This window comes from Arachis ipaensis, chromosome B4 (assembly GCF_059453495.1).
Source record: "Arachis ipaensis isolate K30076 ecotype BB chromosome B4, ASM5945349v1, whole genome shotgun sequence".
NCBI lineage: Eukaryota > Viridiplantae > Streptophyta > Magnoliopsida > Fabales > Fabaceae > Arachis > Arachis ipaensis.
The window spans coordinates 8,117,065-8,188,849 of NC_142439.1; the positions used below are offsets into that span (position 1 = coordinate 8,117,065).

Sequence of the window (71,785 nt, forward strand, 5' to 3'; positions counted from 1 at the left end):
TTCCTGTATATTTGACTCCAATCCAAGAGACTTTAGTACTCCTTTCGGTTTTAATTAAATATATATTTTTTCCTTTTTATGTAAATTAGAAAAAAAACTAAAATATATTAAAATAATAAAAGTTAAAAATAAGTTATAAAATTACTTTAAATAATAATAATATTCTTTTAAATTGTTTATTATTTTTAAGATATATAATAAATTTGTCATTAATAAAAAGTTTTAAATTTTTTTATTTAATAAATATAAAATAAATCTATTAAAAATTTAAATTTTTTATATTTTTAATAAAATAATTTTTAATTTATAATATTAATCTATACCCTTAAAATACATGATAGATAAACTCTTTATAAAAAAAAACAAAGAGAAATAAGCAATTAAAACGAAGAATAATAAATTAAGGGGTGGTACATCCAATGATGTAGAGCAATGTACCATTTTTTTTTATATCACTTATATATATTTTTAGAAAAATTCTTAGAATTAGTAATTTTTAATATTTTTAATTATTATTTAATCAATATAAATATTAAATTATTTTTAATAAATAAATTTTATTAATTTATATATACAAATTCTAAAAAATATAAATACAAATTGTATTGATTTATTTATATAAAATTATGGTAAATATAAATATAAATTATATATTTTTATGTGTAAATTATTATTGATTAAATATTGATAACAAATAATAATACTTATTGACCATATAGTATTATTATTCTTAATTCTAATGTAAAAATTAATTAATAAAAACAAAAAATTATTTTTTATATAATGGAAAAAAATTATAAAAAGATTATGTAAAATAAATAATTGAAATATTATTTCTCAATAAGTTGGTCCACCTCAGATTTTTGAGAATCCCACCCACCACCTTACATAAATGTTTTCTTCTCTAAGATCCAAGCCACTAACAACACACACAGAGAGCAAAGTTCAAAAATAAAAAACAAGACCCAACTTCAATTACTACTATCCCTAGCTTCCATTATAATAATAATATCTCTTCTTAGTTGCAAATAGTTTTGAAGCAGAACCACAGAAATGGGTGAAGTAAGAATTCTCCTTACACTCTACTTTCATTCATTTTGTTTCTTTCTTTTTTTCTATTTCTTTATTTGGTACATGCATTTAAATTAAATGAGGTTTTGTGTTTTGGTGTTATAGGAGAAGAAGAAGGAGGAGGAGGAGGAAAAGAAAGAAGAGAGGAAAAAAGAGGAAGAGGAGAAGAAGAAGGAAGAAAAGAAGGAAGAAGAGTCTCCAGCAGAAGAAATAGTACTTAAGGTTGATATGCATTGTGAAGCTTGTGCAAGGAAAGTTGCAAAAGCATTGAAAGGCTTTCAAGGTCACTCATTTTCTTCTTCTTCTTTTTTTAAAAAAAATAAATATTTAATCCTATATTGCAATTATAAGCAACAATATTTGAATTCAGTTATTTCTTTATTAATGGGTTTGTGTCAGCTTGCTAGTACTCTTTTTTCACAGTTGTATGTTTCTTTTTTACCTCTTTCTTTAATTTACTTGTTAAGAGGGGATCTACTTTCCATTATTGATTTTGAATTTCACAACATAAATGGTGAAATAAGTTTGTCATGTGTGCTTTATTCTGAACTTTTTACAGGTCAATTTTCACATGTTTTATTCATTCAAATAAAGACAATGTTCATCATTGCATTTAGATTCATACAAAGGAATGATCAAAGGATATCCATATCTAAAGATTAAGCTAAGGTGGTGGAAAAGATCAATGATAGTAAAAAAAAAAAAAAAAAAGAAAGAAAGTAGTATCTTATATTATAAATGCTTTACTGATTTGAATTTTGAAAAAAGAAACATTACTCATCTTTTTCTAGAATTTCAATTAAATTAAATCAAATTAGTTGTCTCAAAATAAAATAGAAAAAAAATTAATTTAAAAAAAAATACTGTTTTTTTCAGTAGTTTTAGTCATTATTTTCAAACATTTCAAGAATGATTGAAATTAACGATTAAAATTACTGGAACACCGATATTTCTAAAATATTTGTAATGTTTGGAGAAAACAGGAGTGGAGGAGGTGAGTGCAGATAGCAAGGGGAGCAAAGTGGTGGTGAAAGGAAAGGAAGCAGACCCCATGAAAGTGGTTGAGAGGCTTCAAAAGAAAAGTGGTAAAAAAGTGGAGCTCATTTCACCTTTGCCTAAACCTCAACAAGAAGAACAGGGAAAAAAGGAAGAACCACCCAAAAAAGAAGAACCTCAGCAGCCACCTCAAGAGAACAAAGATCAGGTACTTCAATTTATTCATTCTCTTTGTCACCTACTAACCTTTCTTTATGATGCTAACATTGTTACAAAAATATGTGTTATGATTATCAATTGAATTTTTTCAATAAAAAATATTTAAAATTTAATTTTTTTATTTTAAATATATTTGTTATGTATTTATTTAAAAATTAATTCTTTATTAATAATATTTTTAAGTCAGATATTAGCTAAATGCTAATTATTATATAAATAATTATATTAAGTGTACACTAAAATTAGTTATTAAATTTTAATGTAATAATAATGTAAAAGAGTTTTACACGTCCATCTGATTATATATCATCATGTTAGAAAAATATAACTATTTTTAACAATCAACAAGTGAATGATCATCTAAAAGAACAAATATGATTGAATGACAATGTAAAATGGTTTATTCTATTAGTGCATTAAAATTTAACTCTTAAAATCAACTATTAGTATGGTTGAAATATGAAATATTTATTAAAAAGAAAAGTATAGGACACCAATAGATTATCTGCCAATTTATTGTCAACAATAATTAATTATTATATTTTAAACACATGTATAAAAAGATACATATAAAAAATACCTTTATAAAGACACTTCTATTAGACTTGGTCATAAAAAAGATATTTTTATTAGACATATCCACAAAAACACTTTTATTAAACACAGTTATAAATAAGAGTTGGCAGAAGTCGGAAGAAATGTTGGTAAGGTAGCGGAATTGTTATTAAAAATGAGTTAAACTAAGAATAAAAGTAACAAGATCCAACAAATTAAATGGGATATAGAGGTACATTACTAGAACATCACTTATTGTATGGATGCAAATAGAGAAATTGAGTGAGCATGGGGCATGACATAGTAATGAAATGACGATATAGTCCTTTAATTGTGTTTGAATGGAGGATGCTGGCATGAAAGTAACGAAACAGAGTCAGGAAAAATATGATGGCAATCCAATAAAGGCACATGTAACGAGGCCCAAATTATGGTGACAATTAAGAAGCCTTTGACCCTACCACACACCCTTCTTATGTACGGGGTCACGGGCTCTTAGAGAGTTAGAGTTTTACCGTCCCACATTTTTCACACCATTTGATATAAGTGTATAGCTAATGTAACTAATGTTAAATACTATATGTATATATAAAAAGTATGCTTCAAACATGAGCATGTGATGTGGGGAAGGTGAAGCTCTGAATCATGTTCATACATTGGATATGAAATCAGCATGGTCCCTCCTCCCTCTTTGGTCTTTTTTTTTTGTGTACAATCTTGGCCCCATTTCTTCTTTGAATGTGTTGTCACACTACACTTCCATACACCAATAGTAACACCACTCACTTTCTCCTCCTTATTATACGCTAAAATATTAACTAAAATATTGACACACTACCATTTCTCCAACATTCCTTTTGGTTATGGTACATTTTATTTTGATAATGTATGTTATGATAAATCAAATTTCATATTATTTCAGCCCCCTCCAGTGGTAACAATAGTCCTCAAAGTGCGTATGCATTGTGAAGCATGTGCTCAAGGTATACAAAAGCGTATCCGTAAGATTCAAGGTAACAATATTAATTCACTACTTTATGTCTTTCTATATACTTTTTATTTTTATTAATAATCATAATCTATGGCACTAATGTCGTCTCTTTAGATGTTTTACCGCACAATCTTTTGACTGAAAAAAAAAAAAAAAAACCTTTGATTTGATCATTATTCATCACTTTTATGGGATCTCGAGGAACATACCAACCCTAGAGGCCTAGATTCATGTATAGTAACTAGTAGATTTCATTTCAATCATCTTTCTATGATCATTCAAAGAGCACTTTCTAGAAATTCATAAAACCGTCTATCAAAAAGGGTCTTTACATTCACAATAATAGTAAAAAATAAATTATAATAACTCACATATTATTTTATTATATCTAATTCAATCTTAATTGAATCTTTAAATTTTTAAAACCTTTAACTTTATTAATTCAATAATCGGTTTGATTTTCAGACGGTTTTATTTGAGTTGTTTCTTATTTTTTATATAATAATAAGAATTTAATTTTAATGTACAGTCAGTGTAAAATCGTTTTACTCATACAAAAATAATTACTTTTTACATGACCGCGTGAATGGTCATCGTCATCAAAAGAGAACAATTGTGATTACATAATGCCGTGTTATACGTGCATTCAATCACATAATGTCGTATTAACAAAAATAATTATTTTTTACGTTGACTGCGTAAATAGTCATAAAAAATAACGGTTGTAATTACACAACTGTATAAAACGTTTTACACCCAGTCAATGTAAACGAAGATGTGTTACTTCTCTTTATAGGTAGGTATAGAGAAAGTGAAGTAATTGAGAATTGTATTTTGTAAGTGCAGGAGTTGAGTCGGTGGAAACAGAATTAGGAAAAGATCAAGTGATAGTAAAGGGTGTGATTGAAGCTGCAAAGCTTGTTGATGAAGTGTACAAGAGGACCAAGAAGCATGCTTCTGTTGTGAAGACTGAAGACGAGGAAAAGAAGGAAGAAGAGAAGAAAGAGGAGGAGAAGAAAAAAGAAGAGAAAGAAGAACAAGAGAAAAAAGAAGGTGAAGGAGAAGGAAAGAAAGGAGAAGAAGATGATGATGATGATCATAATAAGTTTGACATCAAGAGGAGTGAATATTGGCCATCAAGATCCTTTGTTGACTATGCATATGATCCTCAAATTTTCAGTGATGAGAACCCAAATGCATGTTCTGTAATGTAGACAAAGTTTGGTTTTTCTTTCTCTACTATTTGTATGTATGTATTTTTAGGCATCATGTTTTTAGAGCTATGGTCATCAATAACATTATATAATATATAATGTAATGTCAGTTGTTGAAAATTATGGACCTTTAGCTAAATGTATGTGTTTAACAATTAACATGTATCACTGAATTTTGGCCTATGATTTCTGCACTTAAAATTTTACTTTATTTTTTTAGTGGTTAGGTTTACTTTGAGAATCCCACTTCACCTGCATCTTCCAACTTTAGAATTTGTTCTGGCATTTAGCAGTAGCCATTTTAAGTATTCATAGGCTGCAAATACTTCTGTATGAAGCAAATGAAGTTCTGATCATATTTAATAGAGAACTCATTATCACTCCTATTTTGGTAATGTCACTTATGTTTTATACATAAATTTATGTAAATATGCAATGTAAAAAATTATGTATAAAGTATGTGTGGAGTGACATTATAAAAAATAGGATAAAATATACTTTTTGTCCCTTAAATTTGGCAAAAAATTCAAAAATACCTTAAGTTTTATTTTGTTTCAATTTTGTTCCAAAAGTTTTCAATTTGCATCAAATATACTCCCGACAGCTAAATTTTCAAAAAATTTAAGACCAATCTAACAATAATGCATGAAAATGATGCTTGATTTACTTGTGTTGAGGGTTGTTCTTATGAAATTGTTGTTGAATTGATCTTAAATTTTTTGAAAAATTAGCTGCCAAAAGTATATTTGATGCAAATCGAAAAGGACAAAATTGAAACAAAATAAAATTTAGGGGTATTTTTGGAATTTTTATCAAACTTCAAGGACAAAAAGTATACTTTACCCTAAAAAATAAGAGCGACAATATTATTGTTTTATTTAATTATATATATATAATCGTGTTGTTTAATTATGTTAGTTGGAAGTTTTGATATTTTCTTCTATCTTTTTTTTTCCTACTTTGTTTTGTTTGAGAAATCAGCAATGGAAAAATAAAAAATAAAATTATTTTTAGGGCTCAACAACATTGTTTTTAAGATTTTAGAGATAAAACAGAATAAAAAAAAAAATGTCTCTTGGTCCTAAGTCTAAAAATGTATATAAAAAAAATATTAAATTTATAACATAGAACATAATGTCTTATACTTGTCTTCAAATCTAAACACATTTTTGTGTCTCTTTTTATTTGTATTTGCTAAATAAAATTTAGACTAATAATGTAGTGGAGCACGTTTAAGGGTGTGGCATGTGCAATAATTTGGACCACAAGGGCATTGAGGAACAATATTTGATAATGGAAAATGAAAGTTGCTTGGTATATATAGTGGGGACAAACACATGCTTACATACAGAAGAAGAAAACAAAGGGTGGAGGAGGTTTGATTATTAGGGTTTATAAACAGAGAGATAGATATTGGAGTAGTGGTACCATATACCAAAAGATGAATCTTGAATAGTGCTAAAGGCAAATTTAGGCCTTGTGTACATCTCATTGTACTTTGTGTCTAACCAACTTGAATCATTAAAGAGCCACTCACTACTTCAGATCCCTTATTCCAGATCTTCATTCAAAAATTTCTAGCTAGTGCTTCAGATTTTTCTACTTTCTAATGATGCCATGGATTTGGAATATCATTATTAAATGATTTGACTAGATAGTAAAAAATTTTGGAGGGAAAAAAAATAAAAAAAATAAAAAAACTAGTGACTAGCTTATATAATTTTTTTTTTTGTTGCTCATGGTATCTCCTAGCCCGACAAGCCAATGACTAATCCGTTGAGAATCGGAGCTTCATTTAAGGGTCTGCCGCTGGCCAATGGGTTGCTGCATGCACAAGGTGGGATTCAAACCCCTAACACTTTCTTAAGCGGACGAGTGAGCTGACCACTCGACCAACCCAAGTTGGTTAGTGACTAGCTTATATTTCATTGCATGATAATTTGTTGATAAGACACCATATGAGATAACTATGCCTTTCTTTGCAAAAAAACATTTATGAATGTAAGTTGTGTATTGTGGACAATTCAAGTTAATTCATTATGAAATGAATGACTAATCTTGATGACAATGCATTGATGCATTGAAAGTGAAACTACATGAATGCTTGAATTAGCTTTGCTGTCAGCTCCACTTCTATCAACAATTTATGGAGATTCATAGATCATGGTTGTTTTGACCTACCTATAATTATAAAGTAAGAGATGTTCACTATGATAAATGATGAATTTTTAAAGGGGGTAAATTTATGGGGTTTTTTTCATTTTATAACTTCTATTCCAATGGAAGGGGAAACAGATTCATTGTTAATAAATTGTCACCTTTTTTTTCTTAATTGAACTTAATATTTCAATATGCAGGGGAAGACTAGTAGAGTTTTTTTCCTTTTTTTTTTTTCATTCACAAAATTCAACATCATTTGAGTTAGATTCTAGGATATAAATAAAACTTGTCACTCCTTTATTAACATTTTTTAATTGTTGTAGAAAATATATTTTTCTATAATATGAAAATTATTTTTTTAAATTAATTTTCTTCTTTCTTAGTGATTCTACTTTTCACTAAAACAATTTCCCAAACATATAGATCAAGCCTATAACATTTCACAAAATCCAACTACTTATCAGATTGACATCTTATTACCACCAACTATATGCCACCTTCTACCACCAACTCTCAAGGATGCATCAGGAACATGTCTACTTATATGTTACAAAGACATGTGCTTAAGCTTGAAATCTGAACCCAACAATTGAGAAACAATAAATCTTAGAAAATTACATATCACAAAACTAAGTGGTGTGGTGATTATGAGTGCAAAATGACTGATCAAACAGTTTGTCATAAAATTGTTTTTTATTTTTTAACTTTTTTATTTTAGAGGCTAAATCAATCAATATTCATAAAGAATATATAGAGGTAAAAATTGGGGGGGGGGGGGGGGGGGACAAATTTGCCTGATGATTGATCAGCAAGAAATTGCATTATGTGTAAGATAATCATGACTTTAATGCAATGATCCTCATGGAGCTCACAATTTCTCTCCCTTATAACTGTACTACAGGAAGCTATATTAACTCATAAAAAGGCTACACCACAAAGCTTTTCATTTTATGTCTACCTCTGCAAAGACTTGTACAGCACTACAGTGACATATTTGGCGAGAAACCGATGAGTTGTACCAAGCGCAACTACTGAAGGGCTGCCCTTTCCTTTCTGCATGTACAGATGATTGAGCACTACATGCTGAGGTCTTGATATAGGAGGTTGGATTTCCATATTTGTTGAAGGAACATTAAGAAGTGTCATTTGCAAGAATGGAGGAACCAATGGCGGTTCCTTCGCGTAATCTTCGGAAGTAAGTTGTAAGTTGTTATAACTAGAGTCTGGTGATTTAGGAGGTTCAAAACCAGAAATGCTTCCAATGTCTTCAGGAACATAATCCTGCATATAATCAATAATATTGTTAGTCTAGGTTTAGATTTCAATCCCTTCTAGCAGTAGAACATACATAATGCCAACATTACTCTGTCATACAAGAATCACAACTCAATCAATTTTAGTAGGGTGCCATGAGAAAAGTTTCTGAATATGAGGTATCACAATAATCAATTTCGCACGCGATAAGAATGATTATCCCAAAATGACGGAAACTATCAAGACAAAATTGAATAACATGGACCACACATTGTATAACTAGCAATATCATATCTTATCCTGGATAAATAATACAGCTTCCATAGCAACATAAAGTTTTTAGCATTTAAGTTTCTTTTACTCTACCCTTTTTTCCCCCTTAAAAATTGTATTTCCATACAGCCAGACCCGGGAAACTGTAGTCCAGTAGGCAGCGTGATAGCATTTGAGCCTACAAATTACAAATACCAGAACTTCAATTTGTAATGACTTCTGTTCCAATGAATCTAGTTCTAGTTGTCTATCAATGACGTTTATAAAAAGGACTAAATGCATTCAGCCCTCAATGCAAGCTCAGACACACAAACAGTACAAGTTAAAAGAATCACATCTATTATCATGAACAAGCACCATCAAGCAGTACCAGCATACAAAAGAAACAGTAGAAAGCAGTTTATAGTCTCACTGCTTGCCAGTACTTTCCCTCAAGTGGAAAGAGACATTGCTGAAATGAGTTATCTATCATGTGCATTCAGAACAAAGTTCTTGCAAAAACATAATTGAAACAAAAAGCAAGAAGTGAATGAAAAATAGAATAAAAATAAAATAAATGGCATCCAGAGGAGATAATTGCATGCAAGGGGTAAATTAGACCGAAATAGTGTTTCACCTTAAAGAAAGAAATAAAAAGTAAAACAAACAAAATATGAGGTACTCTCAAATTCACTCATACAGGGCTCATATAGTGAACAAGACTGGACTAGAGATAAAGTAATCACCAGTATACGTTAGTTACTCAGAGCATCATCACTTTCTTTTTTAAACTTGAAAGAAACAACTATCAATTATTAAGCATATAATCACAATTACATAATTTGGATCACATACAAAATATGTAAAGAGATAGTACCTGTAAGTCTAAAATATTGTAAGTAATCCCAGCATCATCTTGAGCCCAAGGCAAGTCAGGTGCATACCTCCACTGTCCATCCACAATAAATCTGAATTGATAAACACCGGAAGGCAGTACCTTCATAATTGTGAAGTCCTTCCCCGATCTCTGCAAAGGCATTCTGATGAACAAGGAATATCAGAATATGAATCACATAATAGCATCCTTTGAAGACAAATAAACAAGAAACCATATTTTCTCAAACCTTGTTTTCCAATTATCCCATGATCCCTCCACAGCTACCTCTTTGCCATCATAAATCCAAGTAATCATTGTTGGAATACCAAGTTCACTGTCCACATCTTCATACCCTGAAGTAGTTTGCATCCAGGAAGGACTTGGAACTTGCATCTCATCAGGTCTTTGAAGTGGAACCACCGGGACCTAAACACAAGAAAAGGGGGGTGATTGACAAGTGACAACTAACAAAAAGAGATTCCACAAAAGCAGTGAATAAAACAGGCCACAGCCAAAGGTATATAACCAAAAGAACAAATTCAGAACCAAACTCTAAAAGAGAACAAATAGCACATCCAATATGATTGACAACAAGGTTTCGGTGAGGCTCAAATGTCTCATTCAGTACTTTCCATAATCAACACGGAGATAGAAAGGAGTTAGTAGGATATGGTTTGAAATGGACAAGAACCTATAAAGATTCGAATATAGTTCCTTTCAATAATCCCAACACCACAAGCAACTTGGTTCCTTCACAATTAATTACAGCTATACCAAACCACGTTCTCATACACACTGATTGATGAAAGCCAAAGTCGTTAGTCTTAGTCATACTCATAGGTCAGCATGTTGTGAACTAGCTATGATTCAGTGAGGCAATTACCAAAACCCACAACTTCAAAGCATACAACTCTAAAGTAGCATATGAATAAAAAAAGAAGCAGCAGCAGAAGAAAGAGCTGGAGAAATTTGATTGAAAACATCCTCATCTACCTTGTGGCTTTGCATCAAACACCTAGTGTGCATCAATGGTGGTTAAATTTTTGCCCCCAAAAATATCCCCAGAAATTTTCTTTTAAAGAAATTATATTGTAGGGTGATATCACCATTCACCTTCCAAAATGCAATCTGACCTCATAGTTGCTTTTGATTATTTGATTTAGACATACTCCACTCAACAAAAAAGGGAGCAAACAAAAAGAAGAACCACCACCCCCAAAAAAAAGAACCTTTTTTATTATTATTTACAATCTGCAGTAAAATAGAACACCCCCCCCCCCCTCTCCAAAAAAAAAAAAAAATTCAACTCCATAAAGCCATTAATGGTAAAAAGAAGAAAGAGTGGGAAATTGAAGAACTCACTTGAGGAGTGAACATCAATGGAGAATGGGTGGCTCTAGGGCTAGCAGGTGGGGAGTGACCCATTAACTCAGAAGAGGGAAGGTTGGCAGCTCCATCACTCACAACACTCTCAGCACCTTCTTGTTCTTCTTCTTCTTCTGCACCTGTTTGAGTTCCATTCATCTCTTCTCTCTCATTCACATTTCCCATTGAGAGAGAGAGAGAGAGAGAGGGACTTGGTGAGAAATATTCAAATGTGATGCTGATTCCCACAAGCAGCAAACACAGGATTCAGCAGAAAACAGAAGATGCTTCCATTTGGGAGTAGGAAAATGGGGTGACGCTGTAAGAAAAAATAGAAAATATTGTAAGGAAAATGAGTAACAATAAAAAGGGCAATTCTATGTGTCCAAAAAACAATATATATATTCACCACAATTGAGTAAACCACCCAATCAACTTTTTATTTTGATACTTATATAGTTAATTTATATCATTAGTTTTTATGGTAAAAAATATAGTTTATTAGAGACAATTAATAAAGATTTTTTAAAATTTATAAATATCATCTAAAAATATTTCTTAAATTTAATTTTGTTAATATTTAAATTTTTGTATTTGAATAAGACTACCCAAGTCAAGAATAATTAAGAGAATATCTATCTTTTGGTGATATTAAGAGAATATCAATAATTTTATGTATTGACAAATAATAACTTATAACCATTTTAATTTATATTATAACTCATACACAAAAATAATTAAATTATAAAAATATAAAGCTATCCCTATTCATGTTTTTAAGTTTGTTTATGTAATTCTTTTTTATAAATATCATTTTTATTCTCTAATTATCTGTCTAAAATACACTATTTTTTTATAATTTAAAAATCCGTAATCAATTTTCAACTATCTAACAACTCCTTTAAATCATGACCTGCTCATGGCCTCATGTATTAGAGGCTACTTAGAGTTAACAAAAAAAAAAAAAAAAAAAGTAAACTATACTTTTTGTCTCTGAAGTTTGATAAAAGTTTTTAAAAATATCTTTAAATTTTATTTTGTTTCAACTTTTTCATAAAAAATTTTTATTTGCATCATAACGACTAATTTTTTAAAAAATTTAAGACCAACTCAACAATAATTTTATAAGAACAACCCTCAACACAAACAAATCAAGCATAATTTTTATGCATTATTGTTAGATTGGTCTTAAATTTTTTGAAAATTTAGCCGTCAAGAATATAGTTGATGCAAATCGAAAACTTTTGGGACAAAATTGAAACAAAATAAAATTTAGAAGTATTTTTAAAACTTTTACCAAATTTTAGGGACAAAAAATATATTTTATCCAAAAAAAACACTTCAATCAGTTATTTAAATAGTTAAAGATCGATTAAAAATTTTGGAATTGTAAAAGGATATTTTTATCTTTTTAAACAAATAGTCAAAGATCAGAAGAGTTTTTTTTTTTTTAATCTTTTTAACTAGTGATTGTATGATTTAAGGAAAATAAATAAAAATAATAATAAGGGAGTAAGTGAATGAGAAGAAAAGCAAAGAGTGTGAGTGGGATTATAATAATTTTGTCCGATGAGTTAGGAAGAAGAATGGGGTTGTGAGTGAAATGGGATGAAGACTTGTGACTCTGTTGGGGATGCTGGTTACATCATCATATTATTGATTATTAACAACAACTCATAATTGAGTGCATCTAATTAACTCAATCCTAAAACCCTATAGTTTGTAAAATAATAATAATAATTGTTTAGGCATTTTGGTATGTTCATAAGTATATTTAGGAAAAAAATTCTGAAATTTTTGAACATTGTGTCTACGTGATTATGGGTGTGCCTTGTTTTCAGGTTTCTGTTTTTGTTTGTTGTTTCTTCTTCCAATTAAAGAATGGAGGAGGCAGTACGTTACCATCTTCCCTCCCATCATTTTCCCATTTGATTGTGACGACTTTATCATTGCTTACTAAACATGTTTGTTACTTGTTAGGTACAATTATTTTGTGATTGTTTAAATAATTAAGAAACTTTTGTTTCTTTAGTGTTTTTAGTTAATCTAATTTGACCTCACAGATTGAGATTCTCTTGTATTTTAGAAATTGTTAGTTAGTTTCAAAGGACTAATTAATTACTTCATCATTTGATTTGATGTGACGATTAAGAAATCACCACTCTAGTATTATACCATGTCTTTTCCTTGGACACTCCTAAGTATCCTAAGTATGAGTTTCAGTGATATTTGATATTTGCCTTTCATTACTTTCTTTTTATCTTTTTGAATTTTAAGAAGTCCTAAAATTTATATAAGATATTATAAAATATAGTATTATTTATAAGATATTATAATAATATAATATCAATATTTTATAAATTTTGATACTATATTATAAAATTACTTATTATAAAAAATTTAATTAATAAAAGAAATACGAATAATTATATATCAAACAATTCTTAAATAATCTACTTCTTATTAATTTTTTTTATATTAGCATATATAGCTCTAGTAGTATCTCAGTATTAATGCAAGTTTCTTGATTTTACAAGATTCAATTTTAACTATTAGAGTTAATTATGTTATTTTTAGAGTCTTTCTTCTTAAAATTTGAGTTAACTATAGCAGTGTATAAATAATTTAAATTCTAACTCTTGAAAAACATCAATTTTTTACTACATTCTCATTCTAGTGTTAAAGATCTCGCTCTTTTTATTTTCTCTAGTACATGGTATTAGTTAGCCAAAACGGTCCATGGCAAAAATAATCAATAATAACCCCGGTGTTTAATTCATTTTTAAAATAACTCCTTTTATATTTGCTTTTATATTTGCGTATAAATATACGTGTTGTTTAACTTATTTTTAACGTGTATATTTTATATTTTAATATATATTTTATACAAATAATTGATGTAATAACTAATTTTTTGTAGCCAATGAGTTATAACTCAAATGACATAATTTTCTCATACTCAATTAAAAGGTTGCTGGTTCAAGTCTTCTATCTTTAGTAAAAAAAAAAACTAATTTTTTGTATATACCTAACAAGATTGATAATAAATAAGTTTGTGCAATGCACTAACCATAGAACAAATAATATTAGAACATATAGTATTGTATTATATATCATGCCTAAATATGACATTTCACATTTCAAACGCATCACTGGAAATATTGTGGTGCCTTAAGAAAACAAGACCTAGATGCTATGCTATAGATGCTAGGATATGTGCATATAAGAGGAACAGGAGACAATGAAAATTAAAATGATTTGAGGCAGAGAAATAACAAGTGCATATCATATCATATCAAGCATTTAGCTCTCTCTGTGACATTTTATCAAACACCTTTGTCACTATATACATACATCTGATCAAATCCCAGTCCCTGCGGAGAATCTCGTGAGTGCCCACTTCTCTCTTCTGTCTCATTTCAAGCTTTCACCGCACTCGTGCTAATAATAATATTATATTTTTATTTGGTGCCTGCCATTATTACTGTTTGTCACTTTCAATAGCTCTTAGATGTGAAGACTCGAAGATTCGACAAAGCTTTTATATTAACTGTCGACGACCTAACACAATCCTCTTCGTTTATCTAGACTTGGATCCGGCTATGTAACATAGATGGAGTTTTCGGTAGCTCTTAGGTTTGGCCAATTTCTTTTGTTACTACCAGGCTAAGTGTATTAGTCATTCTTGCTAGTTTAGTTGGTTGTTTCCTCTAACTAAGTTGGATTGGTCTAGTGGTTATCGGGGTTCGAATCCCGCCTTGTGCATGTAGCAATCCATTCCTTAAATGGAGCTCCGAGGATTAGTTCGAGTTGGGAGATACCATGGAAAGCAAAAAAAAAAGTTGGTTGTTTCGTCTTAAAATAATTGTCGTTTTAATTAGTTTAATTCGTTGAAAAATCAATGAATGATATTGATTTTGAAATTAAAGTGGACAGGTAATAATATGGGTGTGGTATGTGTGAGCAAATGATATCATATTGCAAGTGTCTCTTTCAATAAAGCTCAAAGGAAAACTTGTTGATGTAACTATTACATGCTGCTTACTGTCAACTATGTGATGACCAACCACCAGTGATATCTTAGTGTAAATAGCTACAAGACAAAATCTACCATAGTTTCTTAATGGTGATATCTTTGAAAACAAATGAAGGGGTGTGGGTGTTGGTGTTTCATATCTTGCTAGCCTGTAAAATAGTGATCCTGTGAAGTTTATTTTACCTTATCTGCATATGTTTTGATTTTGAAGGACCATACTAAATAATTAACCACTTCTCTTCATGCACTGTCTGTCTAGTATACTAAGTCGAGCAGAGTGTAGGATTTATCCGATTTGGATTCTCTAACGAGCCGAAAGAACTTGGAAAAACCATCACCACAAAAGCTGGCTATTATGGTAAGAGAGCCTAAGATCTTATAAGTTTTTTTTTCAAATGTTAGCCCCTCCATGTAAGACTCTTTTTCAGGTATTGGTCCTACAAAATTTATATCAGATTCTAGTGTTCCATATCCCCATCCAATAATATAAGGGGGGGAGGGGGTGTCAGCATTATGTAGGGGGCAGGACAAGTGCCTTTATTTTAATTGTGTAAAAGAATTAGCACTCTTTTGAAGTAGCTCAAACTTGATGATGAGCCTAGCAAGGTTACTATCTTGAAAGGTTCAAATTTTGGAAACAGTTTCTCGGCTTGCGTCTGCCAAACTGGGTCCCTATTGAGTGGAAACCTCAGAGCTCTAGATTGTTGCTCTATGGTTTGAAACTAACCAGGTTATATATACTTGCATTGTTAGGTATCTTGAATATGCAAAGCATAAGGAAATCTATCTTGAGTCATGTGAACTTGAGGAGGTCAATTGAAAGATGGTGCTTTTCTGGGAATGAGTGTGCCAATATGCAATTCAGATACTTGTGCTCTTCAACAGGATCGGGCTCTGATTTGATACTGGACAGAGTAATTGCACTTGCCAAGAACTATGATAAAATCAATGCCTCAAAGGTATTAGAAAAAAACAATTAATGATTAATATGAAAATCTTGTATTTATATATGAATACCTCAAGATATTGCTGAATTGTTTCTTGTGCTGAGGGATAACATCGTGGGGAGCTTACTGTTACTTCTACATTTTTCTACTTGTCCATTGTGTAGGTTACTGAAACAGCTGATTTTCAAAAGGACTTAAACCTGGACAGCTTGGACCGCGTGGAACTCATTATGGCTCTTGAAGAAGAGTTTTCAGTCGAAATCCCGGATGAGAAAGCTGATAAGCTTGCCTGCTGCGCTGATGTTGCGAAATACATAGCCTCGGCTAAAGCTGACCAGAAGATTGGGGAAAAGCCCTGAAACTTCACTCTGTTATTCTCCTAGGATGTGGCATTCTGAGTTTACTTTTTCCTTGATTGTGATATATGAACCTATGTTAAGTATGCTTAGTAGCATATATTACTTGATGTTAGTTTACTTAATAGTGTGCTTCATATGGGAATGCCTTAATTGGTTTGAAGAATACCAAATAATTGATCTTAGCTAATATTGAACACTTGTATGATCATTCTTTGTTTTCTATATGATCAACTATTCAAGGTTTAATTTGAGCAACAACCACAAAGCCTTATCCTACTAGGTGGAGATGGCTAAATGGATTAAATGACGCCATTGAGCTCGACAAAATTTTCAAATTCTACTCTCATTTTATGATGTGAATCATCACTCAATGCCTCATCTTAGTGACCTAATTATGAAAATTCACTAACCTTGTTAATTATGTTCGAATTGTTTGAGATTCTGTAGAGACATTATTTTTCTCTTTATCTTTGAATCAGTATTCACACCGGGTAACTGTCAACACAGAACAAGCAGATAGGCAACAAACACAATTACTACTACTTCCATCCCCTGCAGAAATATTTTGAAAGTATCAATTTGGTAAGGTCAAAATGATAATTATTTGGGGATAGAGCATAGAGATACTATATTATCCGCTGACCTAAAAATAAATAAGCAGGGCAATAAGCCAGAAGAAAATATAAATTGCATGCTGAGGTGTTTTGAAGAATCTATTAGTATATAATAATAACGGCTAAATATTCACTTTTTTTTTTTTTTTTTTTTTGGTGACGGCTAAATATTCACTTGATTTTATAGAATTGTATGCACACTTCACTTTAACCCCTAAAATTAAGAAATTAATTATTTAGTCCCAGTTAAAAAAAAAGACATCAATGTCTTAATATGAGTACAATCCGTTATACTATACTTGATTTTGTTGGTCTTAACATTATAATTCATTTCAAATTTGTAATAGATATACCCCATCTATTATGATTTTATTTTGACCATAATTCAAGGTATAGTTTATACGTACTACTTATACTTTGTCGATGACCTCTAACAAAAAGAATTGGGACGAGGAATTATACTACCAATTTCCGAGTTGAATTACACATCTACATTTCTAGTCTATTCTAAAAAAATTAATTATTAAATTAATTAATATATATTTATATATAAATATATATATTATTTAATTTATTTTTAATATATTTTTTTATATTTTTTTCACAAAACCGAAACTAACGTCCAAAATTACAATATTACAATATTTTAGAGTAAAATGACTCTTTTATCATCATCATCTAAATATTGTCTTAAAAAAAATTGGTTTTAAATATATATTTTATATTTTAATAATTTTTTATATAAGTAAATAATTTATTGGTTAATTTTTGGTGTATAAGTTGTGAAAGTGGAGACACCTGCCTTATTTCCAACATTAAAAACCACCATAAGCAGGTACTAATTAGTACTATGTAGAAACTCATATGTAATTTATTTCTATGTAAAATTAATAATTAAAAATGGTTAGATGATAATTTAATTAAATTTATTAAATCATCTAATAATTTTTAATTATTAACTTTATATAAAAATAATTACATGAGAACCTTAATACTATACTACTAAGTACTAACCAATAACAATTAGAATTCATATATATTTAATTATTTTCTGTTAACATTCAATCTTGCACTATTATATAGAAATAAAATCAATCAAATATTATACTTATTATCTAAATTATTTTAATTTACATAATTAGATTTAATTAAATCCAGTTAAATATCAAAATAAAATTAGTGAATTATTCTATCCAATTCTCTCTAAAATAATATGTAAATTATTTTCTATGTATATCACATCTTAATTGGATATTTACTTTTAATTTGAGTTACTATCTTAACCATAGTTAGATTATATTGTAATTAAATTTTTAAAAGGGATAAATGTATAATTTATTAAAAGATTAGAAACTAATTTTTTTTATTTTCTAAATCACGTTAACGGTGGTTCTAATCATAAATTCTTCTTCCTCGTTTTCTCTCAATGTCACTCAGCAACTCTTCCTCATCGGTCAGTCTCTCCCGAATTTCAGAGTCCAGAAGTAACGATCTGCTCCTTTGATTCGTCTCGCCAGCTCTGATGCGTCTCCAACACTGCGCCGTCGCATCTGTGACTCCCCTGCTCTGTGTTGTCGCGTCTCCTTGTTCCGATGCGTCTTTCGTCTGTCATTGTTGTCATCCCTGGCCAGAGTCTGTTTTGCTGTGCTTGGACAGGTTGGTTTTCTCTCTTCTCTGCGTTCTTGAAACTCCCTATCAGTTTTTGTTAGTTATTCAGTTGACTTATAATTTGATTACAATCAACAAGGCAGTGCTACTTGGGAGGCGCGACGAGAATGAAAGAATGGGGAAGAGCTAAAGGCCAAAAGCCATTACAGAAGATTAGAAAACATCTTCTAAAAATGATTTGAAAAAAAAAAGTCATATTTTAATTTTTAATACTTTAAAAATTTGCATAATTATCTATTTTAAAAATTAATTTAATTATAAAATAATTTAATTATAGTTAATCTAATAACTGATTAAAAAGTGACACATCACAAAGAATAAATGATATATTACTTTACAAAGGATATAGTGGCCAATAAAATTACACGGAAATCACACTTTATAATTAATCAAGAGGTCTAATCGAGTAGGAGTAGTAATTAGTAATTAGTAGTGAAAGGGGTTTAGATCAACAATTCAACGGTGACCTTAAAAGAAAAAAAAAAAAATAGTGGGGTCCAAACTATCACGTTGAGATGATTATAGGGACAGGTGGAATGGTATTTGTGGAATATAAGGTGGTTCTGGGAATCAAGTATTGACATCAGGACCATCAAAATTAGTGGCAATCAAGTGAACAGTGCCCGTTGGATTTGAGTGACGAAGCATCCACGGTAATCAATGAGAGGGACCCACATTCGCCATCATATGCCTCTCATCTATCGCTAATTCGTAACGCTGACGACCCTTTAGCTTCTTCCCTGTTCGCTTGCGCTCATACAAACTTCATTAGCCCCCAATTAATATACGATTAGACTATATCTATACTAAAATAAAACTATTAAAATATAAATACATATTAAAAATAAAAAATAAAATATTATTTTGATTCTAAATATTTTAGATAAATTTTATTTTAATTTTTAATATTTTAATTGTGATAATTTTATCCTAAAATATTTAAAATAACATTAATATTATTCTACCGTCAAATTTATCATTAACACTTAAAAAAATTAATGTATTATTAATAATATTTTTGTTAAAATTATATTTGTTCAATTTCTATTTCTATATTTATCATTTCAACAATTTTTTTTTTTTTTCGTTCTTTCTTTTCTAATCTTTTTTAGAGAATTAATAGTGTAAAAAAAAAAGAAAGAAGAGAATAAAAGAATGAGATTTAAACTTATTGAGGTAAAGCTAGGAAAAGAGAGTTGATCCAAAGTAACTTTAACAAAAATATTATTAACAGTACATCAATTCAGTTACTTGTTAGTGAGAGATTTGATGGTGAAATAATATTGATGTCATTTTAAACGTTTTAGGATAAAAATAAGACGATTAAAATGTTAGAAACCAAAATAGAATTCACCTCGTAAGTTAGAGAACAAAACAGTATTTTACTCAAAAATAAACTAAACCATATATGTATTTATACATAAATATATTGATGCTTAATTTTAGTGATTATTTTTAGTGTACGAATAATATCTTTTATTAATATAAACTTTTTTAATGATTTTTAGAATAAAGTGACAATTAAATCCTTAAAGATGTTGAACATGGATTAATTAGTTCTGAAAGATAAAAAAAGTACTAATTAGGTCTTCCAAAATAGCAAATCGTAGACATGTATATCCTTCTGTCAATGAATAGTGTGAAACAAAATAGAATTGTCCATATATTTTACAATAGTGCATATCTTGTTACTGTTACATGAGCATGAAAACGATGTACTTTTGGACAGTGAAATATTTATTATCTTTTAAGTTTTTATATGCCATTTATCAATTACTCTCTATTTAGGAAATGGATCCACTACAGTGAAAAAACACTTGAGAGAATAAAGTGCGATCTTTCACCTTTAATTTTTTAAGTGGGACCAAAATTAAATAGGAGAGAAAAAGCAATAAATGGTTAGATTAAACACCTGGACAGCATCTAGTTTTTTTTTTCATTGGAGAGGATCCACTCCCCTCTATTTATCATAAATGCTATTAAAACAAGTTAAATTTCGTTCCAAAAGTTATAATCTATATGCTTATTTTTCATAGATAGACACATGAAAGTAATTAACAAGACATATAAATATCATCGTTAAATTTTAGTTAATTAAATTGATAGAAAGACATCATGTATCTACCATTTGCTAACCTCGAGGACCAAATTGATACCTTTTTTAAAAATTAATTAGTTCAAAGTCAAAATCTTTAGAAACCTAATTGGCACTTTACTCATTTTTCAAATACATTTTTATATAATTTTTCCACCATTATAATGGTTTTAACAATAATATCTTAAATTAATTCTTAAAAAATTTTAAATAAAATATTTTGATTTTTTAAAATTTTTATTCTCTAAAAATTCAAAAAAATGATTTTGTCATTGTTTTAAAAGAGAGTAATTTATTTTATAATAATATTTTAAAAATCTTATTATCTTATAATAAAATTTATTAATAATTTATTTATTATCCAATACACATATGAAAATTTTGATTAAAAATGATAGAAGCACTAATTTGTCAAATAAAAACGATTCTCAAAAAATTCTACATAAAAATCGTTAGAAATCAAAATGTTTAATTTACCATTTTCTAAAGATTAATTTAAATATTTATTTTATTTTTAAGAATTTCAATAAATAGCAAATGAATAAAAGAAGATTAAGGATATCAATAAATAAAAAAATTATACAAAAACTATTTAGAATATTTTTAAAATATAAATTGACATATGTAACTAGAGAAAAACTTTTTCAATATTGAAATTGTAAGATTATAAAATAGGAAGTAGCTGAAAATAAAACATAAGGGTTAACAACTTATGAACAAGTCATGATAACTTGTACTCATGATTGGTCAAACTAATAATAGTACTTGCCATAATTACTTGAGATTGCAAGAGTTTTACAGAAGGAAGTTGAGTTTTCATAATCATATACTCTACCACACTCATCAACATATGTCTCTCTTTTCTACTTCTTTTATTGCACTTTTTAAATTCTTCTCTTATTCACTATACATTATTTTATTATTACTAATGTTATATGTAATATATAAGTAACATTACAAATAACAAAGACGAACACAACTCCACAAGGCTTATTATTTCTAAGAGTGACAAAGCGGATAGTCTCGTTCCGTTCCGTTCCGTTTCACTTCACTTAGGTTCGTACTATAAACAGGACAGATTAGTACGTCTCATCAATTAGAAAATTTTTTAGTAGAAAATGATAAATGCACATACGATACATATATAGAGAGGCTAATCAATTAGCTGATGGCATTACAAATTCACTCTTAAATCAAAACAGTGACCACTTTAATTTTATTTGCTGATAGAAGTGGGGTTTCTTTTTTCCGTTAATCTGTTTTATTTTTTGTTTTGTTCCTAGTCTTAGGGTCTCCAGTGTACAAAAAAAATTGCTAGTTTGTTCGTTTTATGGCGGATTGGCGGGCTGGCGGGTTAGTCCCTTGATTCTTTTTTTTTAATAAAATTTATTAAAATTAATCAAAAAATAATAATTAAAAATTAAATACAAATAAAAAAATAGTCAAAATATAATATAATTTTTTTATTATATTTTTTTAACTTTTAACTTTAATAAAATTGTTCAAAATAATATTTAATCAATAGAATCATCTTTACTTTAAAAAATAAGTCACATAATTTAAGTATATATACGAAATTGTAAAATAAAATAAATAAAGTTAATAACTAAAAGAAGAATAAAAATAAAAAATAAAAAAGTGTTTAAAAATTATATAATTATTAATTTTGTAGTAGTAGTCACTCTTTTATTTAATAAAAAAATAAAAAATAAAAATCCGTGGCCCGCGCGGGCCGGCCCTCCCCGTCCGCCAAAACTCGCAAAATTGGCGGTGTGAGTTTGGCGGATTCCAAAATCTAGTTTGACTCGCCTTTTTAACGGTTCGGCGGATTGGCCTGACAGATTCGATCCGTTTTACCACCCCTAATGATTTTAAATCCAATATTTTCTTTTGTTCTCTTATTATTATTATTATTATTATTATTATTATTATTATTATTATTATTATTATTATTATTATTCAAAAACCAAGGTTCATTTTCAATACGTGGAAAGGCAATGAAATTAAACACAATGTTTTTACTTTTTTTTTAATAAGTGTGTAACGATAGGATATTAATTAAATATATATATATTTATTGATATATTTTTATTTGATTATTTTGATCCTTTTTATTAATGTTTAATTTTTGTGTGAGTATCAAAACACAGAGAAAGCAAGACATCAGAGGAATGTCAATGAGTAATAATTCAAATGGCATAATTTTTTCATACTCAATTAAGAGGTTGCTAGTTTAAGTCTATATTTGGTAAAAAAAAAAAAAAAAAAGAAGACATCAGAGGAACAACATCAAAGTTTGCATAAAAATAACTAATCAAACTTTGTTAACCTATCAACCAGCCGGGCCATGGCACAATGATCTTTTTAATTTTAACCTTATTAATCAAACACTAAGCATAAAAGGACACATGCCAATTTCTTATTACATATCTCAAAAACCTTTAATCATGGTACAATCCACGTTGCTCTTAAGAACAGGCTGTAATATAATTAATTATGAATCCCCAAACAACCTTAAAATGTTAAATCTTAATTATTTCAAATGAAGAACCAGAGCTATTCATAGAATTTTTTTCTTTTTTTTTTTTAAATGTGTGTTTTTTTTTCAATATGCTTTTACTATTAATATTACATAAAACTAAATCTTAAATAGTATGTATTAAAATTAACTTTTAAAAAATTTTAGACATGACATTTTTATTTTCTAAAAATTATCGATAATTAATTTTAGACAAATAAATAATTTTTTAACTTAATTATCTTATAATTAAATTTGCCATAAATTAATTTATCCAATAAATATATTTAAAAATTGTTAGAACGTAAAGTGTTGGATCCGAAATTTCTTGAACATAAATTTAAATATTTATTAAAACTTAAATCATTATGTTTACCAACAAAGGAATTAATATAACAATTGTAACATATATTAATTTATAGAGTATGATCTAATTTACATTGTGAAAACTCAGGTAAAGTCGACTTCATTTGAAGTTGATACTTGAGAGATATTAGATAAAAATTTAGATGATACTTGAGAGTTATTAGATGATTTAACTAATTTGACTAAATTTTTTCTAAGACTTTCAGATATCAACTTCACGTGAAATTGCACGTAAGTCTCCACCAATTTACATACCTACTCACCTGTGAACTCTTAAGTCCAACCCGCCAATTTTTTTCACCATCCTTCCTTCCTTTATCCATTTTAAAAGCCTAATATTTAATCTCACTTCTTACTTATATATACATATTTCCACACATAATTCTACAGCATGAACCCTAATTTAAAATTTCCCCCTAATATATAGATGCTTTTTGTGGGCTTCAATGGCTGAATCGGACAACGAGTCAGGAGGACAAGGAGGGAACACTAGCGAGTTCAGGGAGCAGGACAGGTTCCTGCCGATAGCGAACGTGAGCAGGATCATGAAGAAGGCGCTGCCGGCGAACGCGAAGATCTCGAAAGAGGCTAAGGAGACGGTGCAGGAGTGTGTGTCGGAGTTCATAAGCTTCATAACGGGTGAAGCCTCCGATAAGTGCCAGAAGGAGAAACGCAAGACCATCAACGGCGACGATCTGCTGTGGGCCATGACTACCCTTGGATTTGAGGAGTACGTGGAGCCTCTTAAGGTGTATCTACACAAGTATAGGGAGATGGAGGGTGAGAGGACTGCTTTGATTGGAGGGACTAGGCAGCATGCTGGTGCTGATCAGAGCAACGACGGTGGTGCTGGTGGTGGTGGCGGGATGGTGCCATCACATATCATGATGATGATGGGGCATCAGCATCAGCATCAGTCTCATGGACACATGTTTGGATCTGGTGGAGGCACTGGATCAGCATCTTCTCGAAGGATCACTAGGTAGCTTTATTCATTGCGTTTGGATTCTCTCGCAAAAAACATGAAAACTCAAGTGCGTTTAACTTTATACGAGGTTATAGTTAAGAATCTGTTAAATAATTTGATAAGTTTGAATAAATTATTATTTAACGGTTTTTAATTATTAATTTTATATAAAATTAAAATTTTTCAAAAAAAACAAAACAGTAACTATTGGTACGAAGTTTTTTTTTTTATTTTTTTTTTACTAAAGATAGGAGACTCAAATCCGCAACCTCTTAATTGAGTATGGGGAGATTATGCCATTTGAGCTATAACTCATTGGCTATTGGTACGAAGTTATTTACGTGTGAAAATAATAATAAATAATTATTAGATAATAATTTAATTAAATAATTAATTATTTAATAATTTTTATTTATTATCTTTTCATGTCGCTTAAAAAAAATTATAAAACAAACCATATGAAGACAAATTATATTTTCTATTTTCTTTGTATTTCTGTTTTGAAAACTATACACAAAAGCTTTAGTACTTTGAATGATGCTCATATATTGTGTTTGATTTTAGAATGCACACCGATTTGCTGCTTGCTTGTAATTTTACTTGAACACATTTGGAATGGTGATGTATGTGTAATTATAATTTTACTTGAACACAGATAATTATTTTTGTATTTGCTTTTTAATGACATTATTCTACTGAGGATATATTATTCATTTCACGAAATTAAAGTAATAAGGTGAGAGGACTGATCTTTTGTTTTTTCTTATGACGTGATTGACTCTGTATTATTGGTGGTTCACAATTAATTTTTTCAATTCTTAATTATAAAATGACGGTGTGGTTACACTTTGAAACTCGCTAACTTCTTTATTTGTTCCCCAACTGTTTAAAGGCGAATAAAAAAAAATATTCCAAACATAATATAATATACACATTGTAAATATATAAGTTAGATTTTAAGATTATTGATATATATATTATAGTGAATAATCTAAGATTGGTTAGTATATATGTGTATAGTGAATTATTTAATTATATTTTGGGATTTAGATAATTATTTTAACAATTTGCATTTTATTTTCACATATGGGTGGATTGAGGTGGATATCAATTTACCATATCTATAGAATATGAGTTTGAGGCGATAAATAAAAAGTTTTTTTCTTCTTAAATAAAATATAAAAAAAAAATTAATTTTTAAAACATTAAAAAAATGTTACTATTTTTTAATTTTTTTTCTATAAAATTCAATTAAGAAATAGACTATTTCTACAATACACACAAAATTTGTCCATCACATCAGGGAACTTGTATTTTCACTCCTCAAACCATATAAATATGATCATCGTATATGGTACCTGGATGCTTGTTGTGAGAAACTCTATGATCCATAAAATTGGGGGATATGATCTTAGAATTGTTAGTTTAGATTAGATTACATGTTATTTAATGGAAGGAGTTGTCGGTGGATGAGTTAAAGGGGTTAAAGTGAAGTGGTAGGCCATGAAAGTAGAAGGATAAGAGGAGAGGATCCGAGGAATAACTCAATAAAGGAAGAGTTTGTCCAATTAATTAGGATATACCACACATTATTATTTTTAATTAGGGTTTGTTTTTGCTATAATAAGAATACTCTTGAAATTTTGTATATATATACACCAAACTTTAATTGTAATCCGTTATTATATTTTCTTGAAGAATTATCAAAATAATCTTAAATTTTTTGGCTTAAATAATTTTGAATTTGTTTTCTATAGACTACTTGTCTTTTAGTTTTGGTATCTATTTTTTTTTTCAAATAAAATTAAAAAATTATTCATTTTAGTTTTTATTGTTAATTTATTTTGTTAAATACTGACATGATATATTAAATTAATTAATAATAAAGAATTTAGCACTTGACGAAGCAAAATAATGACAAAAATTAAAATAGACAATTTTTAAATTTTACTTGACCAAACAACCAAAAAAAATTTATAGAGACTAAAGCAAAAAAAAAAAAAATGTAGGAATTAAAAACTTATATGACCCAAAATATTTTATATAAAGTCTCCATTATTCTTGTATTCTTAACAAATATTTTAACAACACTTTTTTTGTGATTTTTATTATATCTTCTAACTCGATATGTTAAAGACTAATTTGTCACTCGACTACTCCAATTCGTTTAACTTTTATTTTTAAGTTTTTGTGTTTTATTCATTTATTAGATTTGATAGTATGTGTATAAATATTTTACTTTGAAGTATCAAAATATCATAATGCATAGAAGCTAAGATAGAAGGTGTTAACTGTTAACTGGATAAGTTTGATTTAGTTTTTATAATTATGGAAATAATTATAAAAACATTCAAACTTCTTTTAATAATGTTATGTATATTAATAATGTTATGTATATAGTTATATGTATAAGTCCCTAAAAATTATATAAAAATAGCAATCAGGTACTGGCTCATCCCTTTTTTATTTTTTTAATTTTTCCTCTTTTCTTGTATAATGTATACTTGTTTAATTTGTTCTCATTTGGTTCAAATCAAACGTCTATTAATGTGATTATTAGCCTTCATTTTCTTTTTATCACAATAAACAAACAAATATATGTGAAAAGTGGCAAAATATATATGGTAGATATAAATTAATATAGTGTATACGTGGATGTGAAACTATGCCTTTTTGTTTCTTCCATCTGCGAAAAAGAAACGAAAATATTTGGTAACCAAAGAAAATTAACAAAAAACAATCATAACTTATCTTATTTAGCATTCATTAATTGTTGCGACAATTAATAAATGCTAAATAAGGCAAGTTCTGACTGTTTTTTTTTATCTCATATAAAATAACTATTTTAATAAAAAATATATTAAATTGAATAAACAATTAACTACAATATCCTCATTGAAAGAGTCATATAAAATTAGAGATTATAAAATTTACCATAAATCTAAAGGCAATATAATTGTGTAGGAAAATAAATAATTATTTACATGAAATATTTTCATATAAAGATATAACTAAAAATTAATACTTATTATATGTTAATTAACTTGTTAAGTGTTTTTTATCTAATAATTTTAAAAATTGTTTTTATATAAAGATATAAGTATTCAACAGGAAAATATATTCCTTTTCTGGCGTTATCCGAAGATTATTGGCTTTTTGCTTTCAACAATGTTTTCTATCCTCCACGTATATTTGCATGTTCTTCAATAATAATCTCCATGTCCATAAATATGCATCCATGTGTAAAGTTTACAAATCAAAGGAAATAGAAATAGACAAAGACGTTCTCATCGCACTCAATATTTGTTAATTGTTCAACCACGAATCAAGTTTATATCAATAAATATAGAAAATAACTTTTAATTTGTATTATCTTATATGTTAATTAGTTGAAATAAATGATATAATATAACGATAAGCATAATTTAATTATAATGATCCATAAACATTCGATGATTTCGCATGGAAAATTAAGAAGGGCGGGGTCATCAAATTAATGTCAACAACAAAAAAAATATGAAAATAAATATATTTATTATTTAAATATGTTGACAAGAGGTTTTGGCCATTAGCCACTCCCTTAGGCTAAATTAATTAATTAATTAATTAATTAATTAATTAATTATAATGTTGGGTAAATTAATAGTTTTCTTGTTTTTGAAGAAGATTAAACTTTATCTTTTGACGCTTCAACTCAGTGTGAAGGCAGGACCACACTCATTAAAGTCCAAGTTAGCTTAAAAATAATGGAGCACATCTATCTCAATTTGATGATTGATTGTTTGTTATTTATTCAAAATGATGGAAAAGGTTGATTTGAAATTAGATTAGAATATAGGTAAATGGGCGAAGAATATTTCTTCAATCCCTATTAATTTTTTTCATATCTGTATATATATGTGGATCTATAAAAATCATAAACTGTTTTTTAATATGTTGTTTTATATTAACAATATAACTATTTATATTTTTTTATTAATTTATAATAAGTGATCTTATAATATTATATTAAAGTTTTTATCACTAAAAAAAGTTTGAGTTCAATCTTTGTGAATCCTAAAAGAAAGAATTTTAGACAAATATAAAAGTAAAAATATTTATGCTAAAGAGCCATTTTTTAAATTCCAATTAATATCAGTTAATTTTTAAAATTATTTTATTTATTTTAAATTTAAATTCTCTAAAAAAATGTTTAGAATGGCAAAAAAATTGATTAATATTGACTAAGTAAAAGTTGATTTTCTATATTTTTTCTAAGCAAACTTCATACAAATCCAAAAAAGAAGAAGTCCTTACTTAAAAAAATATGTTAAAAATATTCATATATTTTTTTTCTGTTAATTTAATTTTTGAAACGAATAATTTCATAATATTTTATATTAAATATTGGAGCTAGTCTTTTACCATGGTGAATAGATTATGGACACATGATTTGGTGGAACATCAAAATCTTGTATCACTATCATATTTAAAATTTAAAAGACTTATTAGTTGTTAGTTGATGAATGGAGGGCAATTGAGGAACAAGGTTGTTGAATAAGATAACTTTTAACATATGGAATTCGGTAATGGGTGCCATGATATATGGCAAAAAGGGTACGTCTTATAAGTGGGACTTGATTTAGTTTAATATATGTAAAATCATATACAAGGATGATTAAAGATTTTTTTATTATTTTTTATTCCTTTCTATTATATTGAACGTTTGAAGTGATGATAATTGTCAATGGATGTTGGCGAACAAAGAATAATGATATTTTTAAAAATTTCGCTGAGTAGTCAATGGAGTATTTATATAATGTGTATAATAAGCTATTTATTTGGTTTAATATGAGTTAAAAAATAAATATTCAGAGTAAAATACTGCTAATTTCTCAAACACAATATACTCATACTATCCAGCATAACCATCCGGGTACCAGGAATAATAAACATGTAATATTCTATTGAATTAAACATCTCTATATCCCATTGTACATATTGTACTGATACTCTATTAACTCCCTATACTTTCTCTATTTTTAATCCTCATGAAACTTGGCCTAAAAAAAAAATGATTTGTCTGGCATTAACTTCAAATGACGAGCTTAGAATATTTTTGAATTATAACGTATGTCATTTTCTTCTACTCTAAATGATTTTTGGAATTCTCCATCTATTGGTACTTTTAAGATTAATTATAATGCTAGTTATCTTGATTTGGGTGATAGTGTTAGTTTTGCTTGTGTTATTAGAGATTGTAATAGGAGTTGACAAAGAGGGTGTTTGAGAATGATTGAGAGTAATAGTATTCTTTAAGGGGAATTGTTTGTTATTTAGAGAGGATATCTCTTAACTTGGGATGTGAATATTAACGAGATGTTATTTGTGAGATGAATTGTGTATAAGTATTTAATCTTATTACTAATCACTAAGATAGTTTTGAGTTTATTCATCCATTAGTGCTTAAAATAAGAGATTTTCTTTGTTTAGTTTATTTCAATTAAAAAAAAATTGTCAATGGATGTGGTTTTCTTATAGATGGAAGAAAATAAGGAGAAATGACTATGAAATTGGTTAGCGCTACCGAAGAAAACAAAATAACTTTCTTCTCAATTCTAAGTCTATGAAAAGGAAAAGTGGAATTAATTAGGTGAAAATATATCATGACAAATTAGTTTATAGAGGAAAAACTTCCACCTTCTTTGAATTTAAGATTAGGGAAGCTTCACAGAAGATTGGATTTACATTTTAAGAGTAAATTTTCAAACATTGATATGATTGTGTAAAATAATAGATATTTATTATGGTGTTTAAAAATTATTGTTTAATTATAACAAAAGGTTAAATAATTAATTTTAAGGAATTAAGTATTTTTTCATTCCTAACATTTGTTTCAGTCAAAATTAAAATTGTCCCTAATTAATTTTTTATTAATATTATCTTAGCTTCAACGTTAAAAATTATTTTAAAATTATCCTTTTCACATAAATTATTAATTATAGGACAATTTTTTTCTAATTAACACCCTCTTCTATTCACTAGCCACCCCATCATCATCATCATTTGTTCATCACTCTCGTTGTCGTCATTGGAGACCGCAGCTATTTTGGCTGTTTCAATAATACTATCTTAAAGAAAGTCGAAATTCGAATCCAACAGTAACATAAGCTTAGCTTGAATTGAAGAGAAAGAGAAAGAAGAAGAAAAAGAGAAATAAGAAGAGATAATGGTGATAAATAGACGATGACGATGGAGTGGTTAGTGAATGAAAAAGGTGTTTTATTAGGGGCAAAATTGTTATGTAATTAATATTTTAGGTGAAAACAATGATTTTAAAATGATTTTAATTTTGACCTAAGACGTTAAAGAAAAAAAAATGTTCTTAACCCTTAATTTAATTTTAAAAGTATAAAAAAATAAAAAAAATTAAAATTTACTGTAAAAAAATAAGTTAATCAAAAATCAAACACCAAGTGAAAGGCACTATAAAATTGGCTAAAATAATATTTATATTCTCTTACATTAAAGAAAATAAAAACTTGGGTTCCAAATCAACAAACTAATCAAAATTGTAATAAAACCAGGATTCACATCATGTTTAATTTCTCATATGTAAATAACTTGACGTAGTATACAGTTTTTAAAATTTAGTTAGTATGCATGATAGTGTAAAATGATTTTATATTGGGTATATAGTGAGCTAGAAAATTAAATTGATGATAGTATGTTAGCAACTGATATAACAAATACATTAAAAAAATTTCATAATTAACAATTATCAGTATATTTAAATTAATTTTTTTATATTGAACTACACCAAAAATTTTGATCTGGCAGTTGCATACGCATCAAGTGCGTGCTTGAATAAATGCCCAAAATAATTTTAAAATTTATATGAAAATGACTTCTGTGAAACTCATGGCCCTGAATAATGACATAACGATAATACGAGAGGAGATAATTATTTCAGGAACTTGGGTAATACATTAGTGGGCAAAAATGAAAATTTTAGATATAATTTTAGTATATGTACAGGAGAGAAAAGTTTTACTTTAGAAATAATGTCTTCTAAAATGAAAATATTTGTAAAATAAGAAAATGAGAAATTATTTATTTTTAGATTATTTTGATGGAGTACATATGTACATGTTCCCTTAATTAGCACATTATTAGTAGTTGCATTAATTAAAAGTGTAAGGAAAAGAGGAGACAATAATAACCAACCAAAATAATGTGTGAAATTAAAGAATTGTATAGCAGAAAATTACATTTGACCTTAAGCCTTAGCTAGGCATGTGAAAAGAAAAATTAAAAGTATTTGTATATATTCTCTTATATATATATATATGGAAAAATTTTAAGTATACCGAAAATACTGGTATTCCAATTATTTTAATCGTTGATTTTAATTAATATATATTATATATATTTTTTATAATTTAGATCAACGGTTAAAACAATTGAAACACTGATATTTCCGATACACTTGAAACTCTTTATATATATATATATATATATATATATATATATAGTTTCAACTAATTGTTCAGTAATAATTATACAAATTTAAAAATAAAAAAAAACCTAGAAATATCTTAATTTTGGAATACATATCATTTCTCCTTATATAAAGGTCAACCTAAAGACAATTTCTTTTTAGAAAAAAATTTCAATGTATTCAATATATGAGACTCTAAGCTCATGTGTTCAATAAAAACATTTGTTTTTTACTTTTTAATAAGTGCCCTTAAAATATTGGTTAGCAAAATTCCTAACATATATAAACAAAACCTTTTACTTTGACAAATATCTAAACATTTTTAATTGACCATTTTAGCATTTAAATAGGAGCAGCATAAAAACAACACAATATAATATATAATTTAATTTTAATACGCTAATAATATAAAACATTTTATTAGTTGTCAAATTATATATTTTTTTAGATAATTATTTACATGATTAATATAAAAAATTATTATTTTTTATTTAATATTACATAATTATGGTGAAAACTTATGGTGAAAACTCAAGTGCAGTTGACTTCACGTGAAGTTAACAGTTGAGAGTCGTTAGATGAAAATTTAGTCCAATCAGTCAAACCATCTAACGCTTCTCAACTATCAACTTCACGTGAAGTCAACTGCACCTGAGTTTCCACCCATATATATATATAACTATTTTATAATGATCCGACATCAAAATTTTATATATATAACTTGGGAGGAGAGGTGTGTGGTCCAGTCCAGTGCCAAATGGCAATTGCTTCTTGTTCAACATTATCAAACTAATCATTTAATCAATTAATGATTAATGACATAGTATAATGTTGTGCACTGCAATGTTCGCATTATAATCCGCATTATCTAGACACTCAAGTTATTGATGATGTCAACTTTTCATGCAGCTTCTTTTATGATGACTCTAAGTACACACAAGCCCCACCTTGCTTAGCTTTCATTCATTGATCATCATACCACATAATAATGCTACATGTTTGGGTACTGTTTCCTTTTTTCTTTTTTTTTTCTTTTTTTTTTTTCAGTTTTTTACGGTATTTTTCAGTCCGATAGACTTGGATTAATCCATCGCAGATCAGAGCTCTATTCAAGAATTTACTACTGACCAATAAATTGCTACATACACAAGACAAAATTCGAAATTCCGACACTGTTTAAATGGACTAACGAGCTAACTGCTAAATCAATCAAACTTTGTTGTTTGTGTACTGTTTCTATTTTCAACCGAAACACCAAAACTATGATTGTGGCCCAAAGAGAGAGAAAATTCAACCAAACATACTACCAATAATGAGTTCCGTTACCGTTAGTTAGTAGAGCATGTTGGGGCAAAGGTACTTAAATATTTCTTGCTTTCTTATTGAATAATCATAATGAATTACCACAAAATAACTATCTCTAATGAAGATTATCACTCAGTAATTGTAATTGGCCTGATGAGGATCTGTATTATTTGTTCCCATAATGAATCAAATGGTACAAATTCAAGTAACTAAGCTTCAATATCCTTCCTAGTTGTGTATACTGTGTAGTCTTTTAACTATGCTTACAAAGAACTCTTTAAGGCCCCAGCATTCAAATACAAATAATATTTCTGATCAGAGAAGCTTGATGAAGTAGATACAGCACTATATCCAGAATATCGCCCGTCAATCTTTGCCGAGCATACATCGCTTATGTACTTCAAAAGATCGTGCTTTTGGACAAATGGCTGAGCTGAGTACTCCTCAAATGGCATCCACTGCAGCAGAGAGAAAACATAAAGCACAGATAGCTATCAGTCTTCAGTCTTAAGCTTCAATGATTTTCCCTTTCCCCAGGAATTAGTATGTTTTCCGAAAGTATAAATCATTTTCAAACCTAAACGAGGGCGAAGTGATTCAGAGTTAGATGGTGTTTTGTTCCTATCCTAGAGTCCGCAACACGTGTCTTATGTCCAACTATTTTGGATACAGAAATTATGATCCATGAGCATTGAAAATTTACTTAGTGATGGAAGGTTTAGAAGAAATGGTGATAGTTTTGTGATCCATGAGCATTGAAATTTTTCTAAGACCTGGAAATCAAATCATCATTGCTGTTTAGCTTCAACTAATATATACATACCCGTGATGCCTCTATCTCTAATCTCTGCTTCTGGATGTCGGAAGAAAGGGGCCGCATCATGCACACAAAGAATAGATCTGACTTGTCAAAGAATGATTTATGACTTTGTCTGCTGATCAAATATTCAGATGGAAAATAAAGGAATGCTCAGTCAAGTAAATTGTAAACTCATGAGAATTCAAGAAACTTTAAATATAAGAAAAAAGTTTCAAAACTTATCAGCAGTTAAAAATTAAATAGGAAAATATACAAGTTTCAGGTCTCAACACATTTGCTTCACAACTATTCCCTACATCTAATATCAATATATATTGATAGACATGCTACCTGAATGCTAATACTTCAACGAATTCGGAGTCAACCTAAAAATTGATATTTGAGAACACAGAATTATTAAGCTTAGAACAGCATTAAACTTCAATGAGACTTAATCAAATAGCCAAATTCAGGGCTAACCTACATTTAATTGGTAGGGCAACAAGGTTACTTACTCCTGTTTCTTCTTTCACCTCTCTTACTGCTGCTACACAAATATCTTCTTCCTGTATAGGTTGAGTGAGTACATTAAACAAAGACAGCATACCATCTTATACCATAACAAGAAAGAAATTCAAGACATTTTACCTGATCAACAACTCCAGTAGGGAATTTCCAGACTCCAGATCCACGAAAATGTCCACTGTTTTCTTGAACAACTAGGACCTAAGATCATCAAATAATTAGAAAATTGGATGTGAACACCAAATGCAAACGGGACTAAATTCTGAAAAACTTTACATAGTATGAGGCTACTACTCTTTTTATAGTAAAAACAATGATAATGAAGAAGACAGAAACTAGGTATTAAGGGCCTATGATAGCATTTTCTCTTGCATGCCTTTATTTTGAAAGTACAGAAAATATCTTGTAGATTGTCTTGAGACAGAAAATTTTAAGTGCTTGTCTCCAAACATGTTTCTATTCCCAACATCTCTATCTTAGGACAGTAACCAAATCATCTAATTGTGGGGAAATACCTCTCGTTTTTCATTCATGACAAATGCACCAATGCCCACCCTATGTGTGGCATTGACAGGAATGGTATTTGCAGTTTCAGGAATCCAATATACAAGCATTAAATATTTTGGCTCTGCATGGTGGTACCAGAAACCTTCCTACACCAGAAGTTCCAAAGAAATATTGGATAATACAAATTATACAATTAAAATCGATACATGGCAATTAAGGAAACTCCAATTTTCATTAATTTTTACTTATCAAGGTAGTCACCTTAACTAGAGGTTCAACAAGACTGGCTAAATGAATCGGCAATTTTATCCATACACCCTTCTTGCCCTGCAAGAGAATGCTGATTTATTAACTCAAATAACCATAATGATAGATTCCGGATTCTCAGTATGTATTAAAGAGTAAATATTACCAATTGCTTCCAGTGAGAGATTGAGGATCTGAGAATCAGTACAAATGTTGCAGCATCCATAGGTTGATCCATTTCCACGATAACACCATCATGATCATCATCAGTTGATTTAAGTAACTTAGGCTGTTGAACATGATCTTCAGCAGTTATTGATGAAACTGTAGATGAAGACATAGGTCGAATTGGAGCACGGGTCGTCATTGCAATCCTGCCTATTAAGAAAGTAGAAAACAATTAGGATTTAATTTGCATACATTATCCGTGTAAAAGCTTTTCATGCAAGCATCCAATCATATAAAGCTACGTCAACAAAATAAACAACCTTTGACACTCACTAATATCTAAATGGTCGTCCAGAAAAGGAATTTGACTTCGTGCATCGAAATCAAACTCAATTATAGACCTCATACAAAGACCAGCAATCAATTATCTTTTAGTTTTTCAAAACAAAACCTGCAGAATACCAAGCAATCTCTATAATAAATGGAAACAGTACCTACCAGCATCCAGTGGAAACAAAAAGTTAGGAGCTAGCAGTTCTTATCTCAATTCCTTGTTAACACTTTACCGATTGATTACGAAAACTATAGAATTTGAAGCTACCGCATTGGATGCATGAATCACAAACTTCAAATTTAATTTAAGAAAAACATGAAGACAGCTATGAAGCTTAAGAAAAAGGAAGGTTATACAGGGGTAAAAATTAGCTAAACTTCCCTTCATTTTCCTCAAAATTTTCGGTTACCTCTACTCTACCTACCAGTCTACCACCACCAACATGTGAAAGAAACGAGCACTTTCTAACAGGGAATGGATAACACTATTTGATTACAGAATCAAAAACCATAGAAGAAGTTAAATTGGAGCCAATAGACAAAAAAGGCCAAACTTTGCGACACCCAAAATGAAAAGGATACAGAATTTAAAGCTGGGTCAAATCAATCAGCCACGAAAAAAGATTCAGCAATGAAATTAGAAAGCATAGCTTACAATACCTGTTGAAGTTTTAGTTCTTGTTATTGTCTGGGCTGAAGAGACGAAACGGAGAGAATTTGCAAGGAAACGAGGAATGTTGGTGGTTCTGGCTGAGGATAACAATGGTGAGAGTTTTGGCAGCGATCTCAGCATGTTTGGTCTTCGTGTGAATATAATCCAACAAGAAAAACAACAACTTTATTGTGGTTTTCTTCTCAGTGAATCAGATATTGACGTTGAAAGTTGGAGGTTGAAGAAGTTGAAGAACCCAACGAGATTGGCGTTACTCGATAAACGAAGCCACAACGCACAAGCAATGCCACACAAAATGATCAAATTCGACGGACTTTCCACTTGGTTTTCAATATTACGGTTTTGCCCCTTCAGAATTTTATATTACACAAACCTCACTACATTTTTTTTCCTGAATTTTTTTTGGTGAAAAAATAATTGGATAAAGAATGAAGATTGTAATTAAATTTTTTTAAAAAGTATATATTATATATGATATTTTTTATATTATAAATTTTTTTTATTTTTTATTAAAAAATATTTTTCTTGGAGTATTAAATTAAACTTTATAATTTTAAATTTATTTTTACATAAATTAATATTTTATATATATATATTAATCGTATGCCATGATGCATGGACACTGACAAAGACACATAACGCGACACGACACGGGACATTCCGATATGCGAATTTTAGAATCTTATAAGATACGGGGACATGTATACATATAAAATATAAATTAATTTTTTAAATTATTTTTAATGTCTTATTTTAATTATATTAAATATTTAAAATATTTTTTGTTTTAATAAATAATAATATATATTATATCTAAATTTATTTCAAAAATATATGTTAAGAATAAGACTGGACACACTGACGCGTGATGGTATTTAAGTGTACTCGGCAAATACGCGTGTATTCGACACGCGGATACGGCAACTCAATGAAATGTCCGTATTTCATACATCGTGTACAAGAATAGAAAGAATTATCTGAAATATATTTATAATTTGTATTCATTTTTCTTATAAATATTAATTAACAATTTTATATGGTTTTTGGTTTGTTCTTGGCCAATAAGATACGGTAAAAAAACAAACTAGATTTGAATTCTTAAATCTTGTTTAACTTGATTCTTTAAAATTTAAATAATAATTTTATATGAAATTATGGATGATGATGCTAGATACATATTTTATAGAGAAAAAGACAAATAGATCCTTGATCTTTTGTTCTGCAGATATTTTCATCTCTGACCATTGAAAAATATTTTTAAGTCTCCGACCTTCACAAAACTTGGACGGATCAGACGGAGGCATTTGGACGGATCAGTCCCTGACGGAGGCATTTGGATGGAGGGACTGATCCATCCAAATTTTGTGAAAGCCAGGTACTTAAAAGTATTTTTCAATGGTTAGGGACGAAAATATCCGCGCGACAAAAAGTCAGGGACCTATTTATCCTTTTCTCTATTTTATATAATTAGAGTGACATCTTTTATAATTAATAAACAAAAATAACTTTAATGTATAATTGTGTATATTTTGATAAAATAAAAGATTTTTTGTGTGTGTATTTAAAGTTAAGAACTTTACATACCATACAATAATAGAAAAAATAAAAACTAACCTGAGTTAGTAAGATTTGTCTGTTTAAACTTTAAACAAATATAAAGAGTTAAATTTTTTTATATATGTAACAATTTATTTACTAGCCATAAACTTAAATGGAGTTGAAAACATACTAGTCCAGGTAATTAAGTTGGGTTAAATAGTACTTTTACTTTACCAAGTTTACTCGCTAGTCACTTCCCAGTAACCACCCTACCAACCCATTTTCATTTTTTTTCACCCTTCTCCGAAACCCTCGCGCCGCAAATTTCAATTTTTTACCACCCAATCACACCATGGACCTCTTAGCCGCCGCCACCGCCGCCGCCGCCGATGGCGACAACTTCCCGGTCCCTGACCACGTCGCCCCATTCCCCGATTCCGGCGACCTCCTCTACGCCGCCATTCCCACATCCCTCCGCAGCAACAACCCCCAAAAGCTCCGCCCAATCCGCTCCGTCGCTGCCGCTAGAGCATCCTCTTTCCACCGTAACGGCCAGCTTCCAGAACCTCCCGATACCGGTGGTTCCCCTTCGGTTGAAGAAGATCGGCTTGGTTCCGGGTCGGGTCACGATGACGGGCGCACTGTTCCGTTGTGTCAGGAATCTGGGTGAGTTTCACTTCTCCTAATCGAATCATAGCACAAAGTTAATAACTTTGAATTTTATTATCATATTAAAAAAAATGTGCTCTTTCAGTTCCAGCTCCACTTCCTTCCTTTATTTTATTTTAAATGTCTTTTTTTTATTATATTAATATCATCTTTGCCATATGGTGGCAGGGCAACCAATAAATAAAAATGATCTATTTTTTTTCATTTTTAAACAAATTTTTTTAAAACTTCCAACAGAAAAATGATTGAACTTTTTAGCCTTTGGATATTGTGTGAAACTTGTGTTCTGTGGTGATGACAAAGTGTGTGGTTCTTTTAAGTTAAACCCTGCTGCACAGAGGGGAACAGGGAATTGTACCATGAAGATTTTATTGGAGGAGAATTCTTGTCCTTTTGATGGATGCTTCATTATTATGATAGAGAGAACATATGGGGCTGTAATTGGGCACTAAGTTGTTTCATACTTTTCTTGATTGGAACTGTTTTATTTATGTGTAAAAGTTGTGTTAGTTTAGAGAAAACAATATAATGTTGATCAACGTGTTTGTTTTGTTTGCATAATTCATGTTGTTGCAGCATGGGGAGATGACATAATGAGCAGAACTATTCACCTTTAATCAATGTTCTTAATAATCATGTAAGTTTTGAGCTGTTATTTTGATTTGTTCTTCTTTGTTTCAGCTCATCTTTGGATGATGATGATGGTAATGACATTGAAAATTCATCTGGGAGTGGCAAACACCCAGGCATGCCAAAGCGAAAGAGGAAGATGGAGAGAAGACTCGAAGATTTCGTGGAGAATATGGTAAAGAAGGTGATGGAAAAGCAAGACCAGATGCATAAACAGTTAGTGGACATGATTGAAAAGAAGGAGAAGGAAAGAGTAATGAGAGAAGAAGCTTGGAAGCAGCAAGAGATCGAGAGAATAAGGAAGGACGAAGAGGCCAGAACCCAAGAGAGGTCACGAAATTTAGCCCTCATATCTGTCATCCAAAATCTGCTTGGCCATGAGATTCAAATCCCGCAACCGGCAGAGGTAAGCAGCAAAGGAGAAGAGGACGAACCGGGACACGAAGGCGAGGAAGCGAATGCTCAAAAGAGTCTCGGCGTCAGTGGTGAGGGAAGTAACAACAGGTGGCCTGATGTTGAAGTTCAAGCGCTGATAACCTTGAGAACTTCAATGGAGCAGAAATTTCATCTTATGGGATCCAAGGTATCAATATGGGAGGAGATATCTGAAGCAATGAATAAAATGGGATACCACCGTTCTGCAAAGAAGTGCAAGGAAAAATGGGAGAACATCAACAAGTACTATAAAAGGACGATAGGGAGTGGCAAGAAGCGGCGTCAAAATAGTAAATCCTGCCCTTACTTTAATGAGTTGGATGTTCTATATAGCAATGGTCTCCTCAATCTTGGAAATCCCTTGAGCAGTAGTACCAATGATGTGTCCAAGATTGAAAAGGAGGAAAATGAAACTTGATTATCACAAAGATGGATGATGTGAAATTTCTTTCACTTACAATGTGCTAGTGATTTTTTCTATTATGTCATCTCATCTATATGAAACTTTGTTAGAAACATTTTATAATCCATCTAGTTAAAATGGGAACTTTGTTTGATTGTACTTTGTAGGAGCAAACATGATTCTTGTATATTTAAAGTCATAGTGACAAAGGATCCTATGATACTTGAAATTTTATTTGATAGAAATAAAATTATTAAATATTATTTAAAGAAAGCAGTTACTTGCAACTGTCTAATTGTCATGACTGTTGTAGTAGGATAAGAAGGATATACAGACCAAGTTCTTCATTTTCCTTTGCTTTTCTGGCAATTAAACCAACTATTTGCTTGAAGACCCGTAGTATTAGCACGGAATGGTTTTTTTTTTTTTTTTTTATATAGAATGACTAAGTTCAAATTAATGCAAGGGAATGATTATTCATATGCTTCAAGCATATGGAAATTTTGGGTTAAAATAATGCAGTTTCTCAGAAAGGCAATTTCAAATGGCAGCTCAAAAATGGTGACAGATCCATTACTCCTTTCATTAGATTGTGTCATCTGACATCTTTTGATAAAGGAAAATGGAGAGTTACCAGCAGAGTTCTAACCGGCGACGCCTTCACTTCAAGGTGGCCTCCTTGATGCGTTACTAGCGCCGCTTTAAGGGGCTGGTGTGGCAGTAGCAGAGGTTCTAAGCTTAATGCTTTTAAGTGATCTTAGAAAATTGTTCATTTAATCATGTTAGAACTTAGAAACAGGGAAAACAGAGTTGCACATGAGTTTGCAAAAGCTACTCCTCCCTCTCTCTCAATTCTTTTTTCGGTTCCAAGTATTTTTATTCATTAGTACTGTCACTATTAAAGGATTCTTTATTTTAGTTTCTTTTTTCAGAGTTACATTTGAAGTTTTGAACCCAAGGCTTATTGATATACTGATTTGGCTTTTAAAAAATACAGGAAAATTAAAGTTATATCATTGTGGAATTTGATGTTGATGTATCAAATTTGTTTGTCAGAAAGATGCATGGGATGAAATGCCAAAATTAAGACAGTTGAAAGGAAACAATGGGCACTAATTGAGATAACAATAATCTAATAATATTAGTGCTATGGAGATTAAAGCAACTTTAATTTAGTACATACTGTTTATCATATGAACCTTAGCTTTGTGAATGTCAATAATTATAATCCCAATTGTGTTCACGGGCTTGCTAACAAATAATATAATAAAACTAATCATTCATCACATTTATTTCTATATATAATCCCCCTTTCAACCATCTAGTCATTCATCACACTCATATCAAATTAACAAACACAAAAACCAATTAACAAAATTGTGTGATATATATCATCAATGGCTGCTTCTTATTATAAGGGCATCAATGTTGCATCAACTTATGTAGTAGCCTTAATGTTATGCTTCAATCTACTATCATTGACTAAGGTGAGTTCCAACTATGTCATTCCTACAATTCCAATACCTATTGAAAAGGGTACATGCCCTATAGATGCCCTTAAGTTAGGGGTGTGTGCCAATGTGTTGAACTTGGCTAAGGTCAAATTAGGGTCACCACCAACCCTACCATGTTGCAATCTCATTAAGGGTTTGGCTGATCTTGAAGCTGCTGCTTGCCTTTGCACTGCCCTCAAAGCCAATGTCCTTGGACTCAACCTTGATGTTCCTCTTTCCTTGAGCCTCATTCTCAACAATTGTGGAATTAACAACAGTGCTTTCAAGTGTAATTAAGTATTAAACTCATCATTGTTGTTTAATTAATTTGTTATATAGTATTCTTATATATATATATCTAGTATGTCTGGTATTCGTTTGGTCATTGAGACATGACACAAATACAAAGACAGAGAGATCGAAAATGTATGTATTTCAATTACTTTTCTATTTTAAAAAAATATTTATTAAGAAATAGGCTATTTTATATTCATATTTTTAACTCTAAATATATTTTCGTGTCTCTTTGTCTTTGTATTTATATCATATCTCATTTGTCAAACAAGTATATATGTGCATGTTTGTTGCTAATTTTGTGTGTGTGTGTGTGTTTTTTTTAGTTGTGTGTTAATGTAGTTTTTCTTCTTGAGTGCTTACCATGCATGTTTGTGTTTTTCAAGTGTATATGGAAGATTACTCATCCTCCTTGCTCTCATCAGTTTCTTCTATTGTCTATTTAATTAATGCATGGTTTAATAATGTATATATTGAGTAAAATAAAAAATGTACTACTTGTAATTATTCTTGTTACGCATTTGCATATATTTTTTCTCATTGAATTAACCTGCATGCAAATATTTCTCATATAATTTACATCTAACAGTTCAAAAAAATGAGTAAAAAAAGTGTACCAAATGTCCAAATGAATTTAGAGGAGCACATGTTTGGATTAAAGTTTGTAAAAAAAAGTTTGTATCAAATTAATTTTACAAATTTAATTTTGATAAAAAGTAAGTTAGTGTTAATATAGTTTATGTTTATTAATTTTGTATCAAAGTGTATTATAGTAAAATAAATATTGTTTGAAATACATTATTCAAAATTAAGTTTTGGATGAAAAATTACTAAAAAAAAATATGAATTTAAATTATTTAAAATTATATTATTTTAACACTGTTCAATTATAATTAAAAAAATTTAAATTTATGTGTTGAAATTTAATACTCTTTCAGTCATAATTTTTTTAGTATTCTTTTTGTATTCAATTAGATTTTTCTAATAGAATCAATTATTTATATTATAAAAAAATAACAGTAGTAAATAAAATATATACTAATTTTATAAATGCATAGTAAAAATTATACAAAGTCAAATAAAAAAATAATAAAGTTTTATAAAAAAATATGTATCAATAAAAATGATTAAAAAAATTTATATGAACAAAAAATATTAAAATTTTTATTAAAAAATATAATAATATACATTAGTGAACATACAAAAAAACTCTAAATAAAAATATTTATACTATGAACAAGAAAAATAAATTAAAAATGATAAAACTTAACAAAGAATACTAACAATGATCTTGAAAATTATTTATTTATTAAATATAGCAATAAAAAAAATTCAAGAACACTAACGATTATTTTTAGTATCTCTTATTACAAATGAGATTAAATGATAAAATTGGCAAAAAAAAATAATTTTTTTAAATTATTTTTTTAATCTAACAATTAAACTCAAATACTAAATGCAAAAGTTACCATTTGTTGTTTCTAGTGAATGGGAATTAAAACTCAGACTCGTATTTGCGTTTAGAAAAAAATTTTGTTAAACAAAAAATTTTATCTTTCAAAAAGATTAAACAATATTTTTTATAATTTTAACGCTAAACCAAGGGTATGTCTAAAATCAGCATAACTATTTTGTGTGCATTAGATGTGCCACTTTTTATGAACAATTAGATTTTATTAAATGAAAATCAAATGATATTATGAAAGAGGAGTATTGATAGACTTTATAAATATAGAATATATTAGTATATACATACATAAATATATTTTAATATAAAATATTTTAAAAATAGTAAGTATAATCTTTTATTTTAAAATAAATAAATATAAAACATATAAATACATACAAAATTATTTTTTATTTATTAAAATTAATTATTATATAGTATTATTTTTAATTATATAATATAAAATAATTTATTTTATTATTACTAAAAAATAATTAGTTTATTCATAAAAAAATTAAAAGACATGGTAATAGTTAATTTTGTTAAAAACGCATTATTGCATTGTATAATACAATTTTTTTATCCAAATATTTGTAAACATGTATTTTATTTAAAATATTATATATAATATATGAAAATGTTATTTTTTTATTTTTTCACACTTTTAAGCAAATATTTTTGAATTTTTTTATTTATACTCTTAAAAAATAGAAATAGAAAATAAACATAATTTTTACTTTTTTAAATAAAGATAAAATTTATTTCTACACAACAAACAAAATCTATAGAATGACATAAAAATTATTAATGATAATTAATATTTTTATATAATTAAAAATGTGTTTATCTATTTTTTTGTTTGTTATAAATATTATTTATTGTGACTCATTTGAGATTTAATAAATACAAAAAAATTATTGTACACAAACTTATAAAAATCATAAATTAATATATATATATATATTAAACATATATTAATATCAAAGGATATAAATTTTCTTTTTCTAACAACGTCGTGATAGTTGTGGACTTATGGTACCAATTACTACAAGAATATGGTGCAAAGAGAATAGAAAGTAGAGCAGATTATAGACTTTGAAAGTACTAATAGCGAAATACTATGATTTACAGGTATATAAAATTATGAAAAATTTTCAAGTGTGCCGTAATATCGGTGTTTCAGTGATTTTTAACCATTGATTTTAATTATAAAAAATATATATAATATATATAATTAAGATCAACAGTTAAAAATCACTGATATACCGGTATGACAGTATACTTGAAAATCTTCCTAAAATTATGGGGTGATGAAACAATTTGGCATAGATAGTACAAAAAATAGTCTCTCTATCTCTTTTCTTTTTTGCTTTAAAACTATCCGTAACATTAGAAAATATATAGTTATATAATAATTAATTTTGTTAAAATAATATTATATATACTATTTTTAAAAAATGTATGTTTACAAATATTTGAATAAAAAGTTATTATTTAATAATATATTTTTAATAAAATTAACTATTAATAAATATTTTTAATGAATAGTCTAATTATTTTTAAATAATATAAAATAATTTAATTATTTTTAAGTAATATAAAATAATTTAACTTTTAAATTATTTAGTATTGTATAATAATTAATTTTAATAAATAAAAATATTTTTGTATGTATTTATATGTTTTATATTTATTTATTTTAAAGTAAAAGATTATACTTACCATTTTTAAAATATTCTGTATTAAAATGTATTTATGTATTTATATACTAATTTTTTTTTAAACAAAAAATTCAACACAATAAAATAAAATATTTAAAAAATCTAAAATTACAATATAAATACTAAAAAAAATGATTGGACTGATTTTAAAGATACTCCTAAATGAAACACACCCTTAGTAATTAATATGTGCAACATTATTATTTTACCTAAAATTGCAGGTTCTTACTCGGGAAAGTGAGTGCATGCATGTCAGTTGTCACTATTTCTTCTCCTTTTCATATTTGTCTTTTATTTAGCATAAGACTTACTTTATTTCGATTAGTTTTATGTTTTATGACCGCTAATGCAATTTTTAATTAAAAGGGGAATAAGGCTATTTAATGATGACGTGGGATAGACGTTAACAGATACCTTCTGTGGCTGACCTTAAAATCCAAATTATTGGATTATAAATTATTTTATTGAAAAGGATGAGAAGAAAGTATATATGTCCTGCCTCTTAGCTTTATTTTAAGTTTTAAAATTAAAAAAATACAAATTAAGATAATTTTAAATTATTACCAATCTCAATACTATTTTATACTTATTATATCTTTCTTTAATTATTAACGTAACCAGAAAATAAAATTGCTTGCAGTAGTTAAGATCTTTTGATAATTAACTGAGAACTCAAATTAATTACGTACGTAGCACTCACTAGTCCCAAATTTATGATATTGTACTTCTAAATATATCTCTAGTTGAGTAAATAACTGTAATTAGCTCCTTAACAATCAAACATGCATCTAAAAAATAATAATATGAATGTTACCTGAATGTATTAGCTATAGCTAGTAGTGGCAAACGGGCCTAAATCCGCCGGGCCGTCCCGCGTAACCCAGCAAAAAAGGCGGGTCGGGCTGGAAAATTGGGACCGCCAAATAACAAAAACCCGCTTAACCCGCACCGCTTAAACCGTGGGCTTTGGCGGGCTTTGGCGGGGCGGGGCGGGCTTCCCCGCCGGGCTTTGTGTTTTTTTAGTGAGAGGGTATTTTTACAATTTTTTTGCCAAAACCTAACTTCCCCCAACCTAACTTACAAGAGTATGAAGATAAAAATTGAGTGATTTGGATTATGTTTATGTTACTTTGGAGACAATATTTATAATTATGTTTTAAATTATGTTTATTTTGCTTTGGAGAGAATATTTATACTTATGTTTTGGATGAAAACTTGGTTTATAATTATGTTTATTAGATATTTATAATTAAAAAGATTTTAATGTTTATGAATATAAAAAATATAATTTTTATGCCTTTAGAAATTATAATAGTTAAAAGTAAAAAATAGAAAAGATTTTTTTATATTTTTATATATATTATTTAATAGTTAAAAGTTTAAAAAAAAAAAAGAGGATACTTGGCGGGCTTAGCCCGCCGGCCCGCCAGCCCGCCGTTAGGCGGGGTGGGCTGGGATTCTGGGACCGCCTCACTAGGCGGGGCGGGGCGGGCCAGCCCGCCAAAGGGTGGGCTTCTGGCGGGGCGGGGCGGGCTTCCCCGCTTGCCACCCCTAGCTATAGCAGGTTGGTATACTTAGCTTAGTTAGTATTTATAATTGATAGTTAGTCACTAGTTAGCATATTTAATTAGTCTAAGATATTTATCATGTAAGTTGTTATATAAAGCAGGGTTTGCTAATTGATTCTGTTAACTTCCATTTTATCCACATCACTTTCTCTCTCTACCAAAACAGATTTCAGAATCTTCTCTCTACTTTCCCTTTCTATTCTTCTTCACCATTCCAGCTCTACAACCCCCCTTTCCAGCTTTCGTTTTCACATGGTATCATCACCGGAAATAACCCCAGGCATCTTCCATATTCTAAGCTTCTTCATCTACCTCCAGATCCAACATCTTTCCCAGACTCACACAGTAGAGACTGATGAGAGCTGTTCATGGAATCTCTAGGGTTTCGGTAACAGTGTTCCGATCAGCGAGTTAGGGAATCATGTCTTGGAATTGCTTTCTTCTTCGTTCTTTCCCCTTCTTTTGAACTCATTCGACAGAATTTGTTCATTAATCGTGATCTGTTTTTGTACCGAATCACCTCTTGGATTTTTCTCACATTCTTGCTTTTTCTCTTCAATGGATTCCACTTACAGTGACGTCAGCTCCACTGCAGCTTCCAATGTCGATATTAACACTCTTTCGCAGCTTCTCCTCCAACTCACTCAACTGCAGAATCGCACGAGTTCAGGAACGGTGCATCCTCCTATTGATCAGAACAGTCCATACTTCTTGCACCCAGTTGAAAGTCCTGGTAATCTTTTAATTTCTCTCCGCCTCAATTCTCAAAATTACACCAATTGGTCCCGCTCGATTTCATTGGTGCTCGAGTCCAAGAACAAAATTCCCTTCATTGATGGCTCTCTCCCTCGACCGGAGGTTACCGATCCAATGTATGCGGCTTGGGGCCGTTGCAACACCTATGTCCTCTCTTGGCTACACTTATCTCTCTCACACGATATTCTTCAGAGTGTCATCTGGAGAAAGGTGGCTTCAGATCTGTGGAATGATTTAAAGAAACGCTATTACCAGGGAGATTTGTACCATGTCTCTGAATTGTATGAGGAGCTGTATAGTGCAAAACAAGGTGATCTTTCAATTACTTCCTATTTTACCAAGATGCAAGCAATTTGGGAAGAAATTGATAACTTCAGGCCAATTCCCATGTGTTTTACCTGCACTAGCAAGTGTATCTGTGGTTTGGAAGAAATGCGACGGTACCGCAATGAAGACTACATTGCAAGATTTCTGCGTGGCCTCAATAATCAATTTGCAACTGCCAAAACCCAAATTATGCTCTTGAAACCCCTCCCTGACATGGATTCTGTGTTTGCATTGCTAACCCAACAAGAACGCCAACTCAACCCTTCAATTGCCACTCCAGATTCACAAATTCTATACGCTGCTAATTCTGGTCACAATTCCACCAGAGGCAGAGGCAGAGGTAGAGGGGGTGTGAATGGTAGAGGAAGAAGTCCAGGCAGGTCTCATAGCACAAAGCATTGCTCCTTTTGTGGCAGAACGGGACACATTGTTGATACATGCTACAAGAAGCATGGCCTTCCCCCGCATTTGCAGAAACGTGGAAGCATCAATAACACTTTCACTGATGAGAATGATAAAATCAGTGCATTACCTTCAACTGCTGTTAAAAATGGTGAGAATCCAAGTTATAGCTTGACCAATGATCAACGGATTACTTTAATGTCCATCCTACAACAGTCAACCCAATCTAATCAAATTATCAACTAACTCACTACATCAACTGAGCCAAAAGACTTACAGATCACTAAAGGTACCCTTTTAGTTGCATCATTATCTGTCAATCAAAAATTTCTTAGATCAGATACTTGGGTAGTGGACACAGGTGCTACTGATCACGTTTGTTTTTCTCTAAATGTTTTTCAATCTTTCAAAAATATTGAACCTGTTACTGTGCACATGCCTGATGGCTCTATTGCTACTACTACCATTGCTGGTACAGTGATTTTTAATACAAATTTTTACTTAGAGAATGTTCTCTACATCCCTACTTTTAAATTCAATTTGGTGTCAGTTTCACAAGTTACAAAGGCATTGAACTGTCTATTTTTATTTTCACATACATGGTGCCAGATTTGGGATCACCATCTATTGAAGATGATTGGCACAGCTAAAAGCAGCACTGGTTTATATGTACTGGGTCACTCAAATGATCAAACTGTAGCTTACTGCATTGCACATCATTCATCACAAACACTACATCACACTTGTGAGAACACGGTCTCATCTACACAACAGTCACAACAGACTAGGACACTTGAATAATTCAGCTTTGCAAACACTGCAAAAAGATTTTTCTTTCATCAAATGTAACAATAATGCTTTAGCTTGTGAACCTTGTCATTTTGCAAAACAGAAGAAAATTCCTTTTCCTATCAGTAGTTCAATAGCTGACTCGCCTTTCGATTTAATACATGTTGATATTTGGGGCCCTCTATCAATTGTATCTACCTCTGGTTTTAAGTACTTTCTTACTATCGTCGATGACAATAGCCGTTTTACTTGGATTAAGTTCATGAAAAATAAATCTGAGGTTTCATTAATTCTGCCCAACTTCATTAAAATGGTTGAAACCCAATTTTCAAAAACTGTCAAATGTGTCAGATCAGATAATGGTCCGGAATTCAACATGCATAATTTCTTTGCTTCTAAAGGAATTTTACAGCAAAAGTCATGTGTGGAAACCCCTCAGCAAAATGGGATAGCTGAGAGGAAGCACCAACACATTCTTATGGTGACTAGAACTCTACTTTTTCAATCAAATGTTCCAAAGATTTTTTGGGATCTAGCAGTGGCACACGCTGTGCATCTCATCAATAGAGTCCCTAGTCCCATTTTACAAAATCTTTCCCCCTTTCAAAAATTACATGGTAAATTACCTGATCTAAACCACATCAAAGTTTTTGGTTGTCTTGCCTTTACATCCACTTTAACTCAAAATAGGAAGAAGTTAGATGCACGAGCTCAAAAATGTTGTTTTCTCGGATATAAAGAAGGGATCAAAGGATTTTTTCTCTATGATCTAAAAACAAGGCAAACTTTCCTTTCTAGAAATGTCATATTTTATGAGTTTGAGTTTCCATTCAAAACCAACCCTGCCTCTTCAGATGTCAACCCTGCTGCTGTCACAACCACATCACATGTCCCATGGACAGACCCTTTTGCATATCATGATCATCTTTCGTTTTACCAACATGTGCATTCAACTCCAATTCTGCATCAGCATCAACCGACTTCCGTCACTGATTCTATTTCTCATAACACTGCAAACTCAATTCCTAATGCACAAGCCTCATCCTTGTCTAATTCACATACTCACATGGACACTCATGCATCACCTCACCCTGCACCTCTTAGGAAGTCTAGTAGGACTAGGCGAACACCAGCATATATAAATGACTTTCACTGTGCAAATAATACCACTGCTCAACAAGTTATGCCAATTTCAAAATGCAAATATCCAATTTCAGATTCAATGTCTTACTCTTTTCTATCCACTAACCAATTGAATTTTTCTCTTGCTGTTTCCACACACAATGAGCCAAAAACCTATGAAGAAGCCATCCAAAAAGACTGTTGGAAAGATGCCATTAATGCAGAACTTCTGGCACTTGAGCAAACTAAAACTTGGACTCTCACCCTTTTACCACCAGGGAAGAAAACTATTGGCTGCCGTTGGGTGTTCAAAGTCAAATTCAATCCTGATGGATCAGTATAGAGGCACAAAGCACGCCTGGTTGCAAAGGGCTATACACAACGATATGGTTTAGACTACATGGACACTTTCAGTCCAGTGGTTAAGATCACTACTGTGCGATTGGTACTTGCTCTGACTGCAATCAAGGGTTGACACTGCCACCAATTGGACGTAAACACCGCATTCCTTCATGGTGAGTTGAAGGAAACAGTATATATGAAGCCTCTCCCCCGGGATTACCGCTCTCCTCTCCCGATTTGGTTTGCAAACTTGACAAGTCCCTCTATGGACTCAAGCAAGCTAGTAGGCAGCGGAATCTTAAGCTTTACTCTGTTCTCCGTGCTCACGGGTACCAACAATCGAAGAATGATTATTCTTTGTTCACAAAACACAAATCCGAGACCTCCTTCACTGTGATACTTGCTTATGTTGATGATCTCGTCCTTGCTGGAAATGATCTCGCTGAGATTCAATCCATCAAGACCATCCTTGATCACCGATTCAAGATTAAGGACTTAGGGAATTTGAAATATTTTCTTGGCTTTGAAGTTGCAAGAACTGCCAAAGGAATTGCTCTTTATCAGAGGAAGTATGCTCTAGATCTCTTGGATGAGTGTGGCCTATTAGGCACAAGACCATCGAACACGCCAATGGATTATAGTCTCAAGCTTTCTAAGGACTCAGGAACGCTACTCTCTGACGTATCACAATACCGCAGATTGGTTGGCAGATTAGTGTACCTCACTAACACGCGTCCAGATATCAGTTTTGCAGTGGGTAAACTTAGTGAATTTCTCAGCAAATCATCTAATATTCACCTCTAAGCAGCATATCGTGTCCTTCGTTATATCAAAACAGCTCCGGCCTCGGGGCTATTCTTTGCAGCAGATTCTGAGCTTCGCATTTCTGGCTTTGCTGACTCAGATTGGGCACAATGCCCCGACACGCGACGCTCCATTACTGGTTTTTGTTTCTTCTTGGGCTCTTCACTCATTTCATGGAAGAGTAAGAAGCAATCTACTGTTTCCAGATCGTCTTCTGAGGCTGAATATAGGTCACTATCTATGGCCACCTGTGAGGTTCAATGGCTCAGCTACTTGTTGAAGGACCTCCGCATAAATCACAGACTCCCAATCTCCCTGTACTGTGATAGTCAATCAGCCAAGCATATTGCAGCTAACCCTGTATTCCACGAACGCACCAAACATATCGATATCGACTGTCACGTTGTTCGAGATAAGCTTCTCAGCAGCCTGCTTCATCTCCTACCAGTCACCACTACAGATCAAGTGGCGGACCTATTCACCAAACCTCTATCCCCTGCTCCTTTTGATTCTTATGTGGCCAAGCTTGGCATGCTTGATTTTCATCAACCAAGCACTGCCAGCTTGAGGGGGCATGTTACCTGAATGTATTAGCTATAGCAGATTGGCATACTTAGCGTAGTTAGCATTTATAATTGATAGTTAGTCACTAGTTAGCATATTCAATTAGTCTAAGATATTTATCATGTAAGTTGTTATATAAAGCAGGGTTTGCTAACTGATTCTGTTAGCTTCCATTTTATCCACATCACTTTCTCTCTCTACCAAAACAGATTTCAGAACCTTCTCTCTACTTTTCCTTTCTATTCTTCTTCACCATTCCAACTCTGCAACCCCCCTTTCCAGCTTCCGTTTTCACAATGAAAATCATCATTTTCAAAAGATATTTTGTTTCATAAAATTGTCTAATTATTGTTATTGTTATTATTTATTAATTTATAAAATTCTACACATTCAAATATTTTTGTTAATCAAATCTAATTAAATTAATCTAACATCAACAAAAAATGAGTTATAAGTAAATTATGAGTAACATTATTTTAAGTTTTATTATTTAATTTGGTTAACTTAGTTCATAAAAAAACTTAAATATATAATATTACTCTAACTTATATATATAATTTTTGGATTTTATCTATAAGATTATAATTTATAAATTACTACTATAATAAGAGTAACTTGTTAATTAGCAGTACAACAATTTTCTAAAAACCCGTATATAATTGTAAACAAGTGTAATAGCCCGTGCCATGCACGTGATAAGATTGAAATTATAATTTTAAATTTTTTTGTTAAGATTAATTTGAATTATAATAATTTGATTAATGAAAATATAACATATTATGTATTGTTTATTTTTTCTTAATCTAGTATTAAATGTATTAACTCTAAAATAGTTATTAATAAGTGTAATAGCCCGTGCCATGCATGTGATAAGATTGAAATTATAATTTTAAATTCTTTTATTAAGATTAATTTGAATTATAATAATTTGATTAATAAAAATATAACATATTATGTATTGTTTATTTTTTCTTAATCTAGTATTAAATGTATTAACTCTAAAATAGTTATTAATTAGTTTTAGTAATTTACTTTTTTTAATAAATCAAACATATATGCTCAATGTGACCATAAATAACCTAGTAATACTTAGACCCACCAATAATTTTTTATATGTTGTTTTACTGTCAAATAAGAACATATCAAAATCAGCTCAAAATAAATAATAAATTATTAAAGAATTCTAATGCACAAAATTCTCTAATAAACAATAAATAATTTAAACCAACTAAAAAATAACTCAACACTTTTCTTTGATACCTGCAAAACATATACCTGAAATAATATTATATCAATGTTAGTATACAGTTTTACAATCATCGACTGTATTTACTATACGTGACTCCTTCTTAAAAGTTATTCTACATACGTGTGCAGTCGAAAGATAAATTATTGGACTTTATTTTATTTTTCTAAATTACTATAATTATGTATTATTCATTAAATGCTACTTGTAATATAATTGTAATATTGTAATATAATTATAATAAATATATTTTTTTAAATAAATTTAGAAGAGAGAATAATGCCTTCATTTTGGAGGAAAAATGAATTCATGAGGAGTTGACACTTCACTTTTATTAGTTGATAATGTATTAAATATTAATTTTATATAATTATAATAAAGATATTTTCCTAAATTAGTATAATCATGCATTATTCGTTAAATGTTAATTGTAATATAATTATAATAAAGATATTTTTCTAAAATAAATTTAGAAGAGAAAATAGTGATTTCATTTTAAGGAAAAATGAATTCATGAGAAATTGACACATCACTTTTATTAGTTGGAGGAAAAATTCAGTTTTAATATATTTCTCGTTATTATATATTTTTCTCTAATCATATATCCACTGTTTTCTTTCCTTCGTTTCAGCATTTTGAATCTGGTTTTAACTTGTCGTAGTTTTTACTTCTCAGTCATTCTATTAGATGTAGTTGATAACTATTAAAATTCTTTGATTAACATAGGAGAAAAATATATTATTATATGATAGAATTAATATGAGTATATTTTGTTATTAAATTTACAAAGTTAATGTAAAATAAAAGTACACATAAAAAAAGCAAAAAAAATAAAATTAAAATAGCAAAAACGATAAAAAAAATTATTTTTACAATTTTGTTTTATCATTTTTATGTATAGAAGATTATAAAATAATAAACTTTTGGCTAAATTAATTTTGTATTTGTTGTATTCAAATTAAATAAGTAATAAGTTATATTATTTTAATTTATTCCTTAAATTTATAAATCATAAAAATCAAATCAATATACATAATTTTAAATTGTGTGATACCTAAATATCTAATTAAATCAATTAGTTGATATAATTAATGCATCATAATGAATTGTATTTAATGAGTTAAATAAAATAAATTAAGAAATACTCTCAGAAACATGCTACGTTGACTCTATCATTAAATGTAAAAAAATCGATTTTTATATAATAGAATCAATAATATAATAGACGGCGAGAAAGAAAAAGATAAACATTTTAGATCTTAGGTTGTTTCATTTGGATGTTATAATATGGGTATCACATTATTTTACTTATTCTATCCTATGGACCTTTTTGCAACTTTATTTCAGTATCAATAGAATTTCACTACCTTTTAGTAATAAATTAAAATTCAAAATAAAATTGAAAAAAAAGTAAAGAATATAAAATTATTGATTGAAATTTTATTTTATTTTTTGTTATTATAACAGGTATTTTTATTTAATATACCAACAACACCGTACAAAATTAATCATAAAAAAGTATAAAATATAGATAAATATACTAAATTAAGAGATAAAATTATATTTGTTATCTTATTTTTACTTTTAGCAGCACAATAGAATATCATGTACTTAACATAATTTAAAATGCAAATTATAATTAATTATCCTTTTTATTTTAAATATTTAAAATTAATCTTAATATAAATAAAAATAATTTAATATATTAAATAAATTAATAGAATAATATAAGTTAACTATTTTTTTATTAATTTTGTTATTTTTTCTGACTACCTTTAAAATTACGACTTTTTTTAAAAATTTGACCCGTGAAATAAAATTAGAGTTGTTGGTCTACACCACTAAAAAAATAATACTATACAATTATATTTGTACATATAATATGTTCCTAAATTTTTATTTGCTAAACTTAAGATTCTGTATTTCTTTGTTTATGCCATAAATAAATATTATTTACAATGATTTGTATTAATTTAAAAGTTTAAAAATTTTTGTACGTATTAATTTTATATTTAATATTAAAACATGAAAATTTACCATGTTATTTTACTATTAATGTATGAAGTATTACATTATAAAATATAAAAATTAAAACGATTATTATATAGCTTAGATGGATTGAACTAAATATAAAAATATAAAACAGAATTGTATTATTAAATTTTAGTAATTTTAATTAGTTAATAATATAAAAAAAGATAGAAGTGACTATTTATAATTGAATAGTTTTGGTTGATTAGACTAAAAAAATTGAAAATCACTCTAAATAAAAAGCCAAATTAATTTTAATATTAAATTCATTAATACAATTTTAATTTTATATAATAGTTAGATAATAAATTAGTAAAAGCAAATGGAAGGATGGCTTTAATTAGTATTTGATAAAATATTCATTTAGAATAATTAAAAAAAGTAAAAGTATGATATTATTAAAAATAATACATTTTTATGTTTAAAATACATTTAAATAAAATATAAAATTTAGAATAATATAGCTTCATGAATATTAATCATTAATCAATTATGAACTAACATAAAATTATAATACAATTTATTGACGAAAAATAATCAATAATTAATATTAATAAATATAAAAATCATCCAAACACTTTGATTAAAAGTATGAGTGGTTAATTATCATTTATTATTAATAATATTTTATTCATAACTAAAACTAAAAATATAATTATTCAGATTTAGATTTTAGAAGAATAAACGTATAAGTAACAAATAATCTATTTTATCATGCATATTATAAATTAATGAATTAAACTAACTGTATAATGAATTATAATTAATTAGATGGTATGAATTATAATAAATTATATGATATTTAAAAAAAATAAAATGAATAAGAAGAAAATAAAAAGAAATAGAAGAGATAAAAGACTACAATAAAATAAATGATATGAAGTGTGAGAGTTTTATTTTTCTTTTACAAATTTTATATCACATCCGTTTCAATAATAATAAATAAAAATACATCAACTTGATATCTAAGAGAAAATGATGAGATAAAATCATAACACAGTTCTAAAACAAAAGCTTAAATTAAACCATAATATCATTGCACAACACAAATTGAAAGTAATTTCACAATATAATATACCACACAAACAGATAAATGACTTGAACTTAATTACGGAATTTTTTTTATTTATGCATACATGATAACACCATGGATAACATATCATATATTGCTCTGAATGATGAGCACGGGAGTTGAAGAGTGTGTGGTGGTTTGTGTCCACGATAGTTGACTTCTTGCGACGACGCTTCATAAGAAGAAAAAGAATTGTTGTAAAAGCTACCTAATGAAAGAATAATTGGTAAATGAATGATATTTTCTTCTAGCATATATGGTCTTTTATAGTGGTAAAATAAAAATAGAAGGAATAAAATTTATATTTTTATATTCGGAATAGAATTTGATATTTATCGTAATAAAATTAAATAACTAATCAGTTATAATTCATATATTTAAATAAATAAAATAAAATAAACAAAAATAGTTTTAAGAATTAATCAAATCAGTTAGTTGATACAAATAATTAGTATAATTGATTTTATTTGATTTATTGAATTCAAAAAAATAAATTAGAAAATAATTGATTAAATTAATTAGTTGATATAATTAATTTATTATAATTGATTGGATTTAATAAATTAAAAAAATAAATAGAAAAACATATGAGACAATGATTTTTTTAACTAAATTAATCTTTATTTATTGTATTTAATCATTATAAGTAACAAATCATCTATGCTATTATGTACATTATAAATTAATGAATTAAAATAATTGATATAATAAATTACAATTATTTGATTGATATGAATTATAATAAATCGTGTGATATTTAAATATCTAATCAAATCAATTAGTTGATATAAAATAATAAAAAATATTTATAAATATATCAAAATATTAAATAATTTGTATGTAATCATTATCAATATTAATATATTGATAAATAATAATATGGTTATTAATTTATCTTTCTGTAAATTAATAATAATAAATGAAATAATATAAATAAGTTATCTTTTAATTAATAATAAAAGTGAAATATATTTTTTTATGAATTATATACAATAAATGATATTTTAAATAAACGATATTTTTTTATGTTATATTTTTTTCAATAAATGATATCACGGATAATTATCATTATCATATATTATTATTATTATTATTATTATTATTATTATTATTATTGTTATTATTATTATTACTATTATTATTATTACTATTATTATTATTAAAATGATTAAAAGTATTTTTAATTGATAATTAATAAATAGTTTAATAATACATTAAATATTGATTTGATATTCTAAATTAGTATAATTATGTATTATTTATTAAATATTAATTATAATATAATTATAATAAAGATATTTTTTATAAAATAATTTAGAATAGAGAATAGAAAAGTTAATTTTGGAGGAAAAACGGAGTCACGAGAGATCGACACACCTCACCTTCATTAGTTGAGGAAAAATCCAATTTTAGCATATTAAGTAGATAGATAAGGTTAAGTTTAGAGAATATTATGAAAGTATTAAATGAGAATATTATCAAAGAGTAATAATCCGTGTTATGTATATAAGATTATATTATCACGGAAAAAATTATTAGATAGCTGTTGAAACTATTAACATGGGTTATTATTCTTGCCACGGGTAATTACTCTAAATTATATCATGTACTGATTATTACTTAATTAATATATTTAAAGTTAATTATTTTCAATTTTATCAAATAAATTATAATCCGTGTAATCCGTATAATTTCTTTGATAATTTAATCCGTATAATTAGTAAAAAAATAATAACTTATTCATAACTCTTGATTCAATTTTATCAAGACAAATTTTTATGATAATTTTTCAATCTTACCTAGTTATTTAACCTAGTTATTTACCCCCTCTCTCACAAAATTTAAAATAAGAAAATTTAAATATATTACTAATCGTTGAAATTGCATATTTGAGTTTGTCATGAATTTAGCAAAATTGAACTTAAACAAAAGAAATTCAATCTCATTATGTGCTCTACTTCAAAGATTTTCGGACAGACGTAAAAAGCATGGAGGGGATGGAACTTGAACTTGGCCTATAAAGTTTCGTGAAAACAATTCCTCAATAAAAAATCGAGCTCCTCCCAAAAAAGCTAACTTTAACCACATTCCATTAGGAGGTTGGTCATAATAGGTGAGTAGATCCAACCATCTATCAGTAAAGTAGAGATTATTGCCCCTTCTTTGAACGTTTACATCCATGTAGTTGGAATCCGAATCAGTGAAGACAACTCGATAAGTTATTTCATGGATGTGATGCATTGTAAAACGATTGTGGCAAAAGACAATCGAATTGAAACATTAGAGATAAGAATAACTTAGAGTAACAACAATTAATAAATTATCAAAAGAATAATATAATAGAATGAGTATATAAAAAATATTATAAAAAAATATCAACTTCAATAAAAAACGAAGAATACATTCTTATTACATGAAGTAATAAAAAAAAAAATTATGAGTTGACTCTCAAATTTAGATTCATGTACCACAGAAAAACACTATATATAGACTTTAGTAAAACAAAAATAAATATGTAAATTACTTATTATTAAGGTAATTTTTTATTATATACAGTAATTACGCATTAAATATTGATTTGATATAATTATAATGAAGATATGTTTCTAAATTAGTATAATTATATATTATTCATTAAATATTAACTATAATAAATTATAATAAAGATATTTTTATAAAATAATTTAGAATAAAGAAAATTGTATTCATTTTGGAGGGAAAATGGAGTCACGAGGGATCGACACGTCACCTTTATTAGCTGGGGGAAAACCCAGTTTTAGTATATTAAGTAGATAGATAAAATGAAATTTAACATAGATCGCACTAATTATTACATACTAAGAGTCTAAGACACAATCTTCCATTGTTATCGATGGAATAATATTAGAAAATTAATTTTTGTTGCTAACATTAATCGATCTTTTTAAATTTATTTTATTTTTCTTTAATTTTAAATCTTAAATTATAAAATATTAATTCTAAATTTCAAATTATAATTTTAAATTCTAGAATTGATTAATATAGACTAACTAAAATTAATTCTCTATATTTTCTCAAATTGATTATTCATTTCTATTGATGAAAACAAAAAAATAAGCAATATTTATTGGTGTATGTTTTTGGTACCAATTGAACTAACTAGCAACATACGAGTCATACTATGATGAGGAATTTGACTAATCTAATCCAATTTAACATATCAAAATATTCATAATTTTTTTGTAATACGTAATTGAATTAAGTTGAGTTGAGTTTGATATTTTGTTTTTCCAATTTAAGATGTGTCATTTGGAATTGAAGTCTATCAACGAGAAGTCTTACAAGAATTCCAAATAAAACATACATTATTTTAATTTGAAGGTAGAAATGTATGTGCAATAAAATTAACTGCACATAAATTTTCACCTCATTTAAATTATCTTCTATGGATAAAAGAACACACATATAAATCTTTAGCCTATAAATTCACTCGCAATTATGTACAACTTCATGAACTACTACCAATTCACAAAAAGGGAATAATAATAATAATAATAATAATAATAATAATAATAATAATAATAATAATAATTAAAAAAAAAGAGAATACTAATAATAATTAATCATTTCACAAGAATCTATTAGGTCACTACTACTTGTTCCATTGACACCATAAGTTTGTATGTTTGATTGAATTTGGCAAACATCATGGTTGGGTCCATCGAATCATGTTGTAGCCTCATTAGTGGTCTAATTGACCTTGAAACAGCGGTGTCCCTTTGACCATATTGCTCAACGTTTGTGGACATATATAGCTTATTGTTAGTTGAAAAATATTTTCGATTAAGATGAATTAATTCGAAATAGAAGTAGATGTCAAAAAGAAGCACGTGCAAGTATTAGTCAGAAGTTATTCGGCACAGATTTAATTTTGGACACTTTGACCAAATCGAGCAGGTCTAGTCGAAAAGGAATTTGAATTAGAAATTGAATAATGGTTTGAAAGGTGAATCGAACGGTTATATAAGTGGAGAAGTTGAGGGCTTTTACCATATGAGAAATTTATGGGTAACGTTATTGGCAAAGAAGTGGGAATGGTTATCTAGGAGTGCGTACACAAGATAGCACTATGTGATTAATGATCGGTTACAGAAGTGGATTATAAATACTAAAAATTTTAGGAAATAGAGGTAGGAACTTTGCTTCAGAAATTACTCACGCACACTCATATCCCAGCGACTTTCTGAGTCTGCCTCGAGTCAATTATCAGTAGGGTTCTTTTCACATGTCTTTATTTTCAATTTACAATTTCTGTAAAACTTTACTTTCCGTGTTCAATTTATTTTTCAAGCAACTTTAGTTTTCTTGTCAAATTTACATTCCAACATCTTTTAATTTCCATGTCGAAAGTCCTTTGATTCACTCGAAGGCATTTTATCGCTTCGTTTAATTTTAACGCGATCTTTTCTGATTTCAATCAATTTACTTTTCGAAAGCTTTATTTTCTCATTTATTTTATTCTTTTACAAATTTCAATTTATTTTCCATTTCGATACTCGTCTAATTCGAGACGCTTTGATGCACTTATAGAAAACTGGTACCTGCAAAAGAGGAGTAGGTTTCCCAGACTATTAGATATCGAACCACCAGCGATTTGCGAAAAATCGAAAAAACAAATTGGCACGCCTAGTGGGATAGTTTTAAAATCGAAGTGTGTCAAATAAATTTTAGTGTCATTTTGGTGTATGTGATTGCGAAGTGGAAAGATCATTCACATGGCTGATGAATTGTCAAATGTGAATGGTGGTTCATCCACCGATGACAATATACCAGTAACTGTGCAATCTGCAGACGTGACTTCACGTTCGGAAGGTGTGGTTGGAAATGAAAGTATTGTAGTTACTACTGTACAAACTGGAAGTATCGGACGTAACATTCGTCCACGTGGCACTTTGCCACCAATCCAGCCCCCACTGACCACTGGATGGCCTCCTTATGGTCTTGCTCCTGGTTATACTCCACCAGTGAGTGGTTTTGCTCCTCATGTTCGGTTTGGAGGTATAAGTGGAGTGAATAATGCTTAAGACCCACAACAGCATTACGAGTATTCTCGTGATTATAATGTGGGCTCTACATCGAACGCCGCTAACTCCATGGCAGTGTATCGACAACATGTAGAGGAAAGTCATCATGACTTAGTCAACTTGTTGACTCAGCAAATGACCACAATTCTAAATCCTATTATGGCTGATCACGAATCGAAATTCGAACGCCTTGCTAGACAAGTCAAACAGATTGCTCGAATTGTGGATTATGAGGAAGGTGAAAGGCATAATGCCAGGGGTAATAATGAAGGATTCGAAAATGTGTTTCAAAATGAAAACAATATTTTTAACAGAGAAAATCCTCATATTATTCCTCGTGGGCAAAATGCAGATGAGATTCTCGCCAGATTACGTGCTAATCATGGCGGTGAATGTTATCAAGTCACAAGAATTGTGTAACACCCTAACTATCAAAATGTCACGCTTTCGGCTGCGCCACTCTGATAGTTCGAGTATTACCACGACTTATATAATATTTAAGACTAAAATATGAGCCTGTTTAAAACTTAAAACCGCATAACACTTCGATAACTCTTTTTCGTGAAAACATAAACATACATGCACATACAATTCAAATATAACCTCAAAATATATATATATACATATACATAACACTAGTTTAAAATTATACATATCATAATTTCCTATCCCTCTTACAAGCTTCATAAAGATAAAAGTGAGGGAAAAATAATAGCTACGGTGATACAAAAAGACCGAATAAACAGAAAGTAAACATAACTCTCCTGAAGCTTCGTCTTCCATATCCTGAAAAGGAATAACCTGTAGGGGAGTGAGAACGTCGTCCTCGCTTGTTCTCATTATAGGATTACAGAATTTGCTATAACAAGATACGTAAAGATAAGATCATTCTTAGAGTTCAGTGATCATTGCTCGTCTTATGAGTCTTTCCAAAAACCATAGGTTCACATTCGAAATCCAGAAAATTCATTTTTGAAGACTTGCTAAATTTCTCAAATATTCTAAAACAAAACCTTTTTCCTTAAAAAAATGTCTGAAAAGTTTTTCCTAGACCGCAATCATGAAAGCAGTTACCTACGCGGTATAAATGATCATCCCGTTCTAAGCATAGGTTCATTAAGTCTATGCTGAACCGATCAGATACTTTATACAGAACTAGGACTCAATATACCAATCACGGCCTCAAGCCCATCCAATCCAACACGGCCCCCGGCCCAAACAGCTAGATCAGCAACCAACTCTTCACAAACCAATCAATTCAAACACAATCACAATTAATGTGGTTCAAGCACAATCAAGAGCAATTACAACAAGTATAACAGTTAGCAGTTAACATAAGTATTCACATAGGCAAACCAAATACAATATGCACACCCAAACAATATCACATAGATGCAAATGATGAATGCCTGTCCTACTGGCTGTGATATCACATTATCGGTTCAATTGCCAACCTGACACATTCCCATGGGAATGTTGCCTTTCGATCACGCATAAATGGGAACCCTCTGGGATAACGTGCCCGCCACACGGTCCAGGATGTCAGTGCCTGCACACTCCTGTGATCCGAAAGGATGTGAGCGGGATACTTTGCCTCCGACCTCACATCTACACGTAAGCGGGATTAACCACCGTCCTTACGCGGGCGCCGCAACCTCGACAAGCGAGATTAACTACCGTCCTTGCCAGGCGCAAACGACTTATCAACAATCTCGTCAATTATCAAATCTCTCAGCATAAGCGGGACGAACCCGGCCCTTACGCCTACCAAACAATAACTCATCAATCTTGATGATATCTACAATCAATCAGGCTCAAAATCTTAATTCAAAATCATTCTTGGCCCATTTACTTTTAAGTAACAAACGTAGTTAATTCACAGCTAGCCAAGAATCACTTTTCAAAACGGAACCACTTTCCACATCTTTCCAATACTTCCAAAGATCTCAAAACCATGCCAAGTTCAAAATCTCTTTGAAAGACTCAAAATCATTCATTTCTAAATCAAGATTTGGTCGTAAGATTCTTCAGCGGAGTCTCAAGACTTCAGGGGAGAATAACCTAACTCATTTCTTAAATTCCTTGAAAACCTCCGAAACTTTAACTTCTTGAGTTGAATAAATAGAATAGGGTTTAAACCCAAAACCAAATCGTGTTTCCAATTATTCTGCACCAATTTCAAAACCAACCAAACTTAAGCCAAAACCAAATCATTTTTAAACCGAAAACCAATTTCAATTTCATTCTTAAATCTGTTTCCAAGGGCTCGGGAAATGTTTCAATTTTAATAAATCAAAGTTCCAGAAAATACTTCAAGCTCTTCCTAAATGTCGTAAAGTGAAATAGATTAATTGAAAACCACGTTTATTTTAAACCCATTAAAACCCCCTCCAAAATCTGTTTACGTAAATCAATTTCCAAAACATAAAAATTTCATATTTAAATTGATTTTTAAGGCATAATTCCTTTCTTAATAATTACATCCAAGATATAGAGATTTTCCTACTAAGGCAAGTTCAAACATAATTTATTTCTCAAATATTTAAGTCAAAGCATAATTCATTCTTTTCCAAAATAACAATTCCAATCAAAATCTCAGATTTTCTAGAAATTTCGGCAGCATCTCCCCTAAAACTTGGACTTTGCCACCCTTTTCGGGTCCCAACAAAACCAATCATCAATCCTTTCTGACGGGTTCAAGACTAAATCAGTTTCCAATAAAACAAAACTCAACTTTCAAATTATCAAAAATCATTCAAATCAACCAATCCAGAAATCTCCAATTTATCAAAATCAGACATTGTTACAATCAAACAAGCACCCATATTCATTCAAGATAAAACCAGACAATTCATAAGACTCACATAACCACCAGAAATGCATTTTGTACAGCATATCTATTTATAACAACTTCCACTTTAAAATGAATCAGTTTGTATAAAAAGGCCCTACCTCGATACGTTGAAATCACAACCCAAACTCGCTAACTGACTCCTTTCGTATTGACCCGAATCGACTGCAGTCAAAACCTCAGCTCCAACCCGCTTTCTCAGCAACCACAACCACTCTAATCGCAACATATAATAGCCGAGATTAACTCTCATAACAACGAATGCTACAACACCTCAACGTATAATGGAGCAGTAACTAGAGGGCTTTCAGATCGAGACGCTTACCGAACGAAGAAGGAACGGCTGAACCGAAACAGCGGCGGTCTCCGAACCGGCTTGGCGGCAGCCCGACAGCCACCTCAAATGGCAGCGGCGACCCGGACTTCGGCAATGGTGGCGGCAGAGTTTTCCGGCGACGGCAGAAATGGCCAGAGGCTCCGGCGGTGGTCCCAGAAGTCACAGAACCACTCCCGGCGGAGACGCAGCTCCTTTCTCCGGCAGCGGCACCTACGACGGCAGTTCCGACGGAGGCAGCGCCGACGACGCGAACGGCGGCTGGGCACGATGGTTAGACTCCCAACTCAGCCTCAGATCTCTCTCTTGTTTGCTCTGCGATGGCGTAGGGACGGCGGCGCGGCTAGAGGTGACGACGCAACGAACAGAGGCGGCGGCGGATCTGGTGGCGACGGCTCCTCAACGGCGATTCACCCACGGTGGCAGATTCCTCGCGATGGTGTTGGGTCGGGACGGATCGGCGGCAACGGGTCAGACCCGCGTTTCCCCTTCTCGCGGCTGAGCTCTCCACGCTCGTTCCTCCTCCCTCTCCCTCAGCCTAGTTCGGCGGCTTCATAGTGGCAGGGACGGCAGGACGCGACGGCGACAGTGGCACCAGGTCGGTGACACACCTCCTCCCCTCAGATCTCCCTTCCCTCTCTTCTCCCGGCGCAGCTCTCTTCCCTCTCTTGCCTGTTCTTCGCTCTCTCACCCTCCCCAGTGTAACACGGCGGCGCGGCGGCAGTGACGCCCGCCGGCGCCGTCCCTTTCTCTCTTCTCATACCGGCGCTCCTTTTCCCAGCTCCCCCATTTCTTTCTTCTTTTCTTTCTTTCATAAAAAGGAAACCTTGGGTGCTTGCTGATGAGTTAGGGGAAAGGGAAATCTTCGGTGGCTACTGGGTGTGGGGAAAAAGGGAACCGGGTCGGGTAACGGGTTGCTGGGTTAGGGTTTTATTATTTTGAAAATTAGGGTTAGGGGTAACTTGGTAATTTCAAATAACATTGGGAATAATATAATAATTGAAACCCAAGTTAAATCCAACATTAATTGTATATAGAAAATACTATTTGCTCGTCAATTTTACAAATTATTTTCAATAAAATGTCCAAATAAAATAATTAGAAATAATATACTTAAATCCTTTGTTTTTCCAAAACAGTAGTATCAATATTTTAAAATATTAATTATTTAGTCCAAATCATATAAAAATCCTTATTATTTCACAACTACAAACTTTACAATTTAAATATATAAAATAACTCAATAATTATAAAATTAGATAAAATCTTAATTTAAATAGCCCAAACTCATTATTTTTAGATTTCTAGAACTTTAAGTTGTAAATAGAGAAATACTCCATAAGCATAGAGTTTGGATAAAAACCTTAATTTATTTCAAATCCAATTAATCAAAACTACCTTTAATTACCTTCAATAAGATAATTTATGAAATTAAGAATATAAATAAATATATGACTTGAGATTAGTTCAAAATAGGACTTCTCAAAAGTCTTGGGTCTTACAAATTGTGGAAGAAGTACTCAATCGAGTTGGTTTGAATGTTGGTTTTATGAATCAACCCCATTTTGTGTATGTTTTTCCCTAAGTTGTTCAAATGGCTGAAGTGCTAAAAGGGATGAACAATCCAAAAATAATTACAAAGTTTGCAGCGGAAGTAGGAGAATCAACCACTGAACATGTTGCTCGATACTTGGTCAAGATTGGAAATTTAGCCAATGATGAGAATTTGAAAATGAAGTTTTTTCCTTTTTCGTTGACGAAGAATGTGTTTACTTGGTTTTCGAATCTCAAACCAAATTCGATAACAACATGGAATCAGTTGGAAACTGCTTTTCACGCCCAATTTTATCGAAGGAAATTAAATGTGGCAGTTACTGATTTAGTAGCTTTAAAACGAGAGGATGGTGAAACCATCGATGATTATATGATACGTTTCAAAAATGCTAGAAGTAGATGCTATGTTTCATTACCTGAGAGTGAAGTGGTGAAAATAGCAGTTATGGGGTTAGGATTTTATATGCGTCGAAAGTTGCTTAATGTGCATATTCCTAACTTAGTCCATCTAGCTGAAAAGGTTCGTCAGGTCGAACTCATGAAAAAATAAAAGGATAAACATAGGAATGAGCAGAAGTCAAAGAGTAAACCTTTTACTCGAAAAGAGAAAGTTGCTTACATCACTATGGAGTCCTCAGAAGAGGAATTTGATTTCGAAACAGAGATCGATTTGGCCGAGCTCAAGAAGGGTCTTCCATATTTTTGCTCTTTACTTAGAAAGCTTTCTAGTAATGAAAAGTCGAATGAATCAAAACTAAAAGTGGAAACAAGTATAGTTTTAATATTTCAAAGTCTGATCAGATTTTCGATGTGTTGCTTAAAGATAAACAATTAATTCTGCCTGAAGGTAGAACTTTACTTTTGGTGAAAGATTTAAAAGGGAAACCTTATTGCAAATTTCAGCAAGTAACTAGTCATTAAACTAACAGTTGTATTCGTTTCAGGGACTTAATTCAGGAAGCAATAATGGATGGACATTTGAAGTTTGATGATGGAAAGAAGGAAATGAAAGTGGATGTAGATCCTTTTGATGCAGATGCTAGTTTTATTGAACCATGTTTCGGAGTGAACATGGTTGGAATGTCTTATGACTTTGATATGGCTCTTGATGATTTTGAGTCACAAGTTCGGTCGGTGCATCCCCGAGCGGGAGATGGTTTGCTAGATTTCTTAGTACAACAAAAGATTAAAGATCGGGACGTATCTTTAAGTCCATGTTGTAATGCTGTATTCGATGCTGAAACTGCAGCAATTTTTGAAAAAGAAAGGATGAAGAAGGAGTTAGCCCATAGAGAAGAGTAAGCTCGACAAAGGCAACCAATTAGGCATATGGATGGGCAAAGTTCTAAGACCCCTCAACAAAATGTTACGACACCTTTGAGTCGGTCTCAGGCTATAGGTGTTCAATGGATTCAAAACTGTCAGGAGTTCCAGAAGCGAGATGTTCTTTATCGATGCAACCCACAGTAGGGACATCGAGGACCACCTCGAAACCAATATCCCTATTATCGTGGTCGAGCCAGAGGGTATCCAAGAGGTAGAGGAAGAAGAAACTTCAATCAAAACAAGAAGCCTCAAGCAGATGTAAGCAAGGGGGCAACGCCTCTGGTGCATTCCTGAATTGTTTTTCCTTCTGATGAAGAAACGTGCCCAAAGAGAATTCCATCTCCTGCAAAGATGGAGAAAGGCAAAGCAATAGCTCAGTCTTCGGGAGTTGATAAAGGAAAGGAAGTTGATTTGGATGAAGAGTACTTCGAAGAAGGAGATGACGAGATGGTTGGAACGATTTTGATTATTCCAACTGAGTATCTGGGTGAATATGAAGGTGACCTAGAGGAAGACTATGACATGGAAGCTGAGGAAGCTTTCTCCTTCATCCGATATGAGGATGAACCGTGTTATTTTCTTAGACCTACTGAAAGACAAAAATCTCATCTCCGCCCGCTCCATATCACCACTACTCTGAGTGGGATTAGAGTGAACAAAGTCTTGATTGATGGTGGAGCAGCAATAAGTCTCCTACCAGAGAGGATGCTGATGAAGGTTGGAAAGCATCTCGATGACTTGGTCCCTACAAACATTGCTGTAACAGACTTCAGTGGTTCTTCGACTCCAGCAAAAGGTCTGGTTACTTTGGATGTAAAGGTTGGATCATCCGAACAAAACACTGTGTTCGTGGTGGTCCCATCAAAAGCAAGTTATAATACTTTATTGGGGCGAGATTGGATTCATGGTGTGGGAGTTGTGCCTTCTACTATGCATCAAAGTGTTCTTCTTTGGACAGAGGATGGCAAGCCTGACGTTATTAAGGCAGATTCGAATCTTTATGTCGAACTACTGCATGTTGATTTCAGGATGCATAATCCTAAGTTGAAGCCTTTGAATGTTGATAGGACATTGAACTCTTATAATTGTGAAGGTTGTTACTTGTCTTCAGAAGGCCTATCGGTGAAGTTGCGCTACCCGCAGTTGAATGTAAGCCTGACTAGTTGGGATTGTCTCTCTTCAGGATTTTCTGAAGGATCACCCTATGGACTAGGTTCAGGATGTTTCCGATACCTGGTAACTTTGCCTAATTATTTAAGTAATTCTTTTTCTGTAGGGAATAAAAGTGGTTCTTCTAATAGGGTGGAATCATGTAGGAATATAAGTATTTCTATTAGTAGTTACAAATCGATGTCATCGATTGATTTTGGTCATAGTTTAAATGTTTCTTCTTCTTTATGTAATGAAAGTGATGTTACGAGTCAAACTGCTGATTTAATAGCAGAGGCACATTGTGTTGAAAATCGAAGTAATATTAATTTAGTAAACAATCAAGTTCATCCTATTTCTAACGAAGTTGTTGATTTCACTTTTGATTGCATCTATGATCTAGAACCTTTGGGTTTCAAAAAACATTCTATAAAAGATGAGAAATATTTCAAAGGGTTTGAATCTCAAGATCCCTTAGAAGAAATTAATTTGGAGTCTTCTGAGGATGTTCAAATCACTTATATTTGTAAAGATCTTGTTGATCCATTTCGAACTAAACTTTTCCATCTTTTACACGAGTTTAAATATTGTTTTACTTGGGATTATCATGAGATGCCTGGTCTCAATCGTTCTCTTGTAGAACATCGGTTAGTATTAAAACCAAATGCTCGACTTGTGAAGCAAACTCCACGACGTTTTGCTCCAGAAATCAATGAAAAAATTAAAGAAGAAATAGAACGCTTGATTAAAGCAAAATTTATTCAAACTGCACGTTATGTTGAGTAGGTTTCGAATATTGTCCCTGTGATGAAGAAAAACAGGAAGTTCAGAGTATGTATTGATTTTCGAGATTTGAATAATGCTACTCCGAAGGATGAATACTTTATGCCGATTGCAGATATGTTGATCAATGTTGTAGTGGAAAATAAAATTTTAAGTTTTATGGACGGTTATTCAGGATATAACCAAATCTTCATTGCAGAAGATGACGTGTCCAAAACTACTTTCCATTGTCCTGGGGCATCAGGTACTTATGAGTGGGTGGTTATGCCTTTTGGTTTGAAAAATGCTGGTGCAACTTATCAGTGCGCAATGAATGCTATTTTCCATGAATTCATTGGGAAATTTATGGAGGTATACATTGATGATGTTATGGTTAAATCGATCTCAGTGAATCAACATATTGATCACTTAAGGAAGGCATTTGTCACCATGAGAAAGAAGGGATTAAAGATGAATCATTTAAAATGTGCGTTTGGTGTGTTTGCTGAAAATTTTCTAGGTTTTGTTGTTCATAAAAAAGGAATTGCAATCGATAAAAGCAAGGCTGATGCAATTTTGGCATTGTCTGCCCCAAAATCGAAAGAGGAAGTTCAGTCTTTCCTGGAAAAAGTGAATTATCTTCGAAGGTTCATCTCGAATCTTTCTTATCAAAATCGAGTGTTTGCACCTTTAGTGAAACTAAAGAATGATTCACAGTTCGAATGGACAATAAACGTTTGATTCGATCAAGGATTATTTGTCTAAGGCTCCGATTATAGCAAATGTTCGTCCATTTGAGCCCCTAAAATTGTATATTGCAGCATCTACAAGCACGATCGGGTGTATGTTAGCCCAAGATGATGAGAATGGGCATGAACGGGCAGTTTATTACCTTAATCGAGTCTTGACTGATATCGAAACAAGGTATTTCCCGATAGAAAAATTATGTTTATCCCTGTATTATGCTTGTATGAAGTTGAAGTGTTATATGGTGGCTAAATCGGTAAAGGTTGTAGCACAAACCGATCTTATCAAATATATGTTGAGTTTTCCAATGTTGCGAGGTCGAATAAGGAAATGGATGTTAGTCTTGACAGAATTCGACTTACAATATGTTCCTGCTAAGGCTGTTAAAGGTTAGGTCATTGCAGATTTTTTTAGTGGATAATTCGAATAATCTGATGACCAGGGGACAAATATAGTCGACGTTAAAGTTGACTTTTGAAAATTATATTTTGATGGATTGAAGCACAAAGATGGCGCAGGAGTAGGGATTCTTATTATTTTGCCAGAAGGAATTCCATCGGAGTTCTTTTTCGAGTTAAAGTATCCCTGTTCGAATAATATGGCAGAATATAAAGCTTTGATTCTGGGTCTTGAAATATTGATCGATAAAGGGGCTCTGGAAGTCCAGATATTAAGGGACTTTTAGTTAGTCCTAAAACAATTATCGAAAGAGCTTAAATGCAATAATGAGAAGTTACAAAAATATTTAGCAATGGCTTGGGAGTTGTTAACTTCTTTTCGAAAAGTTTCTTTGGTTCACATCCCAAGGATTCATAATGAGATTGCTAATGAGTTAGTCCAAATTGCTTCAAGATACAGGATCGGTCCAGAAACGATAAGAAAACTGGCTAGCATTCATCAGATTTTAGTACCTGCAGATGAAAGGGAAGCTTTATGTATAGGCAAATGGGAAGATAATGATTGGAGAAAGCCTATTGTTGAGTATTTAAAGAATCTCAGCATCCCAGTTGAAAGAAAAATAAAGTTACAGGCGATGAATTTTATCATAATGGCTGATGAATTGTACAAGAAAGGGATCGATGGAAGTTTGTCGAGATGTCTAAGTCAGGATGATAAAGATATTGCTTTAGGTGAAGTTCATAAGAGGATATGTGGTACCCATCAAACTGGAAAGAAAATGAAATGGGTGTTATATCGCAACCACATGTATTGGCCATCCATGATAAAAGATTGTATCGATTATGCAAAGGCATGTCAAGAATGTCAAAAACATGGTTCAATACAACAGATTCCAGCATCTGAGTTGCATTCGATAATAAAGCCATGGCCGTTTAGAGGTTGGGCTTTGGATTTGATTGGATTGATTCATCCCCCTTCATCAAAATAACATAAATTTATCTTGGTAGCAATCGATTACTTCACAAAGTGGGTTGAAGCAATTCCTTTGATAGAAGTTAGTCAAAATGAAATAATAGACTTCATCGAGGAATATATAATCCATCAGTTCAGAATTCCTCAGACATTGAGTACTGATCAAGGGATTATGTTTACTGATTAGCGAATTAAAAATTTTATAGCTTCGAGAAATATTAATATGGTTACTTCAACTCCCTACTATGCCCAGGTTAACGGGCAAGTTGACGCAACAAATAAAATCCTGATAAGTTTGATCAAAAAGCATATCAGGAATAAACCTCGAACGTGGCATGAAACTTTAAGCCAAGTATTATGGGCTTATCGAAATTCACCAAGGGGGTTGATAGGTACTTCGCCCTATAAATTGGT

General features: G+C 30.3%; 9 protein-coding genes across 13 annotated transcripts; 7 read left to right on the plus strand and 2 right to left on the minus strand.

Annotated features, from left to right (window-relative positions):
* Positions 1–857: 857 nt before the first annotated feature.
* LOC107638719 (heavy metal-associated isoprenylated plant protein 7) lies at positions 858–5,246 on the plus strand. The gene is made up of 5 exons (XM_016342082.3): positions 858–1,062; positions 1,177–1,354; positions 2,055–2,275; positions 3,764–3,854; positions 4,679–5,246. Exons 1-5 carry the CDS (start codon positions 1,054–1,056, stop codon positions 5,044–5,046), a joined length of 867 nt encoding a protein of 288 aa, XP_016197568.2. The 5' UTR covers positions 858–1,053; the 3' UTR covers positions 5,047–5,246.
* Positions 5,247–8,007: 2,761 nt separating this feature from the next.
* Positions 8,008–11,383, minus strand: LOC107638721 (SNF1-related protein kinase regulatory subunit beta-2). 3 transcript variants are annotated; one of them, XM_016342083.3, is made up of 4 exons: positions 10,952–11,383; positions 9,837–10,015; positions 9,590–9,752; positions 8,008–8,487 (listed from the first exon to the last, which is right to left on the minus strand). In XM_016342083.3, exons 1-4 carry the CDS (start codon positions 11,138–11,140, stop codon positions 8,161–8,163), a joined length of 858 nt encoding a protein of 285 aa, XP_016197569.1. In that variant the 5' UTR covers positions 11,141–11,383; the 3' UTR covers positions 8,008–8,160. The 3 variants fall into 3 exon arrangements, with proteins under 3 accessions (XP_016197569.1, XP_016197570.1, XP_020976297.1); XM_016342084.3 differs by lacking the exon at positions 10,952–11,383 and adding an exon at positions 10,583–10,732; XM_021120638.2 differs by lacking the exon at positions 10,952–11,383 and adding an exon at positions 10,141–10,555.
* A 2,710-nt stretch (positions 11,384–14,093) lies between these two features.
* MTACP3 (mitochondrial acyl carrier protein 3) lies at positions 14,094–16,623 on the plus strand. 2 transcript variants are annotated; one of them, XM_016342087.3, is made up of 4 exons: positions 14,219–14,342; positions 15,250–15,348; positions 15,744–15,949; positions 16,102–16,623. In XM_016342087.3, the coding sequence occupies exons 3-4, from the start codon at positions 15,755–15,757 to the stop codon at positions 16,294–16,296; spliced, it is 390 nt and encodes a 129-aa protein (XP_016197573.1). In that variant the 5' UTR covers positions 14,219–14,342; positions 15,250–15,348; positions 15,744–15,754; the 3' UTR covers positions 16,297–16,623. The 2 variants fall into 2 exon arrangements, with proteins under 2 accessions (XP_016197572.1, XP_016197573.1); XM_016342086.3 differs by lacking the exon at positions 15,250–15,348 and having other exon boundaries at positions 14,094–14,342.
* A 7,146-nt stretch (positions 16,624–23,769) lies between these two features.
* LOC107638724 (nuclear transcription factor Y subunit B-3) lies at positions 23,770–24,681 on the plus strand. The gene has a single exon (XM_016342088.3). The coding sequence runs from the start codon at positions 24,004–24,006 to the stop codon at positions 24,541–24,543; it is 540 nt and encodes a 179-aa protein (XP_016197574.2). The 5' UTR covers positions 23,770–24,003; the 3' UTR covers positions 24,544–24,681.
* An 8,683-nt stretch (positions 24,682–33,364) lies between these two features.
* On the minus strand, positions 33,365–36,852 carry LOC107638725 (nudix hydrolase 2). Of its 2 annotated transcripts, none has more exons than XM_016342090.3 (9): positions 36,548–36,852; positions 35,553–35,764; positions 35,402–35,467; positions 35,149–35,286; positions 34,757–34,834; positions 34,624–34,674; positions 34,460–34,494; positions 34,133–34,241; positions 33,365–33,767 (listed from the first exon to the last, which is right to left on the minus strand). In XM_016342090.3, exons 1-9 carry the CDS (start codon positions 36,678–36,680, stop codon positions 33,573–33,575), a joined length of 1,017 nt encoding a protein of 338 aa, XP_016197576.1. In that variant the 5' UTR covers positions 36,681–36,852; the 3' UTR covers positions 33,365–33,572. The 2 variants fall into 2 exon arrangements, with proteins under 2 accessions (XP_016197576.1, XP_016197575.1); XM_016342089.3 differs by having other exon boundaries at positions 34,133–34,244; positions 36,548–36,850.
* A 1,461-nt stretch (positions 36,853–38,313) lies between these two features.
* Positions 38,314–40,395, plus strand: LOC107638726 (Homeodomain-like superfamily protein). Its single transcript, XM_016342091.3, has 2 exons — positions 38,314–38,765; positions 39,450–40,395. Exons 1-2 carry the CDS (start codon positions 38,452–38,454, stop codon positions 40,249–40,251), a joined length of 1,116 nt encoding a protein of 371 aa, XP_016197577.1. The 5' UTR covers positions 38,314–38,451; the 3' UTR covers positions 40,252–40,395.
* A 1,174-nt stretch (positions 40,396–41,569) lies between these two features.
* Positions 41,570–42,084, plus strand: LOC107638727 (putative lipid-binding protein AIR1B). The gene has a single exon (XM_016342092.3). It carries the CDS (start codon positions 41,634–41,636, stop codon positions 42,024–42,026), a length of 393 nt encoding a protein of 130 aa, XP_016197578.1. The 5' UTR covers positions 41,570–41,633; the 3' UTR covers positions 42,027–42,084.
* Positions 42,085–47,317: 5,233 nt separating this feature from the next.
* LOC148566596 (uncharacterized) lies at positions 47,318–48,518 on the plus strand. Its single transcript, XM_088484327.1, has one exon. The coding sequence runs from the start codon at positions 47,318–47,320 to the stop codon at positions 48,488–48,490; it is 1,173 nt and encodes a 390-aa protein (XP_088340453.1). The 3' UTR covers positions 48,491–48,518.
* A 19,175-nt stretch (positions 48,519–67,693) lies between these two features.
* Positions 67,694–69,994, plus strand: LOC148566597 (uncharacterized). Its single transcript, XM_088484328.1, has 3 exons — positions 67,694–68,513; positions 68,619–68,810; positions 69,450–69,994. Exons 1-3 carry the CDS (start codon positions 67,694–67,696, stop codon positions 69,992–69,994), a joined length of 1,557 nt encoding a protein of 518 aa, XP_088340454.1.
* The last annotated feature ends 1,791 nt before the right edge of the window (positions 69,995–71,785 follow it).

Excerpts from the sequence above, each read along its gene's own strand:
- LOC107638725 (XM_016342089.3), bottom strand. The coding sequence starts at position 36,680 with ATGCTGAGATCGCTGCCAAAACTCTCACCATTGTTATCCTCAGCCAGA. Across the intron at positions 34,835-35,148 it reads TCATGAATGAAAAACGAGAG|GTCCTAGTTGTTCAAGAAAA; the intron begins GTATTTCCCCAC and ends TGATGATCTTAG. Across the intron at positions 34,245-34,459 it reads GTTGAAGTATTAGCATTCAG|CAGACAAAGTCATAAATCAT; the intron begins GTAGCATGTCTA and ends ATATTTGATCAG.
- LOC107638726 (XM_016342091.3), top strand. The coding sequence starts at position 38,452 with ATGGACCTCTTAGCCGCCGCCACCGCCGCCGCCGCCGATGGCGACAAC. Across the intron at positions 38,766-39,449 it reads CCGTTGTGTCAGGAATCTGG|CTCATCTTTGGATGATGATG; the intron begins GTGAGTTTCACT and ends TCTTTGTTTCAG.
- LOC107638721 (XM_016342083.3), bottom strand. The coding sequence starts at position 11,140 with ATGGGAAATGTGAATGAGAGAGAAGAGATGAATGGAACTCAAACAGGT. Across the intron at positions 10,016-10,951 it reads CATTGATGTTCACTCCTCAA|GTCCCGGTGGTTCCACTTCA; the intron begins GTGAGTTCTTCA and ends TCTTGTGTTTAG. Across the intron at positions 8,488-9,589 it reads ACAATATTTTAGACTTACAG|GATTATGTTCCTGAAGACAT; the intron begins GTACTATCTCTT and ends GATTATATGCAG.
- LOC107638724 (XM_016342088.3), top strand. The coding sequence starts at position 24,004 with ATGGCTGAATCGGACAACGAGTCAGGAGGACAAGGAGGGAACACTAGC.
- LOC148566596 (XM_088484327.1), top strand. The coding sequence starts at position 47,318 with ATGGATTCCACTTACAGTGACGTCAGCTCCACTGCAGCTTCCAATGTC.
- LOC148566597 (XM_088484328.1), top strand. The coding sequence starts at position 67,694 with ATGGAGAAAGGCAAAGCAATAGCTCAGTCTTCGGGAGTTGATAAAGGA. Across the intron at positions 68,514-68,618 it reads AAGCCTGACTAGTTGGGATT|GGAATAAAAGTGGTTCTTCT; the intron begins GTCTCTCTTCAG and ends CTTTTTCTGTAG. Across the intron at positions 68,811-69,449 it reads ACATTGTGTTGAAAATCGAA|GATATAACCAAATCTTCATT; the intron begins GTAATATTAATT and ends ACGGTTATTCAG.
- LOC107638727 (XM_016342092.3), top strand. The coding sequence starts at position 41,634 with ATGGCTGCTTCTTATTATAAGGGCATCAATGTTGCATCAACTTATGTA.
- MTACP3 (XM_016342086.3), top strand. The coding sequence starts at position 15,755 with ATGCAAAGCATAAGGAAATCTATCTTGAGTCATGTGAACTTGAGGAGG. Across the intron at positions 15,950-16,101 it reads ATAAAATCAATGCCTCAAAG|GTTACTGAAACAGCTGATTT; the intron begins GTATTAGAAAAA and ends TCCATTGTGTAG.
- LOC107638719 (XM_016342082.3), top strand. Across the intron at positions 2,276-3,763 it reads CTCAAGAGAACAAAGATCAG|CCCCCTCCAGTGGTAACAAT; the intron begins GTACTTCAATTT and ends ATATTATTTCAG. Across the intron at positions 3,855-4,678 it reads GCGTATCCGTAAGATTCAAG|GAGTTGAGTCGGTGGAAACA; the intron begins GTAACAATATTA and ends TTGTAAGTGCAG.